The sequence below is a fragment of the Vidua chalybeata genome, chromosome 15, assembly GCF_026979565.1.
Source record: "Vidua chalybeata isolate OUT-0048 chromosome 15, bVidCha1 merged haplotype, whole genome shotgun sequence".
In the NCBI taxonomy this organism is placed as follows: Eukaryota; Metazoa; Chordata; class Aves; order Passeriformes; family Viduidae; genus Vidua; species Vidua chalybeata.
The window spans coordinates 9335432-9407520 of NC_071544.1; the positions used below are offsets into that span (position 1 = coordinate 9335432).

The 72089-nt window shown below is 40.6% G+C and overlaps 1 protein-coding gene across 4 annotated transcripts; it reads right to left on the minus strand.

Moving 5' to 3' along the window:
• Positions 1 to 11530: 11530 nt before the first annotated feature.
• LOC128795701 (core histone macro-H2A.1) lies at positions 11531 to 54359 on the minus strand. Of its 4 annotated transcripts, none has more exons than XM_053956694.1 (9): positions 54243 to 54359; positions 46451 to 46651; positions 33627 to 33733; positions 31992 to 32189; positions 30062 to 30169; positions 23306 to 23396; positions 19547 to 19636; positions 16282 to 16456; positions 11531 to 12260 (listed from the first exon to the last, which is right to left on the minus strand). In XM_053956694.1, exons 2-9 carry the CDS (start codon positions 46620 to 46622, stop codon positions 12095 to 12097), a joined length of 1107 nt encoding a protein of 368 aa, XP_053812669.1. In that variant the 5' UTR covers positions 46623 to 46651; positions 54243 to 54359; the 3' UTR covers positions 11531 to 12094. The 4 variants fall into 4 exon arrangements, with proteins under 4 accessions (XP_053812669.1, XP_053812667.1, XP_053812668.1 ...); XM_053956692.1 differs by lacking the exon at positions 23306 to 23396 and adding an exon at positions 24879 to 24978 and having other exon boundaries at positions 54243 to 54358; XM_053956693.1 differs by having other exon boundaries at positions 30062 to 30172; positions 54243 to 54358.
• Between the last annotated feature and the right edge of the window lie 17730 nt (positions 54360 to 72089).

The following is a 72089-nucleotide window of genomic DNA, read 5'->3' on the forward strand; positions in this document are numbered from 1 at the left end:
CTGCCATCCTGAAGCTCCAGATTTATCCAAGTATGAATGTCTGATTCTCTGGGTTATTTTAAGCAGCAGTTATGCCCTTGATACAGTTATGGCTATTATAATAAGTTACTTGCATTAAACCTGTGGAACTGGGCAAAGAGTTGGGTTCCCTCAGATTTTAGACTTAGCTGTGAACTCTTTTTCCTCTGTTGTATGTATTTATCTTGATCCAGCAGCTACAGGTCTGCTTGCCCTGACAGATCTCCTCCCCTAAAGTTTCATTTCATGGTAATAAACCATTAATTGCCAGGGTAATAAACCATTAATTGCCAATTTTTCAATGTAGTGTCAGAAAGGAGAGGGCAGCATAAATTTCTGCCTTCGTTTCCAGGAAGATTCTCTTCCAAGTAGAATTATTGTTATATAACTTCAAGATCACAGTATACAAATATACATATAATTTGAGGCTGTTTCTAATGAGCATTGTCTCTAGCCTGTGGTTCACTCTGGTTTAAATGTTCTCAACTTTTTTGGTCAAATAACAGCCTAGAACAATATTTTTAGGAAAAGATAATACTGGGCTATGGCTGGGAATTTTGTGGCTTTCACCACCCTTCAGAGGGCTTGGGCTAATGTCTGTACTTTTCAAGAAAACAAAAAAACCCCACCCCCAACCTGGAAAAGCTTTAACTAAGACAACTTGCAACTTTCACTTTGTGTTGCTGATGTGAGGGTTCTTCTTTTCTGAATAAAACTGGACTTTCTGAATCTCTGCTTGTTTAGTTTCTTTTCTTCTTTTTTCATACTTTCTTCTGGTACTTTCCTGAATGCCGCTCAGGTTCTTGCAAACTGGGCAATCAATGGTGCTACACCAATGTCATTAATTTTGGATCAAACATTTTTCTTTAAACTTTGTCAGAGATTTGTGAATGTTTTGGAAGTTAGACTGTGAAGGAGGCAGTTATCCATGGGAAAGGCTGGCTGGTGCTGTTTCAGCCATCTGGCTGGGAGATCCTGATTGTCTTCCTTCTGACAGGTTTTGGATGACTATTGAAGATGTAGATGTTTAAATGATAATTGATAACATTACTCATCTCAGTGATTCTCTTGGCTGTGCTCTTGCTTTAACATTAGTTTTTAATAAAACTTGCCACTTTAAATTTCATTTTAAACAGAAAAAAAGTTTTTAAAGTTTCAGATTTGGAAGCTTTTTCAGAGCTTAATAAAAATTCACTTGGGCAAAACACAGTAGACAACTGTATTGGTACTGATGGTTTCTATTTAAAAAAAACATGTCTCTTTTGTTTGCTGCATCTTGCAGCTGCTGAGATTCTTTCTCTTGGCATCTCACAGGCATCAGACAGGGGGGAAAGTGCCTCCAACACTACCATTGCAGAGAACTTGATTTTCTTCTCTCTCGTATGACTCAGACCTTCGCATTGGTGTGGAACAATCTGGACAACAAGCAGGGATGCTGCGGAGAAGGTGAAGCTCTCAGTAAATTGGGATGGTCAAACACCCCACTATGCTTTATAAAATACTGTTAGATATTTAGGCAGCAGGATGGACAAGTGCACCAGTTTTTCACGTAGGAGAAACAGACCCTTAATCCTCACTGCTGCTCTGTGACCCTCCTGTCAGGTAACTGGGCAAAGTGCTCCCAGAAAAGCTTATTGGGACAGACTTGTGTGTGTTGAGCTGTATGTAAGGTTCTGTAGAGACAGGAATGACAGTGTCTGGGAATCCTGCTCTGCTTTTGGATTTGGCATTCAAAGGACAGAAAAGCAACAGCAAAACAACTCACAAGGTAACACAGACTACTCCAAGAAAATGATTTAAAGGGGGAAAAAAGTTCACATATAAATGTACTGGGTAAAACATCTGTCTGGGGAGTCTGGGATCTGACTCATCCTGCTGTCACATTCCTGGATGTCCCTTGCATCTCTAGGAAGAAGTTAGCAAATTGAAGAAAAGGAAATAAATAAAGTTAATCTCTTGCCTAGCTAGTAGCTGTATCTCTTTACCAGCTTAGCACTTCTGGGCTGTATATCCATGTAGGAACCCCAGTTGTACTTCTTTTTATGTGTATTGACTTAGTGAAGTGCAAACATGTTAAAAAGTTCACTTTCTCCTTTATACGAGTCTATAAAAAAGCTCTTAAAACGGACTCATAGTGTTTCAGTGAGACAAATGAGTGATCAGCTGAGACCCAACAGTCCTTTCCAATGGATTAGGTGCTTGTGTGAGAAATTCCAGGATGCTAATCAGCCTGGAGAATTTTCATGCCTCCAGCACTATGTAATGACACAAAATATTGCGATGCCTCCAAGTTATGATGGGACAGGCAAGGGGGATGCAGTAATAGGTATCATTCCTGATATTTGAGTCCAGCTAGAATGAGACTTTCAGAAGTCTCTAGGCAGCAGAGATTTCTTATGCATTTATGGACACTGGGGTAAAACTAAACATATCCACACTAGCCTGGAATTTTTTCTAACAGCTATTTGGACACAGTAATGTACAAAAATAATTATAAACACATGCACAAGTAGATCAGTGTGTGTTTTCTGTGCCTGCCTTTTGGAGGAATCACACATTAACATATTTTCTGAATTTTGCAAATGCACTGCAAAATTGTAGCTCAATAAATGGAACTTTATATGTTTGTCTAAACTGATGACACCAGTATAAAATATTTTCCAGTTGGGATTTAGGAAGCTGTAAGACATGACAGAAGTGTTCATAATTAGACATATCAGCACAAATTTGAAATTTCATGGAGTTGATCCAAAAACAGTTCTCCAGCAAAGCATGTATCTGTTTAAACACTTACTGTGGAAGGGATCGATCCCACTGCCAGAGCAGTAAAACACATATTTGCTGTGATAGCATAGAAGTGGGTCACAGTTTACCAGAAGGAATCACTTACTGTACAGAGCTGTTAGACTTTATTTCTGTACATTTGGAATTTTTTGAGTTATGTCCTGTCACAGCTGCAGGCGTGCAAGTGCTGTGTTTATATTCTGTGTTAGTCACTGAGAAAATAAAGAAGAAAAAAAAGAGGGTATTTCTTTAGCAATGAGATTGGTGAGGCCCTGGCACAAGGTCCCCAGAGAAGCTGTGGCTGGCCCATCCCTGGGAGTGTCCAAGGCCACGTTGGGCAGGGCCTGGAGCAGCCTGGTCTGGTGGAAGGGGTCCCTGCCCATGGCAGGCTGTGGAATGGGATATCTTGAAGGTCCTTTCCAACCCAACCATTCTATGGTTTATTTCTTCCTAGGTGTGGTATTGTTGTTTTGGGAGACAAAGTGTAAACCTGAGGCATTTCAGAACAGCCCTCGGGACAGTTGGCTCTCTATAGGCTTCACTGAGCATTAAAGGATGCACCTGAGTTGGTGCTGAAATAGTTAATTAATAACATAGGACTGGGAAATCAGCTTTCTGCCTGGCACAACTGCTTCAGGAATCCTGCCAGGAGCCAGTAGCTGAAAGCCTCACTAAAACCAACAGGACAACACTATTAAATGCCTGGAGTCTTAAATGATTTGTGGTTTGTCAGGGTGACACGCTTGTGGTCTTCATGGAAGTGCAACCTGAGAGACACCCCTGCTATTTACAGAAATGTGTAAGTAATGTAGCTTATGAGTGTTCATGTTGTCATTACAAGAAAAAAAATTATCTGCATAATTACAAAATTATATTCTGGTAGGGATTCTTATTTAAGCCTGTTACATGCTCCAGTAAAGCAGAAAATCCCTTCCTGAGCACCGTTAATAATGGAGCATTAAGAATACACTGTTTTCTTTTCTTGCTTTATATGCATCTATTTATTTTTAAAACAACTGTTTTCTGGTGCTTTCTAGGATTTCTTTCCTGGGTGCTGGAGGGAGCATTTCCCTGGAACTGGCTACAAGAAGGAATGTCTGTACAGCCATATCTGGTAATGTTCCTGTGCCTTACTGGGACCAGCCCTTTCCCTCCACAGTCTGCAGCAGGGACTGGGACAGGGAATTTGGGTGAGCAAGGTTTGTCAGCTCTGAGGAAAGTGCATGGCCCAGGAGAGGTTGATAATATTCATGGATTTCTTTCTGTAAAGATTAAACTGAACTTTATTGTGCAAAAATTCATGATATTTAGTGGTGGGCTTGGCAGTATTAGGTTAATGGTTGGACTTGATCAGCTTACTTTTTTTTCAAACTTACAATATTCTGTGGCTCTATATGATGCCAGAGGAGTAAAATATCTCTTATTTCTCCCCCTAACAATCTTATTAACAGAATTCAGTGAAGTGAACATGCCCTCAGGGGTGCCCCAAGCATGAACTCACCTCTGGGCAGTACCACCTTCAGGATGGAGGGCAGTGGGAATGGGGGGCTGGGGGGGCTTTTCAGGAGGTGCTGTGATGCAGGGTCCTTGCAGCTGTTGGGGAGTGGCTTCTCAGGAGGCCCCACCAGCCATTTCTGACGCTCAATGAGCCAGCCCTGCCCTCTCCACAGCTGGGGAATAAAGGTGCTTCATCATCCTCTACAGCCCTGTGATGGGTTTGGGAAATATTAAATAATGTCCTTTGAAATGAAAAGGGAAGGAAAGGAGTGGGAACCCCGCAAAGAGAAGCAGTTGAGAAGGGAGGGAGGAGGGAGGGGCAGAGAGGGTCACTCCTGGCAATTAAGCCTCCTTGGGGGCAGCCCCACCCTCTGGGCACAACCTGCCTGGCTTGCTCCTTCTACTAGTCCTGCTTGTGCAGAACAGGACAAACAGCCAATGATGATAAAAAAAGGCCACTATCAATCAGGTTTTGCTTGTTGAGTCACTGGGAATTTGTGTCTGGAAGGGCTGAGGATCCTCCTCTGTTCAGTGCTGCCTCCAGCTGAGAGCTGCTGGCTGGACAGTGCACAGGGCAGCGTCCCACCGTGGGAGGAAGGCTCAGCAGGAAAACCCAGACCTGCTCCTTGCAGTTTCCTGCAGTAGTCCATGGATGTATCACCCACTGATGTGGGAAATGAGCTGGTCTTGCCAGCTGTGTTAAGGCACAGCAGTAAATTAAACAGTGCTAAAAGAAACCAGGATTGAGCCCTTCCTGGGTGCTTGCAGGACTGGAAGTGTAACCCCAGTGTTAGTGGCTTTATTATGGACATGTGCATGCTTGGATTCCAGGCCAGTGGCTACACTGAGCAAACATTTGTGTGGATGGGAGGAGGGAAAACATCCATTTTCTTGTGACAGTACAAAGGATGACTAATTACACCAGGAACAGCTGCAGTGCACTTGAAACTATAGAAGATCAGCTGATCCCTACCATGCTTCCCCAGCCAACTGGCAACACCTGAGCCCTGCCAGGTAAAAACCAGGCTCTGTGCTTTGTCCAAGTCATTAGAGCTCCACTTGGAGAGAAGCGAGCAAGGAACAAGCTTTGCTTCACTGCTTAGTGTTGCTCAAAAAGAAAAAAAAAATACCTGGAATAAATATTTCAGTCCAAAGTAATATTTACTTGGGTGCTTAAGACTTTGTAAAATGCCCTGAAGGTCACAAGACATTTTATCCTGCTGTGTATTTCCCTTTAAGAAGGTGCTTGTAAGTACTACTGGAACACATGTGTGATGAGGGGTTGCCATGGCAAACAGGTTTTGGCACTATTTAAGAGAGAGTTTTATTGCACAGCAGAATAAATAAGCATGTTAAAGCCACATACAGTAACTTGTTGGCACATACATTAATGCTCCCAAGGGCTGCAATAACTTAAGCACCCTCCCTTTAAACATTTTTCAGTGTTTTTTCTTTTTTATTGACTACATGCATTTAGTATTAGGGCTAGGAATGTCCCATTTCCATCCTCTTTTGAAGTGAGTAATTGAGGCAAAGAGAGAGGACCGTCTAATAAATCATAAAGGGGCATTGTGCACAGACAAGAGGGGCAATTTTCCCATTCCTAGCATACATGAGGATAAGCCAGCCTGAGACCTGTCTGTGTGCTAAATCCTGGCTTGCCCCCTCTAGACACAGGAGTAGATTGGTGTGTTTATATTTCTGATGGAGCCTGAATAATCAGGAATAGTTTCACACCGTTTTCTGCAGTTTCTGTCTTGCTCTGTCGTGCCAACCCAATCTTTTCCCACACCACAGCAGCAGACTCATTACTTTGGCTTTACTCCTTTTATGAACCACCCGCTCTGTTCCCAGTTTGGCTCCCAGTCCACACCAGTGTGTCCCAGTGTTGAGGAAGTGCTGCAGGAAGGCAAGAGGCAAATCTGTGCGTGTGAGAGGGCTCAGGTTTGTGGTGCTCTTAAAGGTGAACATAAATTACATTTATAATGAAAGCTCTGGTTTAAGAAGAGTTATTAGTGTATTAGTCCGGGCTTTATTAGCTCGGAGCGCTCACAGCCACGTGGGAGGTGTGACACTGGCTCCCTCTTCTGTGGGAACCAGAGACTTCTCTGGGTTGGAGAACTTCGAAGCCGTCAGAAGCAGATGAAGCCCCCGAAACCTCCCCCATCCCTCCCACCTCGGAACATTGCTATAAATCACATTATTGTGGATGTGATCAGGTAACGCCCAGCTGTGAGGCGGGGCACGGCTGCCTCCTCCCCTGGGGAGGGAAGGATGGCCGGGGTACTCGTCAGGAGCTGGTGGGAGCTGTGCCTTGTTTAAAACTGAGAACTTGGTGAGTATGAGGGACCCAATTCTCCTTAGTTTATTGGGGAAGAAGGACAGAAATTACATCTCACCCTAAAAGGAGAGTGCAGGCAGTGCTGACTCCCATTATAGTCAGAGGGAAAATCTGGATCACATATTCCCTATAGGATGACATTTAAGATCCTATTTTGGATGACAGCTGTAACATATTTTACTCTTAGAACCCTTTTGCCTCCTGCCTCATCACCAAGATTACTAGACACCCTTCAGTAAGGTTTGGACTGATCATCAGAGCTACTTGTTTCTCAAGGCCAGGCTGGATGGGGCTCTGATCAACCTGGTCTAGTGAAAGATGTCCCTGCACGTGGCAGGGGGTTGGAACCAGGTCCTTTCCAACACAAACCATTCTGTGATTCTCCTCGATGATTCTAAACTTTCCTGTACACTCAGCAATTGCTGAAGCATGCTCGAGCCTCAGGAAACAGGCGGAAAAAATAGTTCATTATTTTATGAAAGGTACATGTTTGCAATATTGCATACTGATGGGTTCATTATGAATTACAGTTTGCTGAACAGGAGGATTCCTGCGGGAGGGACAGTGCACGACAATAAAAGAAAAACAAAGGGAGGGAGGTGATTTTTATGTCTGTAAAGGTGTCTCCTGGGCATACCCAGAGTGGAAGATAGACCATTTCCTTCTAGCTGTTTGGATTTGTTTGCAATTAAAGTCTAGTGGAGCTGTCAGGGGCTGTTGACAAATATATTATAACCAACTTAGGTTAAGCGAGTTACTTAAAATTAATCCATCCCTGCACAACACTCCTGTTTCACTTCACAAGAATGTGCCAGGAGGAATGAGTACAATCCTGACCATGTTGGGAGAACCTCCTCAAGGTGGAAATTTGCAAATAGGGCTACTGTAGTATGTAATGAGAAGCTGCAGGGCTTTCAATTATCCCACATAGTCTGTCTCTTTGCAACTTGACTGACAGCTAATTATGCTGGTGCCATTTTTTTGGCAGTGGAATTTAATCTCCCAGATGGAAAGCAAATCAATCTGCCCATTGCTGCAGCTGAGGCATACTTTGACTCAACTTTAATTTATTCTCCTAAGCCTAAGAAGGTTAGTCATTTCAAGGTACAAAAATATCAAATTTCTTCCGTTAACCAGGCTGGTGAAAAAGTGGGGAAGAGTTGGGATTTTATGGGCTGCGCTGTGAAACATCGTCGCTCCTTCCTTTGTATTAGGAAACAGCAGTATCATCTCCCCTTGATTCCTGGTTGTGGAATCTAACAAGGAAGAAGCATTTATGAGCAGGTTGCTAGTGATAATGGTTAAACATGAATTGTGGAGGCATTAAGTGGGATTCTATGGAGGAGCAAACTAAATCTCTGAAGAACTTGACACAAAAAGGGATCGGTGGCAATTTTCAAGCGCTTTAGCCAGTGTGCAATAGCCTGGTTCCCTTTGGGTTTCATGCCAGGGATATAAATACAATCCTCCTACTTACCTGCACTCTTCAGGCCTATCAATTATGCTGCTCCTTCTGAGTTGCAGTTACAACTTGAGGTATTACCGTCCTCTGTAAAAGCAGCACAGAGCAGAGTATGTGACTGGTTAGCACAGGCTACAGACCTCATCTTCGACTACCAGCACCTGCAGCTCCTATCAATGCTGTTTCTCAGGCTAGAAACCCCAATTTTAGCTAGGATCAAGGGGAAGGGAGCTCACAAAAACTTGGTGCTAATGAATGCTGGAAACCTGGAGCCTTATTTTTCTGTAAACTTTTGCCTCTCTGGTTGTTTCAGTCTGAGCATGGTTCTGGTGTCTTGTCTGTGTGTTATTGTTTTCCCTTTTGGAGTGCTTTTTCTGAATTCTCTGGAGATGTTTAAGGCCAGGTTGGGCTCAGCAACCTAGTCTAGTGCAAAGTGTCCCTCCCCAAGGCAGGGAGTTGGAAAGAGATGATCTTTAAGGTCCCTCTGACCCAAACCATCCTAGGACTCTGATTCTACTCTGGTTTTTGGAGTTTATACAAACAGGAAGGTTCCTGATTCACCTTCTTACTGAAAAAAAGCATTTCTAAAAGTGCTTGCTCACACCTAATGACACCAGTTCCAGTCTTCCTCACATTTTTCCAAAACTACAGTCACTTCAGTAACTTCCTTAGTACACTTGGTGGCTGAAGGATTACACACTCTCCTATCGCTATTAACACCTATCTTTTTGTATTTCCATATTATCCTTATGATTATGTTGATACTGCTCCCAATGGACCCTTGAATTGCATTTCCCAATTGTGATAAAATCTTGTACACGGAAGCATTTTTGGTGTCCTGATGTTGTCCCATTGGTGCATTTGTTTACCCTGTTGCACACTGCTTCTCCATCATTATGGTTATGAGGGCTTGAGTTATTAATATAAAATGATTTTTTAAAATCCCTCATTCATTAAACAATTAGAACAATTTGTTCTCAGCTATGCTGTAAATATGAATGCTGCTGATGAAATGTAGTGTGAGACCTGTAATCTCTGAGTGGAAGCAATGCAGTCCCACCTATTCTTTGCCTAATTGCCTGAAAATAGGGAGCAGTGGGATCTCCAGGATGCAACAGGCATCAGGACAGGCAAAGTCTCTGCCATGTGTCTGTACCTCCTGTCAGGGTCATCCTTGCTCAGCCACTTGACTTCTACTGACTTGAATTGAAAATGCTATTGGCCACAAAATGCTTTAAACTTTTTTACTTTTTTACCTTGAAAGTATTAAAAAAGTTTTAGAGAATGTCTATTTTAACTGTTGTGTTCAGGTAAAAGACAGAATGAACTTACCAGTAAGAGAAGAAGCTGTAAAGGCACCTCACTGACATTATTCCATGTGTGGCCTTCCCAAGGTGTGATTTTTGGTTTTGGGATTTTTTTTTTTTTTGGCAAGTGAAGCTTGCATGTTTAGCTCCAACAAGCAAAATGCCACAGTGATTCCCCAAGTAATGTCCTGGCCCCAGTGCACATGTTAGCAGGAATTTCTCCTCTTGTTTTCCTCGTTATGAATGTAACCTGATATGTTACTTTTTAGGTTCATGAATAGGTGCCATAATCTTCTCGGGCTGCCTGAGGTCAAGCTTGTTCTGGGATCTCTGACTCTCCTGACAGAGCCTGCTGGATTTTGGGACCTTGGAGCAGCACTCCTTGGGCTGTGGGAGATGTGGGTGAACGCGGATGGCTGTTGGAGGAAGAAGAAGATGCTGTGGTGTTTGTATGGAGAGAGAATATGGCAATGCCCCGCATGAGACAGCTCCAACACTGCAAATGATTCTGGTTTTGCTTTTTCCTTACAAAAGCACCATAATCCCAGCAAATAAAATGGCACATCACAGGTGATCCCAATGAAGTCAGCCAAGCTTCTTATGGAGCCCACAGCTAAATAAGGAGCCGAGATGTGAGGCCAGAAGAAGCAAGTCCATGTGATTTGAATTACAATTCAGTTTGCTTTAGGATTTTCTAGTTGAAAGACAAAAGTTGGCCCTCCCAGCCTGGTGCAGTGTGAGATCTGTTAAATGCCACTGGAGATTGTACTTTCAACCACCTAGAAAATAAATTGGATAAACACTTCAGTTGACATTAAAACCTTCAGAGTTTAAAATAGTGAGATTTAATACAGTATAGTAAATGCTACACTGCAAACAGATCAGGATTCTGTTATCTGAATGCTCAGTGTGATATGTGTCCTCCTGTGTAAAAAATCCCCTCCTGTACTGAAAAAAATCAAGGCCCATTTCACTCTGAGTTAGCTGCTCATGAGAGTTTTTTGATATTTTTCAATTCTTTTAGTGACATCTAGTGAAACTTGGGGAAAGTGCAAGTTCAGTTGAACTCCAAGGATCGATCCCGCTGCAGTAGCAGATGCTTCACAATTAAATGCCCAAAGTACCGCACCTTATTTCATTTACTGTCCCTGAAGTTGCTGTCTAAGAAATGTACAAAAGGCATTTTGGCCATTAAAAATTTTAAAGTTTGAGCTCATATTCTGTCAAACACTTTATGCATTTGAAGCACAAAAATAATTCGCTCTTTGATCCTGTTAACTTTGGGTATATATTTAGAATAACTTTTATTTTATTTTATATTTTAAATTTTGCCTTCTGTTATTGGTGCCACACTTGAAGGCTCTAAGTATTTCAACTTCTACAAAAAAGACCCCAAACTTTTGCAGGAGTTCAAGCTACACATTTTCAATATTTGGTATTCCTGAACTTACTGAAAAGTCAGATTGGGTCTGCTTGTTGCTCTGGGCCAATCCAGACTGGATGTAAAATACTCTTTCATCAGCAAATGAAGTTTTCAACAGAGATGGAAAACGTATGCCTCCTACCTAGAAATCAGCTCAAAACTTCAAAGGAAGAGCTGCCTCCCCCTCAGAGCAGCATCCACATGCAGTAGCTTTTAACAGTGTAACTTCTTTTTCTCAAAGTACAAACCCAAGTGGCTTCCATAAAGTCTATGTTGGTATGGATTTCAGCTGTGCAAACGACAGGGCCACCACTACAAACAGGGCTCATAAATATTTGGAAAAAATACAAAGTAGCTTCAAACAGGCCAGTATTAGATGACTGGAAGGAGTTCAAAAAATCTTAGGCCTTGCTTGATCTAAAAGGCTTCAACCTCCCAAACTGAATAGGCAATTAGGGCACATTCTGAACAAGAGGGTCTGAAGCAAAAACTGGGAAGGGTGAACACTCTGGAAAAGTCCCAGCTGTGAGTGTCACTGAGCACACTCACATGCAGCCAGCACAGGGAAGATGCCCAGCATATCCAAACAAGCTTCCAGGTCACTGATTCTGATCTGCTCTCATCCCTCTCAGAGCTAACTTTTCAGAACTTAAAAAATAAAGGCTTAAAGGAAAAATCAATCCAAGTACACCAAGAGCAACAGTTCAAACATTTTACTAAATCAATTCACACAGTTTCAAAATTGTAAATATAATTAAGGACAACAGGGTTTCTGTATTTTTTTTTCTTCCAGAATCATTAAGACAATAAACAAACACAAATTAGGTTTATAGCATCTGTTCTTTTAAAAAATGAAAGGAACGCCACTTGATGTATTGATAAAGCACCACAACACAGTTACAAAATAGGGTTGGCTTATTTCTTTCACAAGTAAAAGACTACATACTCCTAACAGTTTCCTGCTTCAATCCATACTTCATTAAAATAAAACTATAAAATCTTCTAGATTACACTAACTTCAGACAATGCCTGGTATAACAGTGCATTAACAGCAGTAATGCCAACTATCAGTGCCAACATAAAACAGTTTAGAGAGGAAAAACAAAACAAACAAAAAATTCAAAAACAAAACAACAAAACCCCCACGTTTATTTCTGTAGATGAGCAAAATTTAAAATAAGGGATGCTCTGCCTCACAATGATTTAAGGATTTGAGGATGCTGATGGGTGGAAGAGGGGGCTGGTACTGTAGCTTTCTAGGCTTAGTTGGCATCTAGTTTGGCCATTTCCTGCACGTATATCCCTATACTCTCGCTGTCGAAGAGCACGAAGTACACCGTCTTGATTGAAGAGGACATTGTAGACACAAAATAGCTGGAGATGGCTTTCAGGATCAGCTGAGCAGCTGTTTGTTTTGGGAAGCCATTTCTAGAAGGAGAGAGGAAAAAAAAAAGAAAATCAAGACCTGCTGAACCAACTTTTGATGGTTTAATCTCCCAGGGAAGGCTCCAGCTTTTCTCAAACACCTCACGGCAAATAAAGCTGCAAAGCCAGTGTTTACAGTGTGAATTAGAAGCTTGTTGATTTAGGTGAACTTAAAATGCTCAAACAGAAGGAAAGCATTCCTAAAATATGAATACAGAGTCTACACACACTGTTGGGTTGAACCTCATGATACCTGATGGGTCAATTATTCTCATTTAACAGGTAAGTAAACCAAGAGCCTGCTGTGTTCTGGAAAGCAGTGTTTGTGTTGGAGCTGCAAAATTAAACCTGTCCTGAAAGCAAAGCAACTGTTAAAGAAAAGTAAAAAGGGACAGAGAACTTGATATAGAATATTAAACATGAAAAGACCCAAACTACAATATGGTCTTACCACTACTAATGGTAACTAAGCACAGGATTTTACAGGACCTAACCTGACAACCTTTCTTATAAAATTCCTCACATTTTTATCTAGTAATTCTTGTCTGAAAGATTCATCTATTCTTAAAACAAGTCAAGCACAAGTAGAATGGTCTGAACAAAGCTATGACCTGAACTTTATGATCTGAATTTTAAAGATCATGGCAAACACCTGGTAACTGCTTGGAACGTGGCCTGAACTTTGTTGCTGTGTTACTCCTGAAGTACTGCTACTCACCCAGACCATGGTTTTACCCTGCCAAATTCTGAGCCCTCCCCCAGCCTCAGTGATGTGTCCATAGTCAGTCTGAAGGTGATGGAACATGACCACTCTCTTAGGAGTAGCACCCAAAAAGAACCTGAAAGAGCCTGTTGAACATCACCTGGTTCCTTGACGTGCACTTACAGATACCTGGTAGTTAATACTTCCTATTATAAAGAATGTACTATTAATACTACAAATAATTTACAGATTACACAGATGGATGAGTTTCTCAGCATTTCCTGAGCAGTTCAAGGAAGCTGGGCTAAATCCACCTCTGGCACTAACAGGAGAACATTTCTCAGCATTTCTTGCTCACTGAAGCACCACACTGGTAATAAAATGCTGTTGTAATCTCCCTATTATTTTGTGCTGCAACACACCAAATGTAAGGGCAATTGCCTGTGTCATGGCCCACTTGCTGCATATTGCCTTATCAAAAAACATTCTCAGAGAGCAATTCTATGTCAGTTCTGCCTGTAATGTGATATTATATGTGTTGTCTTGAAGATAATGTTTGTGGTATTTCAAAAATGATGGCATGAAATAGCTTACACTATTTTTTCTTTTTTGAAAATGCCTGATTTTTTCTTCTATTGAAGAAGAAAAAAAAAAAAAAGGAAAACGCATTATTCCAAAGCGAAATGAGCTGGTCAGGGATAATCAGCTGTGTGAGAAGTCAGGGATAATCAACTGAGAGCAGTTTAGACACAGAAGCTGCTTAGGAGCCAGCAGCTTCCACACCTGGGCACTTGCAGGTTACTTATGAGTGCTGCATCCTGGCATACAGCGAAGAGATCTTGCAGGAACTTTGCTCTGAACTGACATGCAGGGCAGCATCAAACCAGGGGCATTCACTGTTTCTGAACTGTTCTCAGGGGCCTCTGAAGTCACACAGCTTCCAAGTGTTCACACTTGTTGGTCACACCAGGGCACATGAAAGAAGAGTGGCCTGGTGAAAGGAAGGCACAGTGCCAGGCTAGCTGGTAACAATCCATTGCTCAGGACACCTCTCCCAAAACAAGAGAGAGCAGAAAAATCAGAAGAAAGGTGCTGGCCTGATGGCCATGTGTGGGCTGCAAGAAACAGAAGCCTGATGCATTGATCTATGGGTCTGAGTTAAATTCTTGTGAAAAGGCAGTTTGGGACTTTAGCCAAACCAGTGTCAATTCAGATCAAAGTCAGAGCCTCAGAATGAAATCTCTTCACAGAGGATGAGTTCATGTTCAATCCCTAACTCTCCTTTCCCTTTTCTCCTGCTGGCCCTACCAGACTGAACTCCAGGCTACCTCTGAATAGAACCCAAGTTGTGCTTTCCATAAGTTGGCTGTAGCTGAGCATCTGGCCCAATGAATGCTACAAGTATGCTATTTTATTTCCCCTCGTGATTTATTTGAACTGCCCTCATGTAATCCCATTCCTCAACTATAAAAGAGAATGAAACTGTTTATGTGGGTTTATTGGGTGATGTCTGCTTGACAGATGCCTGTACTAGAACAGCTGCATACATGTGGTGTCTTTGGCATTTGTTATCTTTTAAAGCTTTACTTTTTTCTTTTTTTAATGCTTTTGACTTCATAAAACAAGTAGAGAGTATTGTCAGAATATATTATGTTCTCTCCAAAATTAACTTACGCTTGAGTATATCTAATTAAGGGGAAAAAAAAGGAAAAATACATAACCTCATATATTACTCAAGGCCTTTTGATTCCTCTCCATCTTTTAAAAGCACCACTTCAACTGGCTCAAGTAAGAATGACATGTATATGCCAAGTGGAGGACTTGCCCCAGATCCTGCCTGTCAGTAACCAAATTTCAGAACAGAATATGACTCCTGAGGATTGTTCAACGCTTCATCATCTTCCAGTACCAGTCACCTACTTCACAGCAAGGGCTGGGAATGGTTCTTTGCTGGGAGCTATCCAGAAAAGACAGGGCTGTGTGGAAGATACTTTTACACGGTCCCACTTTTACATAACCAATTCCACAGACACTCTGCACTCTCACATTATTCCGTGGAGGAACAGAGTTTCTCCCAGAGAGTGATTCAGAGCTTCTCTTTGTACTGACCAGCCTGTGACCCTGACAGCTAATCCAATAAGTTAGTATGAACCCCCTGCTTTATTTCTCTACTGTTCTGCAAAGTTTGCTCAAGTTATCTCGTTAAAATGACACCTACGCAAATTAACCTTGGCTGGAGATTTCTATGATGCAAGTCGCTTAAATTTAGCATCCTAATGAAACTTTTAATTCTTGTCATTCATCCAAAACCTCAAACACTGTTTTCTACCTTAGCCCACAGAATATGCAAGAATTAATCTAGTGTTGCAACACAGCACAATGGGAAGAATATTCTTGTTGTACACCGGCTAACTTCTTTCATGGCAAAGTCAAGAGGGTCAGTTGTTCAGGGTTAAGAGACACAACTGTGTAATTCAGCCTAGATTTGGCCCTTGGTCTTTCTGCTGACCCATCAGTAAGGGCCAGGTGTTCCCAACCTCCCTCTGCACCCCAAACCCAGAAGCCTCGGACTAAAGGTGCAGTCAGTCTGGAACGGAACTCTTAAGAACATGATCTGACTTTCAAAGGCACTGAGCACACTGTACAGAGCCAGAGGACCTGAACTTTAGACTGAAGCTTTCAAAGACCTTGGCAAGAGTTTTTAAGGTGGTTTTTTTTTTTTTGTTTGTTTGGTTTTTTTTTTTTTTTTTGTTTTGGTTTTTTTTTTGTTTTTTTTTAATGAACTAGTCCCATGATATAAACTCTATGGAATTTTGGATGAAAGCTTCAAGTGACTCTGCAAATCCTGAAAATCAAGGCACTTTAGGTTTGCTGCTTAAACAAACACTAAGCCATGTCTTCTGACCACTGTAAGACAGGTAAGTTTCATTAGGCACTAAAATCAGGCAAAAGAGACCCCTTTTCTTCATGTTCTTTTCCACATCTCCAATTTATATGAATTAATTGATTATCTGAAAGAAGTCTTTTAACAGTCTCTTGAAAGTTCATTTTATGCTCTTTATCCCATTTGCATGCTTTAAGATTTGCAGGGATCACTGTGAGATCTGCCAACACTAAAGTAGTACTCAGGAAAACACTGCAGGCTCCAAGCACTGCCTGAACAAACCTAGAGGAAACTCTTCTTTCAGGGAACTGATTCAAACAAGGAAATAAAGAGCCAGCATTGTAGCAATGTGCTTTGTACATGGGAAGGAACTGGAAACACCAATGGCACTTAGAGAATGTGACCTATTTGGCATCGGGTTTGCCTGACAACCTTACCTGCCACTGCCAATGGAAGGAAACGCGATTGATTTCAGCTTCTTCTCGTCAGCCAGAGCCAGGCAGTTCTTCACTGTCTTCTCCAGCAGCTCCTCGCATTTGTCTGAGCCCCAGCCTGGGCTATTACAGTGGATCACAAATTTTGCAGGCAGTCCATGGCCAGCACTGACAACAGCTAGGAGGAATTGAAAATGAAACATAATTACCTTCCTCTCTTTAGGATTAAAGGAGTGTACATGTGATTAAAATAGCAAACAATCAACAGACATTACCTTAGCCCCTGAGAATGTTTTAGATTACAAATCACACAGCCTTAAAATATAACATGATTACAGAGACTTTGTGTTTTCCATTTTCAGCTGCATTCTGCTGTGATAATTTATAAATCATAGCTAGGATCAAGCTTATTTGAGAGAGAGCAAGAATTCATGGCTAGCATCAAAGGAAGCACATTTATACTTAGGATTGGGTAAGGAGAAGGGCAGTATCTGTTAGAACCCAAACACAAACAAGGGATGATCTTGCTTTGGTTGGGTTTACTGCAGAGATACAGTAAATACCAGGATGCTGGACAGGCACAAGGAGTTACAACTCTGATGACCTTCATCTACTCCTGGTAAATGTACAGAGTGTTCAGCTGGCTTCTGATCATACACCAGCCCAAACTGGAGCAGCTCAGAGCTACTAGTGCTCTGCAAACCCCAAAGGAAGGATGGAAAAGAGGTAAATTAAGATTCTGGCTTTATTTCCAGCTTTGTCTCTGAATAACTATAATGAAGACATTTTGTGTGATTTCAAGACTTTGGGCCTGGCCTTGTTTTAACTTTTCTGCGTATGGGTCATCCAAGATCACTTGAACAATGCTGGGTTTAGTTTCTCTCTTTCATCACATTCTTGACAGAGGGGTATAGAGGATGCATTTACAGATTTGCAGGGTTTGATTCACATTGTTTGTGCAACAACAGGCCAGGCCTTGTATGTACAAAGAAATGAAAAAGAATTTTTACCATGCTAATCCTCTCTTATCACCACAATATTACCATGGACATGTGGGGACTAAGAAGATGCAGCAACCCTGCCTACAAACTGCTGACAGGCAGGGATTCTCCAGATGAGAGGCCTCCTTCTCTGCAGGAGAACACGTTCTGGGTTCACCACTTCCCATCACAGAGCAACAACAGACTGTGCTCTGCCTGCCAGAAGCCAGGGTGAGAGGATCTCTGTCATTTCCAAACTCCCTGTGCTGTGGCTGCAAATAAAAAGTTGTAACTTTGGTTCATTTAAAGAAAAAAAAAAAAAAGGCGGGGGGAAGCAAGCCACCCTAATTACAAGCTGAGGGAAGAAAAACATCTATCTGAAATCTCACAAGAACATACAGTGAGCCTTCACAGAAAGTCAGCCCCTAAAATAACCCACAAAAGCGTTGGTATAAAATGGTAACTTATGTCTTCACAAAACCATAATAAAAATACCAACAAGTTTTTTAAAAAATTAAAAAATCAGTCTATAGCAGCAGAGGTGCTTATAGAAATCCTCTATTCCATTCTGGAATGTGTATGAGGCATTTTGCTATTTAAGTATAGTAGAGGTAACTCTTGGCACATGATCAGCACATATGGATACTATCTTGTGGCTGCTGCAGGAAAGAGAAAATAGACTTTGTCATATGGATCCTGACCAGGGTTAAGCAGAACATTTTGAAGGACAATGGAAGCATGAGCATTTATGTTGTTATGGGTTTGCAGAGTCCCAACATGTTGAATATCCTCAGTGTTAGGCAATGTTAATTTGTCATAATGTGCAACTAAAATGTTGGCAGATTCAGAATACATAATAAATCCAAGAAGAAACTATTAAAAGCAGCTGACATATCTCTAGTCAGATGTGAAATGTGGCTATCATCCTCACCCTGAAAGAATAAAATACTGTATTGATACACATGACCAATTTTAATATTTCTCAGGGAGTGTTTTCCAGGGTAGTCATTAATTAACTCATTAAGATTCTAATGAGGACAACTGTTCATTACCAAGAGCAGCTGTCCTTTACTTCAAATGCAAGTGCACTGAAATGGGAAGTAAGAAAATATAAAGCCAACTATGGACTTATTCTGTGCTAGTCACGTTCCAGGTAAGCATTCTGCTTATGGGTAAATTAAAGGGATGCCCATAGAATTGAGAAATCTGAACCCTGGGTATATGTAGAATTGAAAAATGGATGTATTAGTTCTGCTCTAGAGTCCTCCAACAAGTCCCTAACAGCCAGTTTATCCAAGTGCAGTGCAGAGATGCCCTGGAGTAAGACTGCCAAGCAACCCCCAGATCTGAGAGATGCACTAACAGCTGAGAAAAAGAAACTTTTCTTTTCAGCTTGCCACCTATTTGGAGCAGTTTAGTCTGGGCTTGGTAAGCAATCATGTACAGAAGTTAGTAAAAAGAAAAAAGTGAGTAATTGATTCTGCATATTTTTGCAGAACAAAAATTCCAAGAAAAACTTATTAGAATTTTTAAAAAGCAAGGGAGAAACCCCCAAAGTATTAAGCTCCAGAAGTAAACAGTTGTAATTTTTCCTGTCAGAGCTGAATTCTTACATCTCCCCTTCGGCTGTAGTTAGGATTCGTTTACAAAACTGTGCACACTGTATTTATTTTTATAGCATAAACACAGATGGCAGAATCAGCCTTCTATATGAACAACATGGATCAGCAATTTCACAGATGGTGTAAAATTATATATTGCCATTATCAAACTTTATTACTCACATAGTAGATTTTTCTCTGAGATTACATAAATTTTGATAACTAGGCATCAAAAAGTCATAAGCTTTTATAGTGATGATTTTGGCACTGATTAAACTAAGTACCCAAGCAGATGCTGAACTTTAGGCACATGCTTAAGTTCAGTGAAAGTCAGCGGCATTTCAGCAAAGCAGATGTTTAACTTAGAGTTGGACTCAAAAATAAGCATCTCATTAATTGCTTTTCTGAACTGTGCCCTTAATGATCAACACTGAGTGTGCATGCACGTACCTGTGAACAGCCTGGCTTTACTGTACCACTACAGCACTGCCCATTTCCCAGGTGCTTAGGTAAAGGTTACTTAAGATGCAGTGAGTGCAGTTTAACTGTGGAGAATACAAACACACAGCCCTTGGGAGCTGCCTGCAGACAGCAGAGCCCCAGCACTGCTGCAGGGGGAGCTGGGCTGTGGAAGCCAAGCCCTGCTCCCATGGGGCTCTGGGTGGGGGTCCCGAAGCGCAGCCTCACCTCCGGCTATGTCCAACGGCCCGTTCTTTTTGCGGAGCTCAATGACGGCTTCCACAAACTCCTTGCCACCTTTCTTTTCCAAAGTGCTCCCTGAACAGAGAATTGTTAGTTTACTCCTCTGATCTCAGCAGACATATGACTCATCATTCGCTTTTGTTACATCACTCTAGAATTTTCTGCCCAAATATTTTTTGGGGACTGCAAAGTAAGATCTAAACCTTTTGGGACTTGAGAATTATCTAGTTATTAAAAACAACAACAACAACAACAGAAAGAACAAAAAGACAACCCTAACAACCCAAAAAGCTCACACTGGTATCCCTTGCTAACATTCTCAGACTTGAATTTACTGTCAAAAAACATCTGACATGACATCCCTACCTCCCTTCCTTCTCATGAGCATCTCTTAGGGTGAAAAGTTCCAGAAGAATGTGCTAGCTCAACAGTGGTTGAAGGTTCATAATTCCTTCCCCTAGGATTAATTTCCCCTCTTCTCTTACAAATTGTTTTAAAGAGCCATTTGCCACAATAAGAATTTGAAACTCACCTGATCTTGGTCCCTGACCCCAACAGGTGGCCCCAGGAATGAAACAGTCTCGTGAGTGCAGCGGGCTGCTTTACTTGGTAACTGCCCAGCTTGTTGAGCCACCTTTAACCAAGAGGAAGAGCCTCAGAAATAAGGAGAATCTCTAAGGAACACATTCCTCCAATGAACTTCTCTAACTACAACTAAGGAGCTGGACAAAATTATTCTGGGAGGAGAAGAGCTGTGCAGTGTGTCAGGGCAACCAAAAGGTATGCTGTTTACAAAGGCAGTCCATCACTAAATGGTTTAGATCTTATTTTGCAGCTCTAGTTTTAAATATTAATGGAAGAAAAAACAGCCCAAGAAAGCATTTTCCTAACTACATAAGCATCCCACATAATTTTACATATTAATTATAAAGATAGATAAATAAAAAGCAGTGATATCATAAAGGCTCTGATTTGAGATATTGCTTTGAAAACTGATTTCCAAAAGTTCAGAACTAGGATCTTTAAAGATCTAGACATTTATTTGGTGACATCCCTTACTTCCACTGATGAAGAAAGAAAACAATGCAATTTCTGATGGAAGTGCACATACTATATGCTCCAGGAAGCAGAGTCCCTCCTCCAAGATTCCGGTTACTAAATCAGGTTATATAACTCTAGGAACTAAGAAGACTGCAAGATGCTTTTGTTTTGTTTTATAAATTTCTTCCAAATGGAAAAGTTGAAAACAATGCATTTGTTTTCCATTCAAAAACTGACTATGTGACCCTGAGTCTATTTTGTTTGTGGGAGTTTATTGCTTTTGGGGTACAAAAGCTGAGGACAATTACAAAAGCTGTGCCTTTTCTTTGGCTTTTTCATAACCAGCTCACAACAGGGTTTGCCAAAAACTGGATTGCAAGGTCAGAATGTGTAGGTCAGAGTGTAATTTGCTGTTTGTGCTCATTTAAGCTTTTAAATATAAATACTTCAGTCAAACTCCTAAGGATTTCCTGAAACTTAAAGTTGCCTATCCCAATGCAACTGAGTGGGAGGATCACCTTACAAATCTCCTAGAAAAGACAGTAGTGGCTTTATTTGTAGGAGCAAGGTGTCTCAGGAGAGTGCTGGGAAAGGAGATGCAGAGCAGCACTGAGGTGCTTGGAAGCACTCTACCCTTCCAAGGCAGTGAGTAAAGCACAACACCCTGTGCCCTTTGCTGAGCCCATCCAGCAGATGTAGCTGACTCCAGGGTCTTATAAAATCACTCTGAGAAGGGATGGGGAGGGAATGAAATAGCCTTCCAATTTAGTTATATTCTTGTTGTATATATTTCCATATAATTCCAATTTATATTTATATATATGCCAGTTATATTCCTCATGAGTCCATGGACTCTGATCAGTCCTAAAACCCATGACATTCATAATCCTTAATTTCTCTTGTTTCAAGGGGAAACATAATTAAGCCTTGTGCAGAACCTAGGAACAGCAAAGTTCTATTAAGTAGGTCATTTCTTTGCCATTGCAGAGCTGTTGTACATTTAATGGAATTTAGCCTAGTTTGGTTTAATTCAATCCAGAAGGATCAGCTTCCCTTCTACTGGGAATTAATTTATAATTAAAAGAAATGAACAACCATGTCAGTTTATTCCACTGAGCTCTCTTCATGCAGATCTGGTACAAAGAAGAGAAAAAGTAGTATTTGGTATGAATGAGTGAAATATTCTGCATTTAGTCCTCAATTATGCTCTTCTTCTGATTAATAGTGAGGGTTTATATTGAAATCATACTTGACATTTGTGTTGTAAATTAGCTTAATCTGTCAAAGGACAGACTGTATTTAACAATTTTCCACTACACTAGCAAGTTTCTTGATGGAAGTCTTGCTTCACAGCTTCAAGGTTAGTTGCTTATTTGCTCACAAGCATAAATATGTGTCACTCCCATGAGAATAAGATCATTATCTCATGCTTTCCAAGCAGGCATTGGTATCAGTGTTGAAAACAGCGTTAGCAGAAATTTAGGCTCTAGAATTCTCAGGATAAGCCCCCAGTACATTTAAATTGTTAGGGAAAAAACCAACAAAAAATTAAAAAAAAATTTAGATGGGTAGAAGTTAATCATTGGAAGCTAAGCATTTGTGCACTTCTATTCTTTCTTACAGCAGTCAGAGGCAACAGGAACCTACACTAAGGAACGAGCAGTCCAACTTCAAGAGACAATTTTCTTTGCACAGAATCAAAGCATTTCTTTAGGTACAGGCTACTATGACACTGCATATTATTTAGCCAGCAAAATCACAGTGCTTCTGCCCCAACAGGCCAACCAGAGCTACATTTCTCTGCTTGTTACTCAGAATGCAGCCCTTTCAGAAAAAACAGGTGTTGCAGGACATGTGTCCCTCCAAGTCAGTACTGAAAACAAGGCCTCAGGCATGGGGGGAGCCTATTCTCACAGCGATGGTGAGGTCAAGATGAGATGCAGAACAGAGGCTGGGATGAGCTGACTTGTTCTTAAGCACTGCCAGCAACTTCTACATTTGGCCCAAGTTCTGCCTTCTCAAATTACCAAGACAGTTCAATCAAAGTACTCCTATCCTTTTATAAAATCCTTCAAAATTCTGTGTATGAGAGGGTTAAGAGAAGGGCTAGGAGAAGAGTTATTCAAGGGACAGTTAAGATGGCTGAATTAAGAGGTCTGTCCTGTTTCCTGTCATGCCTTCTCTCATCAGGTGACTGATGTGTGTGCAGCGCTAGCCTGGGCTTGTGGGTGTGAGGACCATGGAGCAGGTCATTGGTCCGTAAGAATAATCTTAAGAGTTTGGAAAATACGAACAGGTTAGATCCAGCCCGTGAATCCAGATATGAACATCTGAAACTTGGCATGGAGAGGGTGCACTGGAACTGGTTAAAATCTAAAGATCAAGACTCAAGCCACATTCAAACCAGGCACTTGGCAAACCAACAATGTCGTAATTCATTTTCCTTGGTCACGTGCCTGCATTAACGCACTGTTCCTGCACTTCAATTTTGGTGGTGTACTCCGTGGTTACTTCTGAAAGGCTGATTTGGCAACAAAAACCAAAAATGCCCACTAGGTTTGTAATTGTTCAGTTCTTGTTATGATCAGTCGGGACTGCTGGAAGTGAGAAATGAATGCAAATCTGCATAGCTACAACAAGCTGGTGGCTGCTGATCGACCATGCACACACAAACGAACTCCGCAGCACTGAACTTGCCATTACCTACTTCACCACCGGTGTAGAAGTCAGAGTTTGTCGGGTGAACGACAGCATCACTGTCGATCGTGGCAATGTCAGCCTGTACAACTTGCAACTACAACAGGTAAACAGATGTATATCAACCACGTTGGACAGAGACCCAGCACAGGCTCTACATTTACACATGTACCAACGTCCATATTTTCCTACCTTTACATCTCCAAACCTTGCGCCAAAGGAGTATGCTGAGTTGTGTGTGCAGGTGTGTGTAGAGAAAGGGGTGTAGGGAGCAGGAGGAGGAATATTGAGTATGACATGATCAAATAAATGTTAAAATGACAAGTCAGAGCAATCACATGAGATCATTTCCAAAGTTTTAAAATCAGCTAATGCCCCATTTCACTTTGCAGAAACCTAGAACAACCAGTTCCCCACAGAGCATGACATTAAAATATGGAATCTGTTTAAAAAAGAGAAATTCAGGATCATCAAGACAAACAAAATAATTAGTTTCTCCATTTTGTCAGCACTAATAAGCTGACAGACACTTATTTTCGTATGTAAAGCCATTCATCATTTTGTTTCTAAAAATGCCAGTTTCCTTCATATATAGGAAATTATGTATGTGCAGCCAGGGTTGTACAGAATTTGCTTTTAAAAATAAAATAATTGTTTGTATAATTTAAAAGTAAGGCATATCTTTTAATTATGTGCTGGAATGGCTAAGACATTTGCAGAAATGTATGTATTTCTAAGAAAGGCTGATATAAAAATTAGCCTTCTTAGACCTTTTTTTCTTGTGAAGCTACTTCTCTACATTCCCATAGGAAATGTAGCAGTATTAGAATTATGGGCTGTATTCCATTAAGGAAGTTTCAAAAAAAAGGCAGCAGCACGTCTACTCAAATAAGAAGGACATGCAGTACCTAATGCATGAAAGGCAAATTTTGTGTTGCTGAAGAATAAACTTCTATTAAAGAAGGATTTTTTGATTTCTTATCAATCTGAAACAAGAGAAAAGCTTCAAAAGTGATCTTCCACCCATGACAGTTTACTCTTGGTATAATATCAGTATTTGTTTCCAGCTGAATGAAAAAGTGACAGGGAGGAATTGAAACATAATGGAAACAAATTATTCACTGAATTAAACATCAAATCAAGGTATGGAAGATTTGGGGACAGCTAATTATGTAATAGGCCCTTTCCAAAAATTTTAGGCCTACTCTAAGTATCGAAATAAAACCCCTGAGATTGCAGGTAGAATGGAGAAACTGCTTATTTTGAGAAAAACCTGACAAAGAAGTATTTTAGTCCTCAAAGTATCCAAATAAGAAACCCCCCAAAAGAGCTAACAGTCACATATGATCATTATGGAAAAGAATTTAAAATTTTTGAACTGAAATCAGCTTGAAGACTAGAAATAGCTGCAAGTGTTCAGAATTGGTCAAAAAGTGTTTTGAATATAGTTCTTCAAAAAAGCAGGACCTGCAAGATTTGAATTTCTGCTCCAATTAAAGGTATGAAGCCCTAGAGAGTAAATTCTGGGTTCCATAATTTCCATGTGACCGTTAGTTGTGTCAACCCATGCCCCATTTACCTAGGTCATCTTTAAGGTCAATGTCAGCATTGGTAGGATTGATAATGGCCTCCACCTCGAAGCCGGCTAAATTACTGATTTCACTGTGAATAAGGTTCAGCTGAAAAGAAAAGCATGAGGTGGGAAATAACAGGACAGCTGGGATATCACAGAGAAGCTGCAGAAAAGTGAGCTTTGCAACACAGATGGAGATAGCATCACTGCAAACAAATATGCAAAATAAAAGGCAGGTCATAAAGGGATATTAGCCCAAAAAAATTCAAACACAAGACTCAAACATGGTTCATACTGGGAGAACATGAATGTACCAACTAGTAAGCTCTGTTTTGGTTTTACACTGATCACTATTTGGGATTCTTATTATTACCCAGTATCTAAAGAGGGCTTACAAGAAGTCTGGATAGGGACTTTTCATGAGGGCATGGAGTGACAGGACAAAGGGAATGGCCTTAAAATGAAGGAGGGGAGGTTAAGATTAGATGTTGGGAATAAATTCTCCCCTGTGAGGGTGGTCAGGCCCTGGCACAGGGTGCCCAGAGCAGCTGTGGCTGCCCCATCCCTGGAAGTGTTCAAGGCCAGGTTGGACAGGGCTTGGAGCAACATGGTCTGGTGGAAGGTGTCCCTGCCCACGGCAGGGGGTTGGATTCCCTTCCAAACTATTCTGTGATTCTAATTTTGCCATTAAATGAGAGTATTTGTTTCTTCCCCAAGTATAGAGATGAAGGACACCCTAAGCATCCTTTAAGCATCAATTACAGGGATGTACTGGGACTATTTTGCACTGAAACAGGATCAAAGCTGCTGCTGCTCCTTCTTTAAGCCAGCAAACATGAGCCTATCTCTGAGAAAGCAGACACTTGTCTCCAGCAATTCCTCCATCCCAACACGGGGACGAGGTTTTTTTTCTTTCCTTATCAGTGGTCACCATGTTCTGTATTGCAGCACTTAAGTCCTCATTACAGTTCTGCAGCCTGTGGGAATGTCTGGTGAGGTACCGTAAGCAGGCACATGATATTACGTGCTTATTGCTACTAGTTTTTATTTTGTTTGCTTTACTTCCTCTTGTCCCTTATGAAAGCAGAGATTTTTAAATGCACCCATTAATGCTCATTTACTCCTCTAAGTAACCCCATATATTTCAAGCATGTCTTTCAATTTCTTTCTTGTTATAAATCAGGAGGATTTCTCCTGAAATCACAGGAAGATTTCTCCTCTCTCCTGAGGCACACAGGGAACTGCAGAAGGCAGCACAGAGACCTAGAGACTGACCTCACATCTGCACTATGAGTTCTTAAGAGACAGTTTGGGGGTCTCCTCATAGGATATGACCCACAACACAAAACCAACTCTACAACTTGATGCAACCTAGTGGGAATGCTAAACTTGGGAAAGGTCAAAACTGCAGGTATGGGAAGCTCCTAACCAGGGTTTGACACTGCTTCATAGCTTCTGTTAGAAGTCTGATTTCACGGGAACCATGTTTATTACTGACAAAACTTTAAATACTTCCAAAGTGCAAAAGATTTTCCAGACTTTTGCATATGGTGAAATACATTAGCTACAGCATAACCAATGCCTGAGTTTACAATATGTATTTTAAATTATTTTTCCGGTAGCTGTTTGGGTGATACGGAAAGCAACCAGGAAGGAGAAAGCTCTCATTCATTTATGCAATTCCTGCAACCAACTGCAGTTAGGCCAGGCTTTCTTTTTAATCCAAAGCCCTCAGCCTACAAAGCATAACATTCATCTTCAGGCATGGCACTTTATATCATCCATATCAGAATTTTATCTCTTGTTTGTTGTAGCCCATGTTCTTAAACTTAACTCTTCAAATAATTTCTTTGTATATGTTAATTTATTAACAGGAAATACGAGCCAGTCCATGAAACCCATACAAGTGACTGGGACTTTTAAGGCGGCCATCATCCCTATATTTAAATTTTCTGAAAAAATATTTCCACTTCATTCATTTGATTCTATGAATTGACCTTCTTTCTCTTTTTAAAAGCCTGCAATTTCATGTAATTTGCATATGTTGCTTGAGTAAACTATGTTACCTCAAACTAGGGTGATTTTGACTAAAAATGAGTGTAATTCAGCCCTGTTTTAAGTACGTGTCTGTTCAGGAATTTGTAATAAAATCTAAGAAAGCTTCCTTTCCAAATAGCTTGGAATCCTTTAATACTTCACACGTGGTTAGTTATTCATACTGGAGTTTGAGTCTTGAGTTTGACTACAAGCAACTGCTGTTTAAAAAACCAGTCAAATCAAACCAAAATGTTAAAAAAACTTAATGGATTTTAAAATTAAAAAAAAACAACAGCAAAACACATGCACACACCACGACTGTTTTGTGGAGATTATAGTATGTTCCTAAACATATGTTGCTCATTCTGTAAGTGGGTTTTTGATTCCTAATTCTGTGCTCTACAAGTTTTTGCCCCAGATCTATCAGCTGCAGACTGTTTTTGTTTTGGACCTTAAATCTATCCCTGAGCCTATTCATATATGGGACATACATAACAGCCAGCTGGTAATTAAAGTTTAAATTTAGCAACAAGAAGAAAATGCTTAAAAAGCTGCCCATGACTGATAGCATGTGTTGGCAGCTAAGTATTATTTTACTAAATTCTGCATTTACTGCTCAATGCACTGTTAGCTATCCAATTGCCAAAAAAAATAAGAAATTAATCAGAATTTTTCCTGTGGAATTAAGTCCTCCAATGAGTAATTGCTCAATTTCACTATCCAATAGTATGAAGCATGTCTTAGGCACAAGTGATCCCCTAAAGGGCCACTTTAAAAAATAAACAGACACAACTTGCATATACATGTGCAACAAAGAATGGACATAACTTGAGGTAACATTTCAATTAAATGTTAGTTAGATAAAATGCAGATGGCACTTAGCACATCCATGATTATTTTCTTAGCCAAGCCTGCATTTCTGATTTCAGACAAAATTACCTTAAAAGTCTTGAAGCTTTCTCTGGTATGAGTTTCATACTGAAAACTGAGGATGCCTAGCGCAGACCAAAAACTGAGGTCTCTTGGAAAGTCCAATCCTTAAAGCTTAGGCTTGAGATCCTGCAACTCTGCCTCTACTTTGCAATACTCTCAGGAAAAACAAACTAGTTAATGTGCACAATGCCACATTTCTACTGAGATGTCACTTGTGGATGTGCAATCATTTACATATTAACTAGATTTTAATAATTAATGTGGCACTAATAAATTAATTCTACTGGTGTAACTGAAGGATTCTTTGCCATTTCATGACCTCTAAGAATTTCCAGCTGAATGTCAGCAGTTACCTAAACATTTAATGCAATAATTGTAATTTTAAAAACTGAACAATACCCAGGTTTGCAACATTCTCATTTGTGATTTTTGCATCAAATTAAATTTAGGGTTATTAGAAGGATGAAGAGCTGCTCTTGCAAATAAGTTCCTTCCCTTCTATAAACATGGAGCCTAGAAAAATTTTTTTTCCATTAAACACTTATGAATGGTGTGATATCAAAATCAAGATTGTTTTCTTCCTTCTCTGCATTTAGCAAAGGATTTTCTTATCTGGCAGACAATGGTTTTGCAAATCACACAGATGGCTGGAAAGGTGTTCAAGAATGTCACAGAAGGTTTGAAAGATCCTGATTGACTGATGTCAGCAGCAATTCTTCAAATGCCTTCTCTAACCCTCAGAACATGATCTGTTTGCTTTGGAGTGTTCCCTCACAGGAGACAAACACGTTTTCATTTTCTTTTAATTTCTCTTTTCATTATGTGTTACAACAAAATGCTAACACCTGGTCCCTCTCATGTGCAGGGCTAGCTGACAAGGACCCAGTGCAGGGATGGATGTGTCACACCAGTAATTTTCTCAGGGGGCTGGACTCAAGTGAATGAGAAAGCCAGAAAGTCCATTCCCCAATATTAGGATTCACTGGGAAGCTGTACAACAGACACTGGCTTTGCCCACCACAGCTTAAAGAAGTCCTGGAGTTCATGATTTTCTTCCACTGAGCCCAACAGCAAAGTCCCACTGATTTGCTGGGTCAGTCTTGCTGGAACACAACACTAGGTCTTATTACAGGTTTCCTATGGTAACTAAAATGAGCTCAAAAACAGCTCCAGAAGTCTGACATTACTTGCTTTCTTGAAACAGTAATGTAGACTATAAATTTTGGGTTCTAATTTAGTCATCAAAATGTTTTTGAAAAACCACGCCCCTAACAGGAGTAAAATAAAAACCAATCCTACCAAATCAGCCACCTAGCTGTAGCTGTAAAATTAAATGTGGAAAATCAGAAGTATTGAAAAAAATGTTACTCTCATGCATGTTACTTGGCAAACAAACTGGAGGATAAATGGAGAACAACCTCAGTATGAAATAAAAATGAGTCAGAGGAGTTACATTCCACAATGGACAATGGCTCATCTTTTATGGCTTACAACACAATGATCTGATTATTGAATGCTAGCAGAAAGATGCAGTTTTACTTAAGAAAATTTTGCATCACAAATTAAAGGCAGGTTTCAGGATAAAAGACCAAATTAATTTAATGACTCATCTCTTTAAATTGATCCTCTTTAAGCAGATATATATTTGTATTAAACCAACCCACATCCCAAATCATATTCACAGGGAAAAAAAGAATTGTTGATCTCTAGCTTTTCATAAAAGCATCATTCATTATTACACAACATTAACTTCTGTAAATCACAAAGCAGAACACAGCATAAAACCATTATTATGAACAAATGTCTAAATTAGGTTTTGATAAAAACCTGTAAATCATTTACATCAGCAATGAAGTGGGCTGACTGTTGGAAAAAACACATTTTATGCTTAGAATAATCTCTTTGGCAGATGCTTATCTGTAACAATTATGTTGTTTATGAATAGAGAGAGATTACAAGCACACAGGCTTTCCTTCAAATTAAGTACTTAATTATGTAGTCACATGAAGACTTCTTTATGTGCTTTTTAAAATGCTCTAGAAGTTGTTTTGGATAATTTCTTTGATGAGAAAAACTGATATCATACATCTCCTTGATTGCTCAGTGGGGAAATGTCCATTGTACCTATATGTTTTGTGGAAAAGGGGGTAGTAGGAGGGGGGTGTTCCCTAAGCAGCACAGAAAAATAGGTATTAATTTATAAAAATGCAGGATCATACCTTCTGGCCAAGAAACAGGCTTTTGGTGGACAGGACTGTGAAACCATCTGCAGGAGTTCCCTCTGTTGTACTGTCAGCACTGGCTGATTTGCTCACTTCTCCCTGCTTCTTCTTCCAGAAATATAGTTAATTAGTTAACTCAAGGCTCTGAGAAAAACAGTTTAATGACACTAAGATATATGACATGCACTAAATGTTTAGCAGGCAATAAAATATCTGCACAAACAGTGGTGTTGGATTTTATCCTGTAGTCCAACCAAAGTGCCTGATAACAGCTGAAGGGATCAATAGGAAAAACGACCTCAACGTCTGCAGATCTACAGGCGCCTCCTCTTGCCTACAATAGTGCACAGTTGAGATGACAGTTGTCTTAAATGTTGCAGAAAACATATAAACAGCCCCAAACTTTTAACAGCTTTCTAATGGCTTGTGTGGACAAAGATTACAGATCTCTGTATGTAGGCAGATACTCATTGTAAGCTAGAAACTGACTTGTCAGAGAATAAATTTTATCTGTGAAGGGAGGTGCTCCCAGATTTCACAGACTTATTTTTAGAAATTCTCCTTTGTAATGTGGCTGTCCTTAGAAGCAGTGTCAAGAGAGAATACATCTACTTTCTATCTGCCTGCTTGCAGGAAATGGGCTGAACAATTTTCTGTCTTATTTAACATCATCACCTACTTTCATCTCCAGTGAAACTGCTGGAGGAGAGAGAAGGAGTTCCCCTCAACCACCATTTCTCTTTTCAACTTTATTACTGCAGTGAAATAACAGGTTTCAGGAATTAAATGGTTTACTGAACAAAAAGGAGGATTAGAACATTTTGAAAAGGAAGTCAATTCACAAAGGCTGTTGTTATAAACTCAATTGGCGCCAATTTCACATTTTCAATAAAATTATTATTTACAATTTCATATAAATATTTGGTGCCTCAGCATTTTCTCTGTTGAAGCAAGAAAAAGGACACCTGGAACACTGAGCAAGCCACTGTTCTCCTGTTGTCCCTTTCCAAAGTATATAAACGAAGTTTGAGACCAAACAACTAAAATAACTTACGCAAGGGTACATTGTGCTTTTAGAAGTTGTAACCATGCTTTACTTTACACAAGTGTTTTGAAAATTAGATTTTCATGGGTCTTATTTCAATTCCCCAGGAGTTTACTGTTAGCCAAATACCAATATAGTAAGCAGACAATACAGTTTATTGTGTGGAAGAAAAACAGAACCCCACAACAGACTTCCTGCTTTTGTAATCAAGCAGGCCAAAAAATTCCAGATTTAGGGGAATTATTAATGCATGGTTATTGGAAGCACTGCATTTGAAATGTCAACTAGTAGGTGTTCTGAGGGAGAAAACTAAATTCAATAGCTCAAAAAACCAGAAGAGTGAAACAATCAGAAGAGAGACCAAGTAAATAGTAACAGGATAAATACAGAAGCTTTGCTTGACCCAGAGGGAACTTTCACATTCCTTGTCCATTTCATGTGAAATTCCTGTACTTTTCTTCCGACTTGCCAAACTTATTGCTTAACTGTAGTTGCTTTGCAAAAGAAAAAACATCCTTGGCTACACATGTACACATTGAAAGATTTCCTACTCCTACAAACTGATACCTGTAAGGCATGAGCAGTACAGCCCCCAGACGCTTTCCTCTTGTCTCCTGGTACACCCTCTGCCCACCTCAGAAGGTTTCTTACAAAGAACAGAGGATTTATGGCCCATCTTTCTGTGCTGCAGACCTGGGCCACTCCTGAGGGTGTTCAGGCTCCAGGTGCACCAGGGAGAGGGCAGAGCTCATCCTGCCCTGCTCACACTGTGGCTGAAATCATCATTGGTAACAACACATGCAACGGAGAGCTGACCCAGTGTGAAGCTCCCTGCAGCTACTGCTGGCAAGCTTTGGGTTTAAAATAAACACATGACTCTACCTTGGATTTCCTTGCTCCTTTCTTGCCGCCTGTTTTCTTTGATACAGTTTTTTTCTGTGATGGAGACTTTGCCTTCTTTGCTGGGGGTGGAGTGATGATGGCTTCCAGTTTTCCTTTTGATCCCCGCTTCTTTGCCAACAGCTCTGGGTGAATATTGGGTAACACTCCACCACTGGCTATGGTGACCCCTTTCAATAGCTAATAAAAAAAAAAAAGAAAAAAAAAGAAAAAAAAAAGTTGTAGAAAATAGGACTTACTGCAAATTTTGAATACTGCCTTGAGTTTCTCCACCATTATCCTTGAAGAAGAGACGAGAAATGCATGAAATGGAGCTGACCACATACTTGATTTTTAAAGGGAGCATGTGTTTTTCTTGCACACGTGTTTGTCACTGTCAGCATCTCTAGGGCTCACCTGAGATCTGTTTCTCTGAATCCATGCCATGAAGGCTGTTACCCAATGAGGAAAAACAAGACAGCCCCAGGCACACACCTGAGGGCCCAGCAGGGCAGCCTGTGAGAGAAAAATGGGACCCCAAAGTCCAGGGTGTAAGACTACAATGGATGCCACACTGTGAAGAACCCAGTATATGTCCCAAGTGCTGCATTTTCCTGCAATTGTATTATTTAAAAGTATTTTTTTCTTAGAAAAAGAAATTTCAAAATGGAGGGCAACATTTATACAAATCTCTATACCTGTCTTTCTTCAAAAAAATATGCAGTTGAAGATCAATATCCAAAAGTGTGCAGTTTATTCAAGCCTTTAAAAGTAGAGTTGAAATACATCATGTTCTGTATTTAAAACCACATTAACTCATTTTTATACATCTAACTGTGACTAATTCACTATTCAGGAGGATACAGACAGTGACATCAAAGTCCCCCAGGTGCTCCCACCTTCTCATTCGTGTTTACTGCTCCCCAGTCTCAACTCAGTGAGGCTCCAAGCTTACAAAGGGATAATGAATGGAAAGTATTACCAAATTTCAGACAAAACCAGAAGGAGGGTGGTTGGGGGAATATTTTTTCCTGCTCCATCATGATACACAGATTTGGAAAAAGTATCTTTTCAGAGAGGTTTTTACAGCACCTCACACAAAGATACATTAATCCCAGCCACTGCCTCTGGCTGACACCACAGCACTGTAATAATAAAGCCAAATCTTTTTATGGCCAGGTTAAAAGTATCTTTAAGTCTGCAAAGGACACATACTTGAAAGACTTTAGAGCTCTTCTGTGGTCACAGTAACAGACTTCAGTGAGAACAAGATAGGTCCCACTGAGACCTCATCTGTCTAAAGGGGAAACTAAAAACAAACAAAAAAACACCATCTGCAGGATTTTCTCTGTGTCCTTGAAGAATTTATGACAATACCCCAGTCCAACAGAAGTGGCTGTAATAGTGTTAGCAAACATCATGTTAGATCTCCATTGCATTTTTACACATTTTAGGAGTGCTGAAATACATAATTAAGCTGAGTGCTGTAGCTAGTTACACAGCCAGCATGCTACTGAGTGTTTCCTGGTGTGCTGCTCAATAAGCAGAGGTCTTGAGTTACAAGTCAGCTATATGAAAAGACAATTTAAGAAGCCCTAAAGGAAATCTTGGCCTTCACATGGCAGAGGTTTTTCTTACCTGATTTAATTCTTCATCATTTGCTACAGCCAACAGGATGTGTCTAGGAGTGACTCGACCCTTCTTGTTGTCCCTTGCAGCATTTCCAGCCAATTCCAGAATTTCCGCTGGGGAAAAAGTAAGCTCCTTTTAATTACAGTGTGGTCATTAAGAGAAGTCAATGTGTTATTTAGCATCCATGCAAAAAGGCATGGGAATTACATCATGTTACTCCTAACTGCTCTAGAGACCTTCAGTAGACATCTAACTCTAAAATTATAATTTTTTTAATACGTCTAATCACTGAAGAACAAATGCACACTTAAGTCCTTTAAACTAGAATTATTATGCTTTTTTATTATTATGCTTTAAACTAGAATTATTTTTTTTTTATTCTTTTGAAACAGTTTCCCCAGATTCCTCACTTTTCAGTGCTCTTCTCAAGGCGACTGTGTGCTCACCTCTTAGGACCCCTCTCATATCAGAGGACAGAGTACAGTACATACACAAATTCTATAGGTCTTTTTCTCAAATCTGTCAAATGTGAGTTCTGGCTTGTATCACTTCTACTTTTTTATTACCGGAAAAGACACTATTCTCAATGACTCATTTTTAGCATTAGGGAACCATGTAAACACACATCTGAGTTAGGACACTAAAAATAAAAATTCTGCTGCTACACTCATTTAAAGATTTTTTTTTCTCTATCTGAGAAGTAGTTTTTAACCAGAAGAAGTAATTGATGAATCATGTTTGCTTGCTCCTTATAAATTATTCCTTAGAAGATATTTCCAGGGCTGACAAAATAATGTTCAACAGCCAGGCATTTAATGGCTTTTTCTGAATTAGGAAAGATGAACTTGCTCCCCGTGCAAGGATCTTGGAAGAGAAAGGCTAGAGTATTACCTGCTAACTGATTTATCTGCAGCTCAACAAACCCTGGGCAAGGATGCAATTAATTACAAGAAAGTCTGGGGAACAATTAAAAAAAATGACATAACATGTTTATCAGACTTAGCAATTATGTGCTACTGCTGTCTCCATTACACCTAACCTTTCATCTCCCTCTCTACAATCTGTGTTGCACTATTGCACTTGGTAGATTTCCCTTTGCATATCTGGTAAAGTGTGGAGAAAAAGAGGAAAAAAAAAAGAAATGTCTTTTTTGACATCTATTACACACTAATATTAAAATGTAACATTCCAATAATATATGAGCTTGATTTCACATTTAAGAACTGACTAAACCATGAGAGCACTCCCATAAGCTTGATTTAGAAGCAAAGAGAACTGAATTAAGGCATTAACCTGGAAACAAAATGACTGAAATCAAAGCTCATGTGACCACATGCCTTTACCATAGGACACAGTAAATCTTCAGTAATACTAGACAGCACAGACTACGGCTTCTCATTAGACTGAATTTAACATGATTCACCAATTATTTTCCATCCTAAGTCCCATAACAGTTAAGATATGATGCTTACTGGAAAACTTTCAGCTGCTTCTGGATATTCTACAGTTAAACTTCATTGAGGATTTTGGTGTGCTTTCACCATTTTTGTGTTCTTCAAAGCACACAATTAACTTCATTATAGCATGAGGCAGAATATTCAGTCTAAACCCCAAAGTAACTCAACTTTTCATGCTGACAACAATTGCTTTAATTTATTTTTAAAGCAGGATTAGCAGGGTAAGGTCAACCTGCCCACCGTTTCCACACCTCCAGAGAACTGAATTAAGTTGGCATAATCCCTTTCACATACTTCTGGCAGGGCCCAGCTCAGACACGTGAGGTTTTGCTGCCTGCAGCCTGTGGCGGCAAAGCCCTGAATCACTTCGCAGCGGACATGGTGAAATCCTGGATGCACCCCAGTCATCCCCACTGACCCCAGCAAGGCTCTGTCACCGAGTAAGGCCACCACCTCCACCTCTTCACATCAGGAATGCAACTGTTTGTACCTCAGACTTAAGCCCAGCTGAAAAGCAAGGGAAGGCTTTGCTGCTTTTTGGTTTGCCTCTGCTCCCCCACCTCCGCTGCTCTCCGGCACCGGGCCCTGCTGAACAGTCAGGCCGTGTCACTCTCTGTGACTGATCAGCACAGCTATGCAGACAGGTCATTCTGGAACTAAAGACTCTAAGAAAGTGCTATGCCTGTAAAGCACACAGGAATGTTTTATTTGTTCCTCATAAAACTAAAATGTCTGCCTCGTACAGTGGAGAACTGTTCTTGTAAGTGCTAAGCCCTCTTCCTTGGACAGGAAACTCATTTTGAAATTACAGTTTTCTAATGGTCCTTTAGGGAAGTTGAGGTACCCCACTTCCTCTTCAGGAAGAGAACGCTTTGCACTGGTGTTGAGGACCACAAAAGAGGAGCTTGGGGAGAGGGAGAGAGAGGAGGAGGCCATGGAGGGTGGAATTTCTCTTCTGGCCTTCTCCTCAGCGCTCCAACAACAACCAAGTATTGCTTGTACATGCAGAGAGACCCACAGCACTGAGAACTGCCAGACTCAGCTATGTGCACAAGTCTGCTCAGAGGGGGACTCTCCTATCTAAAAACAGAGGATTAGGAGGTATTCAAACTGAAGCCAACATAGGCAACAGCTTTTTGATTTAGAACTGACAAGAGACAAACCTAATCCAAATCCAACAGATCAGAGCACTTAGAAATGCTGGAAATGAAGACTTTCTGGATGCAGACAGGATTCAGACTACTTGCCCGGATTTTTCCTGCAGACAGCACTACTTTCATATCTGTTTAATGCTGCTTTAATTCTGGAGATTTAAATGGTGTTTTGCCCATTTTTAAAATCAATTTTAAATTAGACGATTGTAAAGGAGCTGATTCAAATTTTCAGAAGAGTAACTGTGGATTTACCTGGAAAAAGGAGTAGGTGGGAAAAAGTACTTAAAATTGAGACTGGACTTGAACTCTCAGGTCAACCCATTACTTTGGAAGCGTCATTCTACCAGGTTCAAATGTTTGAGTCATTGAGGAGTTCTGTTTCATTAAAAGCAATCTTCCCACAGTAGGAGAAAACAGACATTTAAAAATCAACTCCAGCAACTAAGCAGAGTCAAGAGAGAAAGCTTTGCTTAGAATTGTTGAGGAAAAGAAAGTGTTAAGAGCTTCCATGACATCAGGTTTCACTCAGCTTGTATTTATCCAACCAGAAGACCAAAACAAAAATGTTTTACAGAAATGAGGCCTCACAAAAAGGATGGAAGTTGCATAATGTCTATTCCATTCGTTTCATATATTTACTCAAGGCATTTCCCCCTAGAGAATAATTACATCACTACCACTCAGGCAGCAGGCAACTGCAAGACTCACTTTACAGAACTACAGAACATGAAGAGCTCTATTTTTTTTTTTTTTTAATGAAGAAAAATCCCAACTTTTTCAATATTATATGGTTTGGAATGTATCCTTCAACTACTACATACTGAAATCAGCTTAATATGAAGAGAAACTCCATCTGCACAAATGACTTTTTCTGTGCTTTTGAATAATTTTCAACAAAAACGCAAACCAACATGTACAACTTAAAGTACAGATATAAAACAAACCAGAAAAAAAGTGTGAGAGCTGTATAATTAGGAAAAGAAAATTAATTAGGAATTCAATGTCAACATGTGATATATTCATATACAGACAGCTATTTAATAGCAAAAAAGGCATTGATGCCTCAGAAATCTGACTATTCTGTGAGCATACCAATTTCATTTAAAAGACATAGTTATGATTAATATTTTTCTTCTTTTCAGTTATTAATAAAGTAGAGGCATTGAGTGGGAAACCCTAAAAGTTAAGAAATTTTCCTTAGAATGTATCTCCAAGGCAGTTTTCATTTAGATCACTTGAAAAACTTCTTGGTAATAGTTAGAACTGGGATATGGGTAGTGAAAACTGGTCTAAGCCTGTTTTCAGCACTTGGACCAGAACTGCTTTTCTTCAGCTGAGGTTTTTAAAAGTTCAGTTAAGTATTTTTAAAGGAGAAAAGCAAACCGGCTGTGTATCCTCATATTTAAGATAGAGATAAGACCACAGGAAAAGCTGTTCTCACGACATTTCCTACTCAAACACAACCAAAAAGTGTCAGAAGTCGCCACAGAAACCTCATCCTGGATGAAGGGTTCCGGACTCAGATTTCAGTTTTCCTCGTCCTTTACTTTCAGAGACCCTGGTCATCTCTTAGACACCCTACTAACTTCCCAATTTCACTGCTTGCATTTCCCTGTTTCTCAAGGGGCTGCCCTCTGCCCTGAGAATTGTTACACTGGTATTTCACAACACTTGCAAACTCTGGAACAGAACACAACACATGGTTAAAATGAAACTAATTACTATTAGGCCAGAACAAAGCAGGCACAGTAGAAACTGCAGACCTGGATGCTACAAAAGCAAATGCATTCTCCTCCCACTCCTGGAGAGTGCTCTAGTTCATTTATCACTAGTTTTCAAACAAAATATTACTGGTCATTACTGACTAAAACTCCTCTCCAGCCTAAATAAAAAATCCTTTAGCTTATCATGCATTCCAGGCTGTAATCTTTCTCAATGTAAACAATAAATTCAATTGGTCTGACTTCATCCCCAAAATGTGTAAATGTGTTTTTCTTTTTTTTTTTTTTTTTTTTTTTTTTTGGTTTACATCACAAGCTAAATCATTGCTATTGCATTGAATCTCTTTGTTCACCTTGTCTTAAGGGAGATGAAATCATATCTTTGAAAAATAAACTCTTAACAACTAACAGGTGATGTGCTGATACAAGGCCAATTTCTGAACACGCAAATTCCAACAGGAACAAGTCAGGGGTTTCTAAAAAAATCGTGAAACCACTCCTGAAAAGAAAATTTAAAACAATATCCAGAAATCAAAGAAAAATGAATGTTGATACAAATCCACTGAGAAAAATATGTATTTGCTACAGAGTCAACCAAATGACAAAGAGTCTGCTTATTGTACTTCAAATTAATCATCTTTCCCATCAGCATTTTATTGACTTGAAATTCATTTTACATGATTCCAGAAGGTTTTAACCAAATCAACCCAGGCTGTTAAGAGTTTCCTGCATTCTTCTCTCCATGTATTCCACCCAATCCCCCTGGAATCTGCAGTTGCAAGAGTGAAGGTAGAATCATTTAACAACACTTTCCCTCTTACACATTCCAATAAAACAGTTCTTAGCCTTGGTTCAAAGTCGTGGAAATCTGATGCAGTGAAAATCAGTTCAAGAAACTTTACTGCTTTGAACAAGCCTTGATGAAACCTTAACTCTCAGCAGGGCAATCGTTCTCTTAGGATGTGATAGAAACCCCAGTCCTTTCAGTCTTGAGTGTCTGAGCTGTATCAAAACTAGGCTCCTTAAAGGAAAAACTGTTAACTTTGCTAAGTTATTGTAAGTTTTGCATTTCTGTGAGGCAGATGACAGACTGCTGTTTACATAAAACACAAATTCAGGCCACAAAAGCCACTTCCACTTGGAGCCTTCTGATCTGACTTACACATCTTTTCAGCTTTTTCCTACACTTTAATAATACCATCCATTTTTTTTTTTTGTAAGAGATCCAATGTTATTTAACACAGATGTTATTTATTACAATGGCCACACCCTGAGTACCAATTTAAAGAGATAGCCTAGCTCTTCTCCATAAGAATCATGATCTAGCTCAAATCAGCTCTTATTCTTTTTCAGTGGAGCTTCCTCTACCTGGCAGTACGCTTTGCTGTTCCTCATAACAGCTTACATATGTTTTAGAAATGCACTCAAACAAGATTAAAGTAACTGCTGCCAGACGTTACCTGATCAAGTGCAGCATGTGGTACTTGGGGACATGGTTTAGTGCTGGACTTGGCAGTGCCAGGTTCACAGTTGGACTTGATGATTTTGGAGGGCTTTTCCAATCTAAATGATTCCATGTATGCTTTGGTCTGGCTGTTAAAGAATACAGGGGACTACTCACATCCTGAGACCGGGTCCTGGCTTAGCCTTTAATGCTGCATTTCTAAACATTAAAGAAATCAAGAGGACTCACTGTAACTTGCTTGGAGCAAAGCCCACATCCAGCCTGACCTCCAGTCCTCAGCCAGTGCCCAAGTGGGCACTGGGGGCAGGTGGGCTGGGACATTAGAGCAAGCAAATTTTCCAGAACATTCCCTCTGATTTCAGCCATGTGCAGCTAAGTGGCTCCCCAAGTTAGAAATGCTGTCTTTTGGTTTAGTTCCCCAACAGATTTTACTTCTATGGATGTGTCTAATTGTTTTCTGAACCCATTCAGAAAGGTTTAGCACCATTTTTAGCATCCATGACATCATGCACTAACAAAGCCTGCTGTACCACAGACATTTTTGCAATTTGAGAGAAAAGTACCTCCTGTATGGTTTAGAAATATTGTGTTTCACTGTATATCCCTTAGATTTACTTTTACCCAGTGAAGTTTATACTGAGGATGGAGCACTTCATCTGATGGCAGAATCCACATAGAATTTAATTTCTAAAGGTAATTCACGGAAAAATATACTTTGGAAAAATACTGAAGCCCGAAGACAGAATATTATCTGAACTCAGGCATTCTAAATAACCCTTATGGAAAAAAGGTGAAAAAAAAATCATGCTTACAATACTTGATGCAAGAACTTCTAAAATTTGAGAATATCTGAGGAAAGAAACTGTTTGCTAAATACACTGTAGAGTCGGAATGTCTTCCTCCTTCTACCCAGTTGTCCTACAACTGTCATTTCAAGAATAAAGGGCCAAAGAAGAAAAGAGTTCAGCTTTATAGATTCTTTTATTCTTCTCAACAAGGAATTCCATTTAAGACAAAGGTATGAGTAGGAAAAAACTGTGTAACAAAATCAGCCACATTTTTGTTTTACACTTCTCTTACACTCCATTCTTCCAAACAAAGGCTGATACCAGTATTAAATTGAGCAGCAATATATAGATGAACTCATTGGTCTGTTGCAACTTAGCCAAATAAACAGGTGAAATTACTTATTAGAATAAGAAGTATTTCATCTTAGTTAAAATGTAACTGAAATGTAACAGAAAATTTAACATTTTCAAGGCAGGAAATACTCACTGACCATGCCATAAAAACTAAACCAGCCCCATCCAGCATTTTGTAGATTCTTTAAATATGACATGTCACAATGTTGCACATTTACCCCTCTGAACTATGCTGACATAGCAGTACGCACTGTTAGAGCTTTTATTACAAGAAAACACTCTTGTTGGTTCTTACAGTTTTTCATCAAACCTGACCTGCGCAGCTTGGAGACTACATCAGGATTGTAATCAGGTCAGTAATTTTGTACTGAGTGAGCTTTTGCAACTCAGAGATCCATGGAAGTTTACAGGACTACACAACAGTAAGACAGACACATATATAAGTGCTTACAGGGCTGGAGCCAAGGAAGGGCTTATAAGTGAAAGAAAACTCTTCATTTATATACATTTGAAAGACACTGATTCATGCATTTATAATTCAGAAAGTTGGTCATTCAGTTGATAACAGTGCAAAGTTGTATATCTCAAGTTGCACTTCTTACAAGCAGAGCAATTTCAAATTGTGATACTGACACTTGAGAGCATGACACAAGTCTTCTGTAGAAGGAATGTTACAAAGGAGTTTTCCTATGCTGATACAGTCAAAAGGTCTTTGCTTGTGAGGTTATTGCCATAATCAACCCTGCTGTATTTTAGGTGCAGTATTAATCCATATTGAAAGCATGTTACATACAAAGAGGTATTTTCATGCTTGCTCGGAGAAGGCACAGGTCCTGTGAGCCCCTAATTTACTTCTGGCGTCTTTGGGACAGTTTGTAGTACCCCACCATAAAATGAAGTAGTGTTTCTAAAGTTGCCTGTTTGAATAGCAGAAATGTATCTTGGTAGTGAATGCACATTTCAATGGTATCAAAAAGATATTGTCAATTAATTATCTTCTTAAATTTCATTACTCTCCAAGGATGGTTATTTATGGGAGTCTCAGACTGCCTGGAACTTGAATCTGCTTTTAACCCAATGCTTTTTTACTGTGAACCCTTGAGCTCCCCTCTGCTTCCAAGCAGGAGTTCAGTGGAACATCTGCTTTGACAGAAAGGGCAAATCATTGTTTTCCTCTGTGACCCTGTGAAGATTTTGGTCAGTGAGCAGAACACAAGACGTGAACAGCAGTTCAATTTGCTCAGCTTGGACATTGCTAAGTGAGCATCTGAAGTGAGCAGTAAAACCTACTGCTCTCAGGAAGGACTTTTCTTTTGCAGCCAATCAGCAGCTGGATCAAAAATGTTTCCCACATTGAAAATTCATCAAGATAAAAACGCAATGAATTGAGCTCCAGCACATGAACCCCCATTATTTGATTCCGGTGACATCAGAAAGCCTGAAAACAAAAACTTGGGTAAACATGGGAATGCCTCAGATGCAATTCTAACCATGGGATTCAAGAAGTGCTTATTTTACATTTCAAGAAAATATATGATTAATGGTACCCCTGTGCAAAAAAAACCCAAAAACACAGCTGAGAAAAAGATCTAATGGAGAAAACAAGTATTAAACATTTTCTCCTACCTTCATATGTACGTAACAAATATAAATCAGTCTCATTTCTTCTGTATTCCTGTGCTCCTGCTGTTTTATAAACTTCTCCTTCTCCTCATTTGCTATGACATTTTGGCAATTGAAAATTATTTACAGTGTAGAACAGATGACTGGGAGGGGAGAGCAGAAATCACTTGCAGGCCTGGCTCTTTCTGCCTTTAAATATGCTCAAGAGATTTCTGTTTTTCAAGGCCAAAGGAGTATCTTTTTCCATTAGTAAGAAAGGTTGGACCACATATTGTAATTGTAGAGCTTGTGCAAGCTCTACACCTGAAAAGACCATAATTGATGCGATGTATGGCAGGACCAGTTCTGACAAATACAAACCACCGAAATTCATGTGAGTGGCTGCAATGCCCCAGACGAAGTCTGTGGCCATTCTCTTGACTGACCTAGAGTTCTTTTTTGACATAAACTGATACTGATGCACTACTTTGCAGAGAAATTATGGGAGGGATTGCAGTTTTCTGAAGTCCATGTTTGGAAAAACAAATAGGCAAGGAATCATTAGCAAATAAGTGCAATAAGGAAAGAAGACAAAAGTAATCACCAACACAGAATGTGGCAACTGAAAACTGTTGATAATGGTTAAAATTAGTTTCTGCTTATGCTGCAGAACTGATCCACTATTCTGACTATTCCCTGCAATGCAGAAAGCACTGCATGAACTACTGCTTCAAAGAAGGAAAAGAAAGAACTGTGCATTTATAGTTCTTTGGCATCCACACTATTCCTCCAGTAAAGAAAGGAAGTACATCCACCTGCTTCAATATTGGTAACACACAAAGGTACTTTCTGCACATTTACCTATTAAAGACACACTTGCATCCTATTTACAGTGGACATAACACATTATTTCCATAGACAAAAAAAAGGAAATAATAAGCAACTTGGCTTAAGAAACCAAACTGGATACACTACTTGTGCTGATGAGAGAATTATTTTCTAATGTTACTTCTAGGTAACAAGAACCTTTAGTGAATAAGTAAGAAAAGGAGGATACTCACTGTGCAACTTGTTTAAATGTGAAGTATATTGAAATCTAAGGACATGCAAAATCATAGAATGTGTACTCTTATTTTCTGATGAGGTGTTGTACATACATGATAAAAATAAGCTACTTTCAAAGTACAAAGTGGTAAGTCATAACTCCAGATGAATCCAGAACAGACCTTCAAGTCTGAACAGCTGGAAGCATTTCAGAAGTTCAAATCTCAAATTGAACAAAAAATCCCAGATCTGACCACATTATGGGCTAATTTCAGATTTACATCAAAGTTAAACCTCAGAAAAGGCCAGCAAAATTTAGCACCTCACCTTCTAAATGAATAAAGTTGGTTCCATATTCTGTACACTGATGTACCAGTTTTTAAACCTTAGTAGGTTCCTTTCTATTAGGTCATGTCTCTGTCATTTCCCCTCCCGTTTTTGTTTCTGAAGTTTCTCTTTCCTATGACTGTTTTTGCTATTTTATACTTCTCCTTCCTGGATACACAGGATTGCTTTTTGATTTAGCCAATTTATTAGCATGCCAGTTCACATGGTCTCCTTCCTATTATGTCATGTTCCTGGTTTTACTTTGAAATGCTTGAAATGCTTTGATTTGGTCTCAGACCATGTGCTAACATAAAGATCTTTAAAAACTCTCCTGGAGAGAAGTCAGGATTTCTCTGGTTTTGTGAAGTAATAACTACCAAGAGGTAAAAAGAACATAAACCAAAAATCTCCAAGCATTCCATTTCAAGGGGCTGTTTCTGAATTACATTGAAAAAGATGAATGACTTGAAGTTCAGAAAACATACTGAGCACTAAAGGCTTAAAAATTATACTATACATTGTGTGAAAAACTTAGAGAAAGGAAAAAAAAAACCCACCAGACTGAAACAGTAAGGGGTCTACAAGAAAGCTGGAGAGGGAAGGACTTGTAGTGATGGGACTACAAGGGGGAATCACTTCAAACTGAAATAGGATAGATTTAGATTAGATATTAGGAAGAAATTCTTCCCTGTGAGTGTGCTGGGGCACTGGCACAGTTGCCTAGAAAAGCTGTGGCTGCCCCATCTCTGGAAATGGCCAAGATGGTTCAAGGCCACCAGAGTGGATTTGGTTTGGAGCAACCTGGTGTAGTAGGAGGTACCCTTGTCCATGGAAATGGGAGTGGGAAAGATGAACTTCCAAGTCCCTTCCAACCCAAATAATTCTATGATAAAACCAGTACCAACTCTGGAAAGAAAGGCATATCTGTGCTTTTGACATGCATCTATGTACAGGAATGAAAGAAAGCCATGAGATACAGGTTACTAGGATTATCTACCTAGCCTTCCAAGGAGACAGAAAAACCACAGCAAAACTGCCTTAAAATAGTTGAAGGGATAAAGGAGGAAAGTACTTTTTCCTTCAGCTATTCTTTCCTTTCTTTCCTCTTGCCTTTAGTTTTTCCTAAAGAGATGTATGTTATTTTCCTTGGGTTTTTTCTTGTTGTTGGTAATGTCCTCAGACAAGTTCTCAAGATGCACAGCAGTTAAAGAAACACCTTTATTTCCCCAGCCTATTCTTAACTGCCTAAATTATCATTGCCTCAGTCAACACTAAATTATTTAACCAGTAACATGTGCTGCTCATTAGCAGAGCCTTAAGCTCACCTGTATTGCTCGGTTTCTTTAAAAGGACAGCATTCAAAGCACCCTTCACCCTAAGAAGCCTTTTATTTGAGTTGTTATTGCTGTAAGCAGCAACCTAGCTAAAGGAAATGTTAAATTTAAGGGCATCTATGAAGTTTAAAAGCATTCTTTTAAAGAAAAGGCCCAAATAAAGAATACTGAATGTCAACAAGTGAAGGTGAAAAAAATATATATTTGATGGTATGAATACCCCACAGAAAACAAGCACTCTATTAATTTTTTGATAACATTACCAATCTTCATCTTTAGAAACTTTATAAGAAGAAATCTTCTGTCCTTCAATGTCAAGAGCCATTATAAAACATATCTAATATTGTGGTAAGGTCAGGTTGCTTCAGTTTTAAATACTCTCAGAAAAGTCAATGCTTTATAACTTTGTGCTTGAGTCAAAGAAAAACCTGTACCTTTTAGAGGCTCACCACACCAATACAGCTTAAAGTCTCCTGCCCATTGAAACACTTGAACCTACAGCAAGAACACCGACACAAGCAGATGCACTGGAAAAAGAAACATTGCTTTGAGAAATAAGATCCAATTTAAACTTTTCCTTAGTCATGCTAATAGAATCTGGCTCCAAACACTCATCTGTCTGGCACTTGTGCTTTTTGCTAGATCCCTACACCACAGATATATACTTAGACATCACCTGGCCACATGAAGGTGACAGAACCTTCTTATCTCTTTTTTTAATTTTAAGCAAACCATTATTGCAAAAAGCCCATATGCTGATTCTATTACAGCTGGGGTTTTCTGTCAAAAGACTGATTTTGTAATGTTGTTTGGAGTAGGTAAACTTACAATGTCTTAAGTTCTGTTTGAGAACAAAACAGCTATGTAAAGATCTTTACTTGCATGTCTGGTTGTTTATGTCATTGGGAAAAGCAATTTATTCCTTTGAAGCTTATTTCTAAATGGAGGAAAAATAATACTTTTGTCCTGTGAGAAGGTGAGGATGAGATAGTTATTTAAGGTATTCTCATTCTGATGTGATGAAGGAAACAGAACAAGAACTACAACTGTAAGCAAATAAGCTACATAGATCCAGGGCAGATGAACAGTTTGCATGTGTACACAGACTCAATCAAACAAATTGCAAACAGCATGTATAGTCTGAAAAGAAATCTGCAAATTGAACAAAAATGTTTAAACAAGGCTGTAAGCAGTCTCAGCCCTGTGTAAACATGGAGAAGCTCTCTACTTAAAATTAATGTATATGCTTAACAGACAATTATAACCCAAACAAAGTCATCAGGCACAAAATCAAAGCAAGGAGAATTGCAACAATGTAGTCCACACACACTGACGGCAGTGGGAACCCTGACTATGTGGAAAGAGTATGTTTACAAGTGGTGAAAGCAAATTCTGTGCTGAAATGAAAAAAAATTATCAAGGCTCTGAGGCAGGGGTGAGGGTACCTTGATTTTGGCTTAGATGTGTGATCAGCAAAACATACACTTCAGCTGTAACTTTTTTTGCTTGTTTGGGTTTTTTTGTGTGTAAATTCAGTTTGTGTTTAACTTCTACTACTATTTCACATAATTCAGCAAAACCTACCAGTTAGATATTCCAGTACAGCAGCCATGTACACAGGAGCACCAACACCAATTCTGTACTTCGGGTGGCCTTTCTTAATGTACCGGAGCATTCTTCCAACAGGGAATATGACCCCAGCCTTTGCGGAGCGGGAAGTCTTGGTTGACTTCTTCTTTCCACCCCTACTGGACATCTTGTCTGTATCAGGACTGAAACAGCACTCTATATTTAGGAAGAAATCAAAAAAAAAAAAAAAGGAACAAAAGATAAAAGGTTATTAATAAGGATACTATAACACCACACACTGAATTCCAAGGCAAATCAGCATTTTGGGGTAGGCAATGCATTACAGTGTCTAAAACATACAGACAAATTGCCCTTTTAGAGTATACACAACAAGAACCTAAAATAATTTCCCACAGAATGTTTACTCCCCATTGTAATTTCATATAACTTTATACAGAAAATATATAAAACAAGTTATTTCCTAAGAATCTACTTTCCTGAAATTCCTAACAGATTAAACCCAGTACACTAATGGAGCAAAGAGTGATATGTATTGGATTTAAAATGGAACTTCTGCATTGAAGCAGAGGATGCTTTCTGCAAGGAGACTGACACAGCCCCCTTATCTCCATGAAAACCTTTTGGTAGGGCATTTGAACAGCTGTGGTAGGGCAGTTAGGTTCATGTATAATTACATTCCAAACTAGGAGAAACCATATCCACTAAAACTTTCATAAAGTGTATTCACCTCCTTTAAAAAACTCGATTTTCCAGATGCATGAGAATTGACAGAACAAAGGCCTATGGATGACAAAATACATCTCCTGTACAGTAGATGTTCTATTTTTAGAAAGTTCTGAAATGACCCCCTTGAGATTTGAACCTACCAAAACTCAACCATCTCTACATTGAAGACCATATTGCTTCAACATTCCCTCCAGGAATCTGACAATCTTCTATCTGCCACCTTTTCCTGACAGCACAGTGCTCTGAACACCCAGCACGTATCTGACAACTGTATCTCAGTTTATCTCACTGAGGGAACCTACTGCTGATACAGCTGTCAAACATATTCTGTCCTCTCTTTGATATCTGCTCAGGCTGTAAATAGAAACTGACAAATCCAAAGAGGTGGAGGGTTCACAGGCTCTCAAGGTGTCTTTGAAGGTTTAGGCAACTCACTGGGTTTAGAAATTACCTCAGAGGAAAGGAGACAGTGCCCATCTCCCCACCTCTCCCCTCCCTCATGTCTGAACTCCAGGGAAACCAGCAAATGCATCAGTGATACAGACACACCTCACTTCTTCCCCTGCTGCACAAATTCTACCTAACACACATCCAAATTCACTGATGTGTTTATACACTCCACAATGAAATCCCCTTTGGTCCTGCTTTCCTATCACACCATTTCTCTACTTCCCCTATTTTTAAATTGTTTATCCTGAATTCTCTCCTTGCCCTCATGAACCTAACTGTATTTTCCACATGCCTGAATCTGCAATGAAGTGATCTCAGAATTAGGTAAAACAGGTTCATCAACCCCACTTCTAGGTTTTGCAATTTCTTTTCTGTGCTGACACATCCTGCAGTCCTTCAATTCTCAATGAGTCAATAAGATTTAGGCTACATAACTGCCAAACAAATGCCAGTCAGAACAGCTAAAGGAACATGAGTATCAGAGGTTTCTTCTCCTTTCCACTTCCACATTCCATTCATCAGAATCTACACCTGCACAGCACATTAAATAAATTAAATGCAAAGGGTTTACTGTTTTTTAAGGTTAAACAAAATAATCCCATCTTCATAGATCAGATGAAAGTCACACTATATTTAGGAAACTCATGTCCAGAGACAGATAGGAATCTTTGGAAAGGGGGAATCATCAAAAGGGCTCCTTCTCCTTTCATCTGCTGTGGACTCATCTCTGTCACAACCATTGTTCTGTGAAGAAGAGGACAAAAGCCAAATTTTGCCTTGAGAAATGACCCAAATGCAGTTCACCAATTATTTTAAAAACATCAATTTAATTGCATTTTCTCATCTAGCTAGCTCTTTGTTAGCAGGAAGGCTGGGTGGGGCTTTGACTTGTCTATAGACCTTCTGCCAAGAATTATTTTCATATTTCATAATTCATTTTCATCAACGGTACTAGGGATGTTTAACCTCAAGTGTTAAGAGGTTCACTGAATCAAACACCACAGAAAGGGGCATAAGAAATATCTGTGCTGCCCTGCAGTATATTTGCTTTGTAACTGAGAGGTCAATGATGAAAACCATAACTTTTCTAGAGAAAGCCTGCAAGCCTTAAGCAGCAAACTTCTATTAATCATTTAGTGAGTTTATGGGATATCAGAACAGCTGGAAAAGAATATGGAAATCCTTACTTCCTAATGTTTTCTTTCTTTGGGAGAATGTCATCTTAGCTGTCAGCTGCTATAACAATTGCATCAAAGCATTAGTAAAGTAGGTAGTAATGCAGAATAACACCAACCCATTCATAAAATGGTGTCTTTTTTTCTTTTCTTTCATAAGCTTACTTACCTCTGCAAATTCTACAGATAATTTCTTTATTTTATGCACTTAGGTCCAGGGTATCCTAAATATTAATGTAATGTGACCATCTTGCCAATTCATCTGATCCCCTTATATGGAACATTAAAGACCTTTCTAGCTTCTGAGGAGAAACTTTGCCTGAATCTGAAAGGTGCTGGTGCACGGGGCTGCAGAATGAAAAAAACAAGAACTTCTGAAACTTTCAGTATTAAAGGTGAAATATGATATAGATGAGTTTCAGACCTTCCCATCACAAGGATCCCATTCCTACATGTATGCTCAGATTGCTTAGACGTTGGGGGTGGAGGGAGCAAAACTTCAATTATGTTTCAAGTACCACTTTTACAGTTACCAACCATGCAATCATTTGGAAGGTGAAAGTGAGAGCCTGGCATGGAAACCTTTTTCAGAGCTTAATTGTCTATTCAGGATCGTTACTTCGCAGAACCTGTTTGTCCTGCCTTTGAGCTGCAGGATAGCCCAACCAACTCTCAAATTGCTCTTCCCTATTTCCTAGCTCTCCACCAAAAAAGAGAACAGAAAGAGATTTCACTTGCAAAAGCCACAAGAAAACGTATTGAGGTGAAATGCAAAGAGCATGGCAACAGATCAAAACCCAAAGAAAGCCGTGTGCCTTCCATGTTCCGAAATGGTTTATCTTTGTAACACCAGAAACTCTGGAATGCTGCCAACACTAATGAACTAGAGCTGTTTGCTGAGTCACTGGGAGCCCACAGATCAGAGAGGCAACCGAAGGCAACCTTATCACACGCATCATAGTTCAGACAAGATTTGAACAGTGTAATAAAAGCAAGTAAATATATTTTTAAATAAATCACAGTCAATGGACCAGTACTTTCCTTTCTTTCTTCTGTCCTGCCTTTGTAATGGAAGTTTTGAGAACTTTACCAAATACATTGCAAAATCCCCAAAGATTTGACAATAAAATTATTTTGTTTCAATGTGAGAGTTCACAAAATTATCACTGTGATAATCAGGGGATGTCATTGAGGAGTTAAGTATCTAAGTTCAGCTTTGACTTCAAATCAAATGTAACACTATATTCTTCAGTGGCTCTGCTGTGCTTGGATGCAGATCGCCCTAGATACAGAATTTAGCACTTGATTCACACCCTTTTGAAACCCCTTAAAGACTGTGGCAAGATTCACACTGCTTTCTAAGATCTCCAAATGCATAAATAAGATTTGATGGTGTATTAATTGGGTCAAAACAAAGATCCAAGCTACAAGGCTCCTCTGCTGTCACGTCTTTGCGAGCCAGAAATACATTTCCTAAGAAACAACCTTAAGGTATAGCAATGAAATCAGCAAAATTACCATTTTTTTCTTTGAAATTGGCTGGAGTAACTCTGGTTGGCCATATTTTTCTGTGTGAAGACAGATACTCTGCTGAACCACACTTTCAAATACCATCTTCCTCAAATGCACATAGGCATCTGTTTTTCTGAAAGGTTTAACATCACATAATTCTTAAAGTACAGCCTGAACATCCTGGTAAAGTGATACCCAAATTCCAAATACCAGCACTTCATTAGTTCAGTTGATCTGACACCTTGATCAAATAGCAGTAATAAACCCAGTCTGTTATTAACAGTTTTCAGGTACTAGTTCTTAATGACTAAACAAATTACAATGACTCTTACTGCTGTGAGACAGAGACTATTCTGATTGTGGGCTTACACTGGTGTATTAACTGCACTTAGCAAAGACATGATTCAGTTTAGGTCTACATCATCATATCAGTAAGTAGTGGAATCCAGGAGATCATTACTACAATAGGAAAAATACTAAGATGTAGTAATTATTTTTATTCAGTACAAAGACTAAGCTGGAAAATTCAGTTTGTATCACAAGAGATTAACTGCAATACTATTTTCTTTCCATTGTTTCAAAAGATTAACAATGTAAGTTGCTGCCATTCTCTCTTTAATCTATTTATGTCCCATAATAATAGCCACTTGCTGAACTCTTGCTGAAAACATGCATTTGACTTCGCTGTGACAATAAGCTTGCCCTGTTCTTAGCTAACCAGAAGCTACTCTGGCATATTTATAAAATGGTATAGAATGGTCTCTAATAATACTTGCCTGGCACAACAGTGTGTCTGCCTGGGACTGTGATTTCTAGGTACAACAGAACTAAAAAGAGCCAATAACTCAGTTATCATTTATCTGACGTGATTTCAAACTTTACATCGAGCTCTTTATCAAAGCAGTAACTCTTTGAAGTCTGAAACAGACAGAAGAGTGAAAAACAGTTGTAAAACAGAAAACTCCATTAACTTCTCATCTGAGAAGGTAGCACCATACATTTATTTTTATTTGGAAAACCAAGAGAACACTCCCCATCATCAGGAATGCACAATAGGTGTACTTTCTGTTGAAGATTAAGACAAGTAAAATTCCTGTAGCAGTAACATAAAGGATGGGACAAAGAGGAATAACGTTTTCACAAAATCTGTGTGCTAAACAAAATACTACTGCACAATTGTATTCAACTGGCAGAAGTCCCTCCCTCCCACAGTGGGTCTGAAACACCAAAACAAATACCCCTTAATGTGCAAACTTCCACTAAGAACAGTGCTGGGAGTGTGACAAAGAGTTTCTGCTGGGCATCCTGCCACCAATAGCCAGGAAAACGTAAATACAATTGTCTTCACTGACCACTGCTGGGAGAACTGGCCTGAAATAACCATTTATACATTATAGGTTTTTGTACACTAGATAGAAAGCAAAACAATTTACAGAGGGCCTTAAGTCACTGGATAATTTGTGAATTCAATGCAGAAAAACTGTTTTAAATAACACATTGAAAACAACTTTGTCCCTTAACATTTTTGTAGGAAAATAAAAACATAATAAAGAATTCATGTGGATGCTTCCAGGGCAAAATTCAGATGCAAAACAAAATTTAAAATAGATAATATACTGCTGAGAGAAGGGATTGATCCATCAAGGAGGTCATGAATGGTGTGACTCTTGCATCACTCCTGGAACAAGGACCATGAGCTGAATCCTGACCATCCTGGGCCTGGGTAAGGAACTCTAGCTTCTTTATGTGTTCACAGCATCCTTCCCAAGCCAGCAACAAGCCAACCCGGCAGTCTTTCCACAAGTGCTGCATTTTTCTTTTCCAATTTTACCTCTTGAGATGACAAAACCTAATGCTCAGCACTACCCACAGGGCCAACAATTCCTCTCCCAATAGAGGATCTGTCTGGAGGCTCTTTTCTCCACTTGTGGCATCAGTTACACACCCCTGCTCCTTTATAACCTTGCTGGGCTAGGACTACCTTTTCTACAGACAGCAGGCTTTGAAACTAGCTGACAGAGCTGCACAAAAATATTTCTGTACTTCTCTGAGAGCAAAGGTTCATGACTATTCTTCCAGAGTGTGATTATATCACCTACCTTATCAAAAGAATATCTTTTATCAAAGCTCATTGCTATGTATTGGCAGAACTAGGCAAGTCCTAAGAACAAATTTAAACACACTTTTCTTTTAAGACTAAGCTTGCAGTGGTGGACTTCTCTTTTTGCTCATGCTGATCTACAAAATAAGCAGTGCTTAAGCACTTTAGTGACTTTACTATCATTAAGCCAAATTCTAGTCTTGCCACTAGTTTTCATATCAGTTATGGCTTAATCTACACTGTCAACATTTGGCTTTACTGGCAATCAGAAGGGTATACAGCACACACAGCAAAGCAAAGTTACTCTTCAGAAACCCAGAAGGCCTAGATTTCAGTGTGAAAGGTTATGAAACATAATGCAGCAAAATAACCTGCAACTATTACTAAGTAAACAATGTAATTCCTTTCTTTCACAACACTTAAAAAAACAAAAAAGCTCCAAACTCCCAAATACACAGAGTAGTTTTCTAGGGACTACGTGATGCACAATCTTTCATACCCAACTGCATTAAAACATAATTTTCAAAGCAACTGTAATTGTCTTGCTCCAACATAAGTCTTTCAACTGTGGGCTGTCCCCGAGAACCCAGGTACTGTTTTTATTAATGGCACTCTTTCTCCTTCACTGATTTACTTCTTTTACTCTTCAGAATGGGGGAGGCAGTGGATCTGCCAAGTTCTCTACAGACCTGTTGCTAAGTGACAGCCACACACAGTCCTGGGGAAAAAAATGGTTGTTCACTAGCATGGTCAAGAGATAAATAACAAGTCTCATCCAAGTATATTTCAACAACAGTTGTCCTTCCATCTCTACAAATGAAGCAACCTCAGCTTTACACCACCCTGCTTGCATAGGAGCTAGTTACAACTAGCTGTCTTCAGACACAATTTCATGGGCCTTCTACAATTTACTTTTAAATATTACAGAAGAAACAAAAGGATTACAGGGAGATGCGAGTCACAGAAACAGTCTGTTGCCCTCACTGTCTCCTACACGCACAAACACGTCAGCCTCGAGTCTCAGTCCCAGCGCTCCTGAGCCGGAGCCGGTGCGGAGCCCCAGGAACCCGCATTCACCTGCGCCCTGCAGTACTCGCGGTCCCCTCGCAGGAGCACCCACACCCAGTCCGTACGGGCTGCTCAAATCCCGCAGGCAGACATATTGCAGCCTCTACAAGAAGTGACAGTCCCAAAAGAATAAGGAACCCTGTTTCCAGACAAGCATTTATTTTTACTACTCTCCGGAACCTCTGCTTACGGTTTAAAATACATCATTAGTCTTCTTTAAATTAAGTCATTCACACGAGGCAGGTAACTTTGACACCACGGGCTCCTCATCCCGAAGTGAAACACACGGAAAACGAGTCCTGCTGTTTTTTGCCTTGTGCTTTTCGCAGTCTCCCTCGATTATTCTCCCCTGCTCGGCGACCCGCGGTGGGAACGACAAGGACGGAGCCCGTCCGTGCGTGGAACAGCCGGGACGTGGGGGACCGCGGCTCCACACCCCTGGCCGCTCCCGCACCCCCGCCGGGCTCCCTGCAGCCCCACACCGTCATTCCATAGCGGATTCCAGGGAAATAGAGCCCCGCTGCCACCATTTCGCGGGGCGCGGGTGGATCTCCCGGCTTCACCCGAGGCGCAGCAAGAAGCAGCTGAACCGACTCCCGGTTTCCCTCAGGGGAGGGGACCGGCTCCCGTCCGTCCCACGGCGCGCCCGGCCGGCTCGCGGCCCCCCCACAGCCGCCGGGTGCCACCGCGCCGCGACAGAGCCCCCCGCAGCCCCTCCTTCCCGCACGGCGGGCAAACCACGGCGGTGACTTACGGCGTGGGCAAGATGTCTCCGGTCGGCCGGCGGCGGCCCCACTCCCGTCCCCGCTGCCGCTCCCGCTGCCGCTCCCGCCGCTCCGCTCCGCCCGCGGGGCCACCGGGATCGGCTGGACGGGCTGGCGGAGCTCCCACAATGCCCCGCGCGCCCGCGCGTCACATCCACCGCCCGCCCCTCGCGGCGGGGCCGCCTCACGGTGCCGCACGATCCATCGCGGTCCCTCAGCATCCCCTCACGTTCCCCCCACGCTCCACTCACAATCCTTCACGATCCACTCACGGATCCCCTCACGATCCTTCACGGCTGGGCCACCGGTGCCGCGATCCCGGAGTTTCCCGGGGCTCTCCTGCCTCTCCTCCCGCCCGCACGGGCTCCGGGCGGCGGCTGGCCCGGCCGGGCTGTTGAAGAGCCCGGTCCCTGCGTGGGGCTGGGCTTTGGCACCGCGGCCTCCGCAGCTGCTGCCGGCCGAGCCATTGTGTACAAACGTGTTCGCTCCCAGATTTTCAGGACGGAGAGGTCAGAACGAGGGGTTCGCGCTGTGTTCTCCGAAGAATGAAGTTCATGGAGGCAAGAGAATGAGCAGCTGGATTGTTCCATGAGGGGCATGCACCTTCCTCGTGCTATACAAAAATGGCTCAGTGCCATTTTACCAAGGCCCCAGATGGAGCCTTTGCAGGCGTTTGTGCATGGGCCACACGGATGTCCTTGAGCTCACCTTGCTGGATTGGTAGCGCTGGGTTGCTGCTGTCTCTTGCCCCCACGCCCTGTGCCGGACCGAGGGTTCATTCCCTTTTCCACCTCTCCTGCCTCCCCCAGTTGCCTTGCCCACCGGCTGCCAGTGGAAAAGAGGAGCTGCCACAGCAGATCTTGGCTGCAGGACAGACAAGTCACAACAGACTGCCTCTGTGTTTACAATGGTGGGACTAGAAGCAGCTGGAGTTTTGAATCTCCTGGAAGATCCCTGGCTTGCTAATGCTCCCAGACTCTTGAGCCACTGCCATTTGAATGGAGCATCCTATTTCTTCAGTACCCAAAGCCGAATGCCAGCCCACAGCCTCTTCCCCAGTGTCCGTTGCTGTTCTTTCATGGGTAGAACTGTACCAGGTGACAAGTGGCATAATGCCATTACTACTAGATTACAAGGAGTTTCTCTCCTGCTCTTCTCATCAACCACTCTGAGCTCCAGCTCTCCTTATTTTGCTGAATATCAGCATATCATCACAGGGCCTTTGTCATACAAAACAGAAAGCAGAAAGGAAGAAGGGGGTTTAAAAAAAAAGAAAATACAGGGGAGTGGGAGCAGACTATGTAAAATGTGTGTCTGGTCTGAGAAAATCCTATCAAAAATGTTTCAGGCATTATAATTGCGGTGCTCTCATCCATCTAAATGGCCAGACCTGGTCTGGTTTTTAACATAGCTAAACTCAGTGTCTCCTGAGACATCTCTCATTACTTCCAGTGCACCACACAGTCAAATGCAGCCTAGTCCTGACTGCACTCCCTGAGTGCTGATTGTACCTTGCATGCCTTGCAGTGGGGCAGCTTTGCCTAACAAAGGCTCCCTGCTGGGTAAGTACCCTGATGGCCCTTAACCCAGGGATAAGGATACAGTCCTTACTAGGCCATCTGCCACAGCTCTTAGGGAGCTGAGGATACACTCTGCTTTCCCTGTGTTCCTATCTGCACACATCATCTCCTTCCCACCTCCCTCTCCTCCTCCTCTTCCTCCTCCTCGGTGCCCCGCTCCGTTTTTCCTTGCTGGTAGTGCTGCCGACGCAGTAACCTTTTCTGTATGCTGTGCAGAGTACCCAACAGAACTGGTCCTCCAGTGCTTGGCTCTTCACACTCTTTTCCTGTCACCCACACAAGCTTTATTTAAATAAAGAAAAATCCAACAAAACAAAAAACAAACCCAAAACGCAAAACCAACCCTCCCCCAGATATCTCTGTTGATATGAGCTGCAAAGGCCTGTGTAAAATTAAAGAATACACAACATTGTCTGATGGGATTGATGGAAGGCTGCAAGGGGTAGGGACTTGTGGGTTGTAACTAGATGATCTTTAATGTCCCTTACAACCCAAAGGTCACTTTATGTGCTCTTCTACTGTCATTGTTCATTTTGTCTGGTTTGAAAGGGAGTCTATGGATTTTATGCTTTTGAAGAAAGCCTTCAAAACTTTCAATTTTATGTTTCAAAACCTTCTCAGTTGGTGAGAATTTCTGGGGAAAATTGGGAAAAGTGGGAGCTGCCTGAGTTTGCAGAGGGCCTGAACAATTTGTCCATGGAATAGGATGCTAGCATGAAGACTGCTGTTGATAATGTGTAATGTTAGCATTGACTGGCTCACCTCCCACCAACACACAGATTTATTATATTGAACATCTGCTGGATCTACAAAGAGTGCCCATTTTTAAAGCACACAATGTATCATGACTGTCTAGAAGATTCTACGAAAGCCTGTGAAACTACACTACATGAACTACCTCACTAAAATAAACCTTGGCTTAGATTTTGTTCTCTTTGCCAGTTGTGATATATTTCTTCATGTATAGAATGATAAAAAGCATCTTTCCAGGGTTCCACTGCCTTTATTTCTAATATAAACAGTTCATATTCTTACATTTATTTATTTTATTTTGACACTGATTCTATAATCAAGGGACTATTTACAGAAGAAAGTTCTGAGTGATTTAGAATACAAACACTTAACTTGTTTATGCAGCAGAGGTGGTGGAGAAGCAAATATCACCTGGGAGGGGGCAGAGCAGTGTGGGAAGGGCTGTGGCTGGGGGTAATCCTCTTAAACTTAGGTAAGCATTTTTGCTTTGGAATGGCTATCCTAATTCTAAATTTGTCACCTCTTTTGGCACTGGTATTTGTTGTTGTATGTTTATTGTCTAGTGAGAATACATGTCCTAGGTTACTGCAGGTTGCTGAAATATTCCTTCAGGATGTTGTGTGCCTAACCAGCAGATCCCTGCTGTTTTCCTTCACACTTCACCTGGTGAAAAGTACAGATTCCTCAGACATGCCCTGCTTCTCAGAAGGGGTTGTCTGAACCTCCTTCAGCTGCTCAGCCTCCTCTCTCTTTGCAGACCATGTGACTAATCCATGCTTCTTAACTTCAGGTTACAGTGACGCAGATAAAATACCTGTAACTGTGCATCATGCTAGTGGCATTCTTGCCTTCACCATCAGAGGGGCACAGTGACTTCATACCAGATCCACTCAGTGCTCGTGCTCCTAATGTGACCCAGGAGATGATCTTCTATTAGGATGTGGCCATTGCTATGGAATAATTTCCTAGCTGCTGTTCTGCATGGGATTGCACAGTGACTTCGTACCAGATCCACTCAGTGCTCGTGCTCCTAATGTGACCCACAGACTTGCTGGCTGTCCCAGGGCAGTATTAGCTGTGACTTCCAGAGGGCTGACCCAGGCCTTGCAGCAGATTGCTGTAATCCATCGGTGTCGTTACCTTCCCGAGGATTGACACGCCACAGGACTTGAATGTGCATGGGCCAGGCCTTTGCTTTCACTTCCCTCTATTTTCCAGCCACTCTGAAGAAACTCAGCTTTCCTGTTACTCAAAATTAGCCCATCAAGATCAGGAAGTTCTGCAACTAAGGTTGCCCACAAACGCTGCTGGAAGCACAGTATGTTTGATACCTGTTTGGTTCAGGGTCAGAGCCATTGATCATAATGATCCCTTTTTATCTCCTCTATCTAGACCACCAGAGAATTGCAGTTTGGTTTCAGCACAGTTCAAAACCTGAGAGCTGACTGTTGAACTGAGCTGCTGTTTTACACTCAGCCTTTCTTTATCTGCCACAGGTGAACAGGATTAATTCCATTTTCAAGCAGTCAGTCTTTGCTTTGACATCCAAGTCATGACAATTGGGATATCCTCCCTCTTCAGAACATTTCCTTCTGCCTTGACATTGTCAAGGCACTGGTGACTCTATAATTGCCAGGCATGTTCTGTGGCAGAAGTGCTGACTGGTGTTGATATGTTATGGTGAGATTAATACTTCCAGGGCACAAAAAGTAGATGTCTAAGATTTCTTTCCCAGGCTGGTAGACAGAGATAAGTTAGTACCAGTCATTTACTTTGTTCCAAATCTTTTTAGGCAGGCGACGTCTTACTGTTTTCCCCAAGATTATATTTGTGCAACTTTTTCAAACATATATGCCATTTGTCATTGCTTTCTTCTAGAAAAATGTCAGTTATGGAAATTTTTTATCAATGTTTATACCCACTGTCAGAAAATGTTTAATTGCTTTCAAAAGACTTTAAATAAAATGTCACTTTTTAAAAAAAGAAGGCAAATGTCTTAATTTTTTAATATGAAAATGAAAGCCACTATGATAACTGCACCTTTTTAAACCAGATTAGGAAGTAATTCATACAGTTAATGGATGCTGGGACAAAAAAAAGGCCAAAGTTTGTAAAATCATTATTAATCTGTAGATTAGGGATAATATTAACCTGCAATATAACTCACTTCAAAACCTGCTTCTTCTAAGTAGAATCTAAGTGCTTTTTGATTTATAAAACCAATAGCCCAATAGCTGTATGGCACAGGGGCATCAGGAAACTTAAATGCCTCTTTCTGAGCAATATGGAAGAAGCGTGCTTTGAAAGAAGCCTGATGCACCCTGGAGTACCCAGGGAACAGGCACACTTGTCCATTGCTCCTGTGGTCACAGCTGCTAACATAACCTGACTCCCACATTGTCCTTTGAGCAGATCAGTTCATTCCTTTCTGATTTTGAAAACAGCCTCTTGCATTGCTGCATTTTTAATGTCAAGGGTCAGGGGAAAGTTCTGCATTATTGTGCAAAGATAATATTAAATCCAAGAGCTGTGATTTATATTATTAAGTCAAAGAATTCAAAATTACTTCACATAATGATCAGCTCAATTGTTCCTGGTAGCTGGTGTAAAGCTTGGCAGATAGTAATGTAGCAATAACTCACATTTCTTATATTTAGTTATTAGGTCCCATTGCTCCACTACATTAATTTTCCATGTAAGCAATAGCTGTACTTGCCAGAGGGATTTTATATAATTGCAGATGGCAGGAGACATAGTTGGTAATTGCAGAAATGCAGAGGGAGATGTCCAGGAGATGATCTTCTATTAAGATGTGGCCGTTGCTATGGAATAATTTCCTAGCTGCTGTTCTGCATGGGATTGCTATGATGCATCATTTCATATAAGAGGTTATTTTTAAAGCAGACCCATTTATTTGCCTGCAAAAGCAAAATCAGATCACCTCTCTGAGGAATATTAATTAAAAAAGCTCCTGTGCTGGACAGCAGACGTTATATAGAATATGGTTCATGAAGGAGGCAAGAGAACTAGAGTCCACCATAATACCAGGCAGCAATGGAATCAGGTGCTTTCACATCCATCTCATCAGACAAACCCTACTCCTTAAATTAAACAAAACTTCTCCTGCAGATGCAAAGATCATTGGCTGTCATAGCAAACCATAGGTTACCAGAGGGTGATGTCCTCAGTTTAACCTGAGCTTCATAAATTCATTATATCAGAGACAGCCCGTTATTCCTTCTGTTTATTTTGAAGTATGTTCTCTGTGTGGAGGTACAGAATGAGGAAGTGTTGGTGCCAGCTATTTGTGATGGACACAGAAGCATGTTCATGTCAAAAGTGCCAAGTGATGTGGTCAGCCTGGCTATTATTGAAGGATCCAAAAAGTGCTGGGAATGCAGTAGCTGCTTGGTTGCTTTGTAAGAACAGTTTCCATCTCCATCCCTCTTTAGGAAGCATAGAATCCCAGAATGGTTTGGGTTAGAAGGAACCTGAAAGCTCATCTCATTCCAACCCTCTGCCATGGGTAGGGACACCTGCCACTAGGACCAGGTTGCTCAAAATCCCATCCTGCCTGGATTAACACTTCGATGGATGGGGCAATCCCAGCTTCTCTGGCCAACCTGTGCCATGGCCTAACCACCCTAACAGGGAAAAATTTCCTCCTAACATCCAATCTAAGTCTCCCTTCTTTTAGTTTAAAATAATTCTCCCTTGTCCTATCACTAAGGATAGGACATCTGCCCTTGGAATACGTTTCTATCCATTTTTTATAAGCTCCCTTTAAGTACTGAGAGTCCACAATGTGGTCTCCCTGGAGCCTTCTCTTCTCCAGTTTAAACACCCCAGTTCTCTCAGCCTGTCTCTGTAGCAGAGATGTTCCAGGCCTTTGAGCATCCTCATGGGCTTCTTTGGACAGGTTAAGAAAACAGTCAGGAATTGTAAATTTGGTAACGCTGGCTCAAAAAAGCCATATAGCAGGACAGTGGAAAAGTTTAATTCAGTAATAGACATGACTGAAAAGTTCTGGTGAATGCTTTGCTCATCTTAAAAATCTACATATTGAGAAGTGTCTGCACTGTGACTGGAGCACACGAAGTTTTTCCCATGACATGGACAGAAAACCTTTGAAATAAGGAAGAAACAAAGCAACATCTCCCTCTATGGGAATCACCTGTACTGCAGCCCCAGGCTCTGGGCAGCTGAAATCTCCTGCAGTGCCTTACCTGTCTGGCCAAGCCTCCACTGCTCTGCTAGTTCCAGACAGGCTGGGTGGGCTGAACTGAGGGTATGAACTGTAACTAGTTATTTCTAACTAAAGTCTTGGTTTCTTGACAGCTACTCAGAACCTGAGCTTTTAAAGATTATACATGTTAATGAGAAACCCTATGATTATTGCTGGGTTTTGCTTTGCTTTTCTTTTTTTTCTTCCCTAACAGGCTTTGCACTATGGTTGTCCTCCCATGCTACTTTTGAAGGGGTAAGCAGCATCAAGCTAACAGGGTATTACCAACTGAGCAAGTCCATCTTTCTGTCATGTTCAGATTCTGTCACTAGGCACAATAAGAATCAGCAGATGCCTGTAACATATATATTCTTGTGTGTGTATAAAGCCCTGCAATTCAAGTCAGGATATGTTATTCTTTTCTACTTGCTTCTTGCTAATTCATCTGAAGACATTCTTATCCATAAAAAACGGCTTATGGAAAGCAGTGGTGTGGATATCAGGGAGAAATGGGCCAGGGTATTTGTGTGGAAGTGCTTAGAGGGTCATTCTGAAGCTTGTGGATTAACCAGGCAAGCAGAATTAGTCTCAAGTGTCAGCTGACCTGCCCCACAAATTGAGCTATGGAAAGTAAAACGTTCTCTGGGTGATAGTTGTGGTGAATACTTTCCAAACAATTCATGCAATATAAATACAGTCACATAAACTGTTTATTGGATAATAAATTAATATGAAATATGAACATGAAACAAAATGAATACCTTTTATGCACTGTTTTGAAAAGAGTCTAGTCAGTGTTTGATGGCTTCCTGATTGTACTGATTATTGTCAATAACCCTTATAGCTTGGAAATATGCCTCTTAAATTAATTTTTGATTTCCCTGTATGCCATGCACTGAATTCACAGAGATTTCTGTCTCATTAGTACCATAACGTTTTTCTGAAGTCTGACAAGCCTCAAGAAAACAGAAGATGCATAGTTTTATGCTAAATTACCCTTATCACACATGGAAAAATTTACTAATGCCCAACATTTTTCCTGAACGCAGCTCATATTCTTAAACTGCTATACAGATTGTTTTTCCACTGAAGTTGATTTTTAGGTACCAAAATAAAAAATGAAAACAAAATCCTAATTTTCTTTCAAAATATGGTTTTGTAAAAACACAGGCATTTAGGAGTCCCAACAGAATTAAATGTGAACTCTCTGCACAAATCCCTCATGGTCACATGTGTGCATTGTGTTCTCTGTGTGTATGTATGTAAAGTTAGTGTTCTACAGTTACTTGAAATGTATCTCTGGAAACTGGATATGGGAAACAAAACAACATCTGGTCATCAAACCCTTATTTCAAGCCTTCTTTGTGAAATACATTCCATTTTTTAGAGTATTTCAGGGCTGGTTTTGCCAAATGTGATTAGTGATTTTGCAAATCAGATATTTTAGACATGTTTCTATTAAACAGAGCTATAGAGATCATTAATCACTTTAGAAAGTTTTGCCTGATATTTTTCTTAATGGGATGTATCAGAGATCTTTCTTAAGCCCCTTAGCACTGTAAGGGGAGCATCCTTAATCCCTGTTAGCATCTGTATGGGCAGACATGATGCCATTAAGGAGCTCAGCCAGCAGGTGGAGTTTAAATTGCATTTAAACAGCAGTTTTAGACTTTGATTAAGGTTTATGTGAAACTGTGCTACTGGAAATGCCTCGTATGGACACTTCCGGAAGAGTGTTGGGTTGGGAAAGTTTTGCCGCTGCTGCAAAGCTGGCATGGGCAGTTTATGAACTTGCTTGCCTCAAATTTGGAGTAATGTGGAGGAGTGCTAAATAACTGTGATTATGTGTAAATAAAAAAAAAATTAATCTGTCATTTTTATGTATACGTGAACAGACATGAGGGGAGAAGGAGCACTCAGATGAACTGAATTCCCAATTTAAACTGTTTTATATTTTACTTTAATAGCAAAAAAAATAGGATTAGAATAAGTTCAGTGTAGGATTTGATGGCAGTGCTTCACTAGAAGCTGCATTAAGCACTGAAAGAGTTGGAAGGGTCAAGAAGTACCTGACAAAAATCATAACACTGCACTGGTAGCAATGGGAGGTAGATGACAGCAAGGTTTGTGCATCTGTCACTGAGCTTTATTATGAACCTAATGTTGAACAACAGCCAAAGCAAGAGAGACTGGAGCTGGCCAACCCCTCTGAGCAGGATATGGCTATGGCTGGCATCTGCCTGGGAATGGAGCCAGGCTCCATGGCTTATACGTCAATCTTAGAGATGAACTGTGTGCTCTGGCATCATTTTATCTTGCACTGTGAGTTCTGGTTCGGGGTTAAAGACAGGAACCCCTTAGTAAATGCTGCTTTAATGAGCTACTCTGTTCTGGAGGCAGCTTTTGCTGTTATTCAGGAATCAGTGTAAGAGGTGTGTTAAGACTGTGAAGAAAAACAGTGCAGGCATTTGCTTTGGTTAATAGAGTTGTAAGCGGTCCTGGCATCCAGGGAAGGCTTTATGTCACAATTTTTAGGGAAAAAAATTGTTACACTGTGCTGTGGTGATTCAAAGGTTGCTTCTTTTTGGCCAGGAATGGTTTGCAGAACCTCACGTAAATGGAGTCTGTAAAACCTAGAGTCCTACTGGAGACAAATCAGGCAGGATCACGCAAAGAGGAAAGGGAAAGCAAACCAGATGGGCAGATCAGGGACTGCCAGGTTACCTTGACTTCCTCTGAGCTATGCAGGAGAAGAAAGGGAATTGGCAGCCATTGAAAGCACATGATGACACAACTCGATTGCTGCAGAGACAATGTGAATTACAGGCAAAACACTGAAGCAAATTATACAGACTGAAATTTCAGTTGTAGAGGCTACAGAAAACCTACTGTTTTCATGTAGACTAGGTCTGTCCTGAACTAGTGACACTAAACCTGTGACAAAGGACTCAAAGAAGAGGTGCAAAGCACCACAAAAATCATGTTCAAAGCAGATGACACAGGTTGGAAAGACCTTCTAGAAAGTGTCCAGACATTTGGAAGCATTGAAATGATTTTCAGATCCTTACATCTGAAAATGTGCTTGTATTCTCAAATCAGTCAGCAGAACGCCTCAGGAGAGAGAAGGGAGTAACAGGAGCTATAAAACAAGCATCTCAGCTCCCATAATGGATGCAGCACTGGGGAGCAGATGGACAAACTGCACTAGACCAAAGTAGCATTAAACAAAGCCAGAGCCAGAATTTACTACCAAATACCCTGAGTTCAGTGAATACATTTCACCTGGCAAAAAAAAAAGAATTTTCTCCTTAGTAAGTGCCAAAAAAAGGAAAGTTGGCAACTGATGCTGGAGAAGGAGAGCAGCCGTGGCCGCAGAGGCTGTCATAAATAATGCCGGGAAGCGTTCCAGGGGGCAGGTCATCCCTGCCTGGGTGGGCTCAGACAGCCAGCCCTGCCTTATTCCTACTGTCTCGCCAACTGCAAAAATTAACAGCGTTTTGCTTGCCATCTTAGAAAACCTCAGCAGTGCAAAGGCCTGGATGATGTGCTTTCTGCCATAGCAGAAGGCTGACTCTGCTGATCTAAGGATCTGTTCCAGCGCTGGATCTCATGTTTCAGTTTCACATCATCACCCTCTCATGGCTCACCAGGAGGCAATGCTGAATCAGCAGCTCATTCCATGAAGACTTTTTAAAGAAAGCTACAAAAAGCAAAGAAATATATGGCATTCCACTCTTGAAATGATACACTGTAAATAGGCTTTCCAGCCTCCTGGTGCAATGCTTCGTGCCTGATGTCAGCATACTTGTTTACCTCGGTGCTTACAGTCCCAACATCATTTTACCTGCCAGGATTGAAGGGAGTTACAGACATAAGGGAAGAAAAATGTGCAAAGGATAAAGACTGGGCTACTGGCAAGCTATAAACCTCCCTGAACTATAAGTGGAAAATTCTGGCAAGATCAGGCTATTTCATTTTTATTTAAATAAACTCTTCTCATATTTCTGTTGGACTCGATGATCTTAGTGGTCTTTTCCAACCTAAACCATTCTATGATTCTGTATTACTTTTCTTTCTTCGGTTTCTAAACAAAATCTAACTGCCAATGTATGGGGTATGAGGTCAATGGGATGTACCTGAAATCAGATGGCATTCCACAAGTAATATGCTCCTTGGATTCCCACACATTAACTGCAGTATTTCCAGCAGAATAAAGAAAAGAGAAGAAAGAAAGGATTCAAAGTCAAGGCCGATGAATTGCTGTACAAGATAAAAGAGGTGATGGTGAGGTTACACATGGTTTCACCTTTTGAGTTGCATCTGAACCTCAGTCAATCATTTCTGCAACGAACTCCAGTTTTACTTGGATTTGCTGTGTATTCTGTGTGATCTTGTCCTTTACTGCCAACACACAGCCGCTGGGAGAAAAATTGCTGTTAGAGTATTGCAAAACTAACTCTATTGTAATGTCTTTCAGTGAAGGTCAAACAAAGTTTGGTGGTTTTACATTTGCCAGGGTTGAGGAATATTTGGACAGTCATCTTGAGACTGTCACAGAGACTGCTAGAGGAGGCAAGTGTTGTTTTATATATGTGCCAAAAAAATGGCAAATTGCAGTGAGGCTGGGGAGAGCAAGCCTTCACTTCATTAGTCAGTAAATTACGACAGATGGTTTTAAAATTACTTCATCAGCAGCAAGGCTTTGTTTTCTGCAGAGATTCTTGCCATCACCTCAGTCTGAAGACAAAGCAGACAGTGGGGGTTTTATTATTATAAGGTCTTTGCTGACTTCTAGCAGTCAGAGGGAATAAGGAGGGAGGAACCTAAGGTGGGGAAATGGTCGTGGAAGAGGATTATAGAAGATCATCCCTTTGGTTTGTAGGAAACTCACTATTTCTTGTTAAAGGACCATTGTTTCTGTGCAGGAGCTCCTGCTCTCCTATCATGTAGCTTTAAGCATTCAGGATACCTATGGTAGCTTGTCACCAAGGTCTATTGCTTTTTTGGGGGGTATTCTCCTCAGGCTCAAATGTCCCCCTCCTGCTGCAAATGGTGTGGTCCCTGTGGCTGTGCCATGCCCCAGTGCAGCTCCCCTGCAGATGGCTGTGCTGGAGGTTGCTGTGAAACACACACAGCTCTGCTTTGCCACACTTCTTTCTTTAAATCTGGGAAACAGCTCCATGGCTGTGAAAGCAGTTACAGTTGTTCAGAAGGCAAAGGGCACCCTGATTTTGCTCTCTGACTGAATTAAAATGAGGAAGCTATGATTAGTTTGTGTAGGAATTGCTACTGACTGTTTCGAGGAGGGGATTATAGCATGGGAAGCAAAGAAATAGAACACTGCATCTGGAATAAGCAGATTTGAGCTGCAAGAGGGTTCATCAGAAAATAGTTTGGTGATTTTATCAAATAAAGGCCTCTGTCAGATATGCATCCTAAAGATGTGCATCTCTCTTTAGGCAGTACTTGCAGTGCATCACATGAGGTATTTACTATTTTGCCTTATAATGCTCTGGATTGTGTAAAACATGCTGAAGGAGCTCATTCTCCCTGGCTTCTGGACTCCATTATCCAGACAGTATTAGCTGGTCTAAGTCTATTTCTCCAGAAGGCATACAGGAGATGTGGAACTATATTAAAACATTTAAATGTACAACCCAAATATCTCTATTTTGTTTATCAGAGAAGCTTTCAGCTATAAAAGAAGAATTAATGTAATTAAATAAAAATTCAGTGTTAAAATAACAGAGAAAGTTGCAGGGAATGGAGCAGAATGTGAACACAACTTCTGCACAGGGCAGTGATGTAGTGTGATTGTGTCTAGGACTTGGTCTGTACTTTCAAGAAATAAATCCTGAATGTAGCTTCAGAGCTGCCAAGGAAATGGAAATGAAGGAATGCTGGAACAGTTTCCGCAGGGTCTGGCAATAAATAGTAAGAAGGTTAGAGAAATTATGAATATATCCAATATTTTACTGCAAGTTTAAGGGTGGATGAGGGGGAGAGTGGCATGACAGAAGGTCATGTGCCATGCACAGCCAGCATGCCAGGAGCTCCCTGGTTTGATCAAGAGCTTAAAATACTTGAGACCCACTCAGCTCTTTCTTTTTCAATCCAGAGAGGCTTCACTGTAGGAGGTTTCCAGTTTCATCAATTTCATGGTTTGGTTGATGCCCATATATGAAATTATTAGGAATATGAGCAAATGCTATCCACATCCAGCTGGTGAGTAACAGAGCTGGGATTTTTATTTCTGGGAAGTATCAGCCTTTCCTCATGAGCCAACTCAATTCCAGCCTGTGCATCTAAAGTTTTCATCAAAGAGTTTTAGATAGGAGACAGAGCTGGTGCCAGAAACACTTGTTAGGGTTTCAGGCAGCTGATAGCAGGATAATGAATGTGCAGCAAAGATTTTCAGATAGGTGTCAGGAAGATACAGAGACATAGTGGTTCGTTAAAGAAGCAGAATTAATCCAAGTCTTCTTCTCATACTTTCACGAGCACTGGCTTTCAGAATCATCTTTCTCTGATGGCAGGAGGGAAACCAGACTGCATTTTCCTAATGAGAGAGTGAATCTGAGGAGACATGTTGCAGTTCCACCTTTCAGAAAGCAATGGTTTCAAGACATGGCCTTTTTAATCACTGTGGCTTGACAGCCTTGCCACATTATTGTTTTTTTCCAGTTTGGGCTCAGGAAGACTAAAGTAAACCAAAATAAGTCAGACCAAATTTGTCCCTCCAAAGAGACAATTAAAAAACTTGAACTGAAAACATGCCAAGGTTTACATTTATTGGAAACAAGAGAGTAGCAAACCAGAACAACATGAAGGGTCTGCATGTCTCTAAATGGATGCTAACAAATCTTGGTGACTGGCCAGATGTGCTGACTGAGAGGTGGATCTCCTCAGCTGGACTCAAAGTTCTGAATTCATCAAAGTCTAAAGGTCTAGGACAAATGGCAATGAAAACAACTTACTTTGGTGGGGTTGCGTTTTCAGGCTGCCAGCAAAGAGAATGTACAGTGAAGAGTAAAGAAGTTTTAAACTGCCTTTGATTAAACTGGCTTCAAAAATATAAATAAGCAATTATACTAATTGGAAATACTTAGCACTGAGCTGTCCATTTGGGGTAAACTGGCACAGCTCCACACAAATGATAGCTCTGCACCCTTTGACACCAGGAGACAACGTGCCCTCGGTATTTAACCTCAGTGGCACTTTGAAGGTTGCAAAGCTGCCCTGTTAAGCAGTCTAACCTGTTTCCAAATTCTCCCCATCATCCTTTCCCAAGTGTGACTCCTAACACTGCTTGTTTGGTCCCTGCTCACCCTGCTGGTTCCTGCTGTGGTGTGAAGGCACCCGCAGTGCTGTGCATTCCCTAGCAGGCATTACTTCTGTGAGAAGAAAATTACAGCTCTGACTTTTATTATCGCCTTACCACCACCTCTTTTTCTATGATTCATATTGCTTTAAGAGATTAGTTTTCTTTACCATTTAACCTTTCTCAATATTGCTGCCTGAACCAAATTTATGTCTTGGATAAAGTTATGTCCTCCTTTTATTGAATCCAGGTATTTTTCATAATGAAACTAGGGTCATGTGATCTTTGATTGTGGTACTTTAAATTCTTTATTGAAAATGTATAGTATATATTTTTATGACATTAATTAAATGTTGCAAAATAAATGACAGCATAAAAAAATAATTAATGTCTCTGTTTGGCTCGTTATCTCTTTGGATTTGATTTGTGTTCAGAGCTGGAAATTCATCTGATCCATATAGATTTAGATGTTTCAGAGCACTGCCTCATGGCAGAATTTAGGACTGAAGAAAGAGGGCTCATTTCATGACTATGGTACTCTATTTTTTTATTTGCTTGCAAGTTCCTTGGGTAAATTGCTTTCTCATCTATACAGGATGTTATTCCACCTTCATCACCAGAGAGTATCTGAGTGCCTTCCAGCCAAGCATTATGTGATCCAACTAACATCTGCCATGCTCGTTCTCTCTTTCATCCTTACCCCAGTGTGTGCATGTTTGCTTGTTGGGTTTAGATCTACGTGCTGCCATGTGTCAGTGTTACAGAAAATCATATGTGCATCAAACAGTCCTCTAAATAACTTGCATATTGATCCTGCAAGACCCCTCTGGTTTATGGCCTGAGAGTCCAAAAACTGAACTGGAGGTTTGAAGCTATTATAATCTTGAAAGACAGAAATAATTATAAAATCCATCAGGATTTTATTATCTTTATGTATATTTTTATGTTATTCCAGCATCGTGGAGATTTTTAACCATGAATTAGAGCATTTGTACAAGAAGCTGTACAGTCTGTATTTTGAAATCATTCACAATCTAATTATAAGATAACAGATCTTGTCCTTTGATACATTAAACCACCTTAATATAGAATAAGGATGCAGTTGCCTATTAAATCCCATAGAGAATTTCTAAATGTCAGCAGAACTAGATTTCTGTTAAGTCTTGCAAGCAACTCTTATATGGGTATTATTATTAATGATAATATTATTTTTATTATCTTTCAAAATAATAATGTGCTGTACAAACACAGATCTATGCCCAAAAGGTGTTTAAAAACTCTTTCTGGTGCACAGCAGGGAGTTCAGGTGCTGCTCAGATTCTGGTTCAAACCTTGCTTAGGGCTTCATGAAAGAAACCATCTGATGAGGTATTTCAGGAGAATATGGAAGCACTTGAAAGACAAGTCCAGTGTTAGCAGACGATTGACATTTATTGACTTCCTGCACCATCTAGTGGGGATTAAAATTAATTGCTCTCATTTTATGAAGACTCTAAACTGTTCAGGATGCCTGTGGCTTCCTTTCCCAGGCACTGAGAGCATCACTGGAGGAGCTAGTTCTGATCATCCTTTGCACAGTGGGACCAGGCTTCACTGGGATCATCGGTGCCATCCAAGGCAGTGAATAGTTGTCTCACCCAGTCACATAGAGGGATCAATCCACCTGAACTAAGGCCAGGAGGACCATGTGGAAGGGCAGACCTCAAGGAGCATTACTGGTGTGCCATTGAGCTGTGGCCATAAGCAGAACTGTGCAGTCAGGCAGATCTCCTGGTCATGGGAAGCAGAGAAAATATCTGCACACAGTTCTGAGGGGCTCTCATTGTGGTCGGCGTGTTGAGATGAATTTTTAGAGATCTGAGTGTGGTTCCTCCCTCTCTCTCATCACCTGGTTGGAATTAAGCTCTGAGACTGTCCTGAGTGAATGGGACTTAGGAGAAGCCCTATTCATCACACATTAAATTTTAAAGTTTCCCCACAAACCACAGAGGAGAAGCCGCAATCTGATCCTACACGTGGAAGTAAAATTAATTCCTGTAACTTTAATATAAGGCATTTCCTTGAACATATTTTGCCTAATTATCAGTGATCAGGATGACATTAGGTGATTAAACTCCTATTTTTCTGTACAGGAAACAGCAGCAGCTTTTTCTGTTGCTGGGCAACAGATATGCTTTCAAATTTGGTTGAAGTAGTGAATGATAAACATTTTTAAATAGACATCCTGTCAGAGGTAATCCTGATTGCTATAAACAGGCAGAAGGCTGGAAAATCCCACCTACATAATATAGTTTATGAATTAAAAAATTGCTCCAGCTAACTCCAAGGGAGGAATATAAAGAAAAGCTTGAAGAAGCAGAGAGAGATCTCCTCCCTTGAGAAACAGCTCTAATTGTTTCCATATGAGTGTGTTTGTTATTCCTGGTGCAGTCCTTGTTCAGTCCACCCATCACCCTTCCCTTCTCAGAGACTGTTTGCTGGACCTGGTTGTCCATGTGTGTGTGCCATTATAGCAGGAGAGGAATCACTCTCTGCTGGGAAATTGGTGCAGCAGAGGCCGGAATTTGTCTGTGGGAAATGTTCTTTACTGCAGAATTTCTCCCCTTCCAGGGCTTATCTGACCTTATTTCTTGAGAAATATGGACCAAGTGGATTTGAAATGCTGCCCAGGTGGCTTGAAAAGTCTCCCTTTAGTTTCACTTCAACAGAGTCCCAAGGAGTTAATTGACCCATAAAGAGTTGAGCTCTACAGAGACATCTGCTCATCTTCCTCCTCCTTGAGAAGGTCTCAGCAGTTTCTATGAGATGTCATGGTGACAGGGACTCTGGGAGCCTTTGCAGGCTGTGGGCAGATTTTTAGCATGACAGAAACCAGAAAGGATAAAGACATGAAGCAAGTGTCTGCTTTGTTTTCTCCTTGTGAGTGCAGAATTCCTGTTTGTCCATGTGAATTTTACACTGGCAGAACATAATTTTGTTGTTGCTGTAACATCCCATTCTGTATCCTAGTTTGCAATGACAGAATTTCATACAGCTTTGTTGCAGGTTTGGTTTTTTTCCTATTTTTTTCTTTTCGGCTTGACACTGACTGTCATTGACACCTATTTTGCTGCTTTGTCTGAGAGTTTGGAAAGATCTGTTGCCTTGCACTGATCTTGATGTGAGAGGCAACTGGTGTGTAAAGTCTCTTACTGAGCCCCTAAAAATACCCATTCCAGCTGCCACACTGCTGCTCTTCAGACACAAATGATAGGACTGTTTTAAAATAGTGTTTCCTTTAAAAGCCCACATTGCAACATATCAGAGCAAATACCTTCCTAAAGATGCTACTGCATTCACATTGATCACCACAGCATTTTCCAGCTCTAAAGAATTTTACAGCCGATGGAGAAAGTCTTATTTCTCACCTCCCCCAGAAGGCAAAGGGCCTCCTACCACAGAAGTGCAATGTGACATTTCCCGGTGCTTGGGGTGCTGGAGCAGCAGGAGATGTTGAAACTCCTGTCCCATCAATAAAACCTAACAACACCTTCTCTGGGAAGGTCTCACTCCTTTGGTATTGGCAGCTGTCTCTTAACACAGCCCCTGCCTGGTGATCACAGCAAGCTCCCTGGTCTTAATAGTCTTCAAGAGAGTCAGAAGCTGCCTTGCAAAGCATCTTCCTAGGATACAGAATCCAGTTTTCACAGGCAATTGTGACTATTCATATTTAAATTCACTGAGAAGGAAAAAGAAATGTCAGCAATTTTGGATGACTCTTATACTGAATTAACTTTTTTTTTCCTTTTAAGCTATTTTTTTGCAATAAATTTTGCCAAAAACATACTCTAATTGTGTGTAGTACTTTGACAGATCTGGCAGAATTGCAAACAGAAATGACTGCAGATGCTGTGCTGAGTCTGTAAAAATGGAAATTCCACAAATATTGCTCTTAAAAATCTGGCTATCAGGACTTGGT

What these genes read in the sequence shown, in the direction of transcription:
- LOC128795701 (XM_053956690.1), bottom strand. Translation starts at nt 46,622, where the DNA reads ATGTCCAGTAGGGGTGGAAAGAAGAAGTCAACCAAGACTTCCCGCTCC. An exon ending in AAGGAGCAAGGAAATCCAAG is followed by an intron (nt 30,173 to 31,991) that starts GTAGAGTCATGT and finishes TATTTCTGGAAG; the next exon opens with AAGAAGCAGGGAGAAGTGAG. An exon ending in TGACCTTAAAGATGACCTAG is followed by an intron (nt 19,637 to 24,878) that starts GTAAATGGGGCA and finishes TTCTCTGTTCAG; the next exon opens with GGAGCACTTTGGAAAAGAAA.